This window comes from Agelaius phoeniceus, chromosome 1, assembly GCF_051311805.1.
Source record: "Agelaius phoeniceus isolate bAgePho1 chromosome 1, bAgePho1.hap1, whole genome shotgun sequence".
NCBI lineage: Eukaryota > Metazoa > Chordata > Aves > Passeriformes > Icteridae > Agelaius > Agelaius phoeniceus.
Genome location: NC_135265.1, coordinates 62,587,226 through 62,647,696, shown reverse-complemented (window position 1 = coordinate 62,647,696; position 60,471 = coordinate 62,587,226). Strand labels below are relative to the sequence as shown.

The 60,471-nt window shown below is 39.7% G+C and overlaps 1 long non-coding RNA gene across 1 annotated transcript; it reads right to left on the bottom strand.

Moving 5' to 3' along the window:
* Positions 1-34,560: 34,560 nt before the first annotated feature.
* On the bottom strand, positions 34,561-57,194 carry LOC143694349 (uncharacterized). The gene is made up of 2 exons (XR_013182773.1): positions 51,025-57,194; positions 34,561-39,649 (listed from the first exon to the last, which is right to left on the bottom strand). It is a non-coding gene; the product is annotated as an uncharacterized LOC143694349 (long non-coding RNA).
* Between the last annotated feature and the right edge of the window lie 3,277 nt (positions 57,195-60,471).

Below are 60,471 nucleotides of genomic sequence, written 5' to 3'. Positions count from 1 at the left end.
CTCCCTAGGCCTTCCTTTCCCAGCTTTCCAAGCCAGAAATAGATAAGATATGTCTAAGAGCAATAGCAGTAGGGGTGCAGTAAGGGTCTGTGTTTTGGCAGCAAGTCGGATTTCACGGTCTCTAGATCAAAACTGCCTCAGCCACGTAATGCAGAGTGCTGACACACTATGAACTCACACTAGCATTTCAAATCTCTTCCAAAATGTTGAGGGATTAGGATTTTGACCACTTATCTTACTATCAACTCAAGTCGTTATCTCTTTAACTGTAGCAAGCATAAAATCCATATGCCTTGGCTAATCAAATGGAAATATGATCTTGGGCTCGTTCCTGAACTGAGTTAAATTTGTATTGCTGAATTATATCTGTCAGGCACTGCACTGGCTGTGCAGTACCAGTGTGGCTGCTCCCCTCCCTTCTCCCAGAAGGGAATGCAGCAAGGCTGGAGTGGTATTCCTTAGTGCTTTTCCAAAGGCTGCTGAACTGTTTTGGCTGGACTGCTCAAAAAAATTCAGTTTTATGAAACATGGAAAAGTTCAGTATGATTACATTCATCTGAAAAGTGCCAGATAATCCTGTCAGCCCTGGGTCTTCTACAGCAAGTCAGACTCAGAGTACATATTGCTCTTCAGGTAACCATGATTAGCAGATGGGTGGTATGGCACTCAGCTTATTTTAAAAATTTCATGTCAAGTAAACTCTGTCATATATGTGAACTTCTTTTCTTCAAATTAAATGTGGTAGGAAATAATCTGGTTTTTTAAGGTGTTTAGAGTTGGATTTTTTGTGAAGAAGTCAAATCAAGGGCCTCTTCCACCTCTTTGTGACACTGCCTTGATAGAAGCTTGGTGTAGAGAATGCTAATGTCCCCAGTAAAAGCCTAGCTTTTATGTCTGCTGTGCTATATGTGTAAGATAATTTCTGTAGCATTGTGCTGTAGTCTCCTGACAGCCTCTGAAAAATGAGTGGCTGTTGCCCTTTTCCTACCCAGTAGGGTAATTCTGAAAATGTTGCAAGGATGCAGCCACCTACCTCAAACTATTGCCAGAGGCACCTTAGCAGCAGTGCCCATTTGTGCAGTAAAAGCTCTGTGATTAATTTAATACACATGAAGCACTGCCTTCCCTAGGGAAAGCAAGAATAGGATCAGAGAAGATAACCAGGGAGTTTGAAGGCTTCAGGAGAACAAACAGGTGTTGTCTGTGCCATGTTGCCTCCCACTTTGCATCTCAGTCTGGAGGATACATTATTTTCTTCTGTGACATCCAGGTCTTTTGCTTCAGGAAGGTTTTTTTCTTAGTCAAGTCTGAGTCCTGATGCATGAGCTAAAAGCCATCTGTGTGGTTTTTTTCCTTTTTTTCCTTTTTGGGTGTTACTGTCGCAACTGACTCTGCAGTCCATAGACACAAAAAGGTTGAACAAGAAAGTAAAAAAGCACAAAATACCCTTTGGGGAAAGGAACATACAGTCAATCACCTCAAGGTCATACAAAGTACAATGAGCTTGTGCACTGGTGTAGGTTGAACAGATTTGATTCATTAATCAGAACTCATACAGTGATTGCAAAAAATAATTGACATTAGCAGAGCTATGCTACTTAGGATTTTGATATTAATCTCTCTGTTTAGTTATATTGAGTTTTAGAGTCAGAAAACAAGACTTTGCTTGTTCTGTAACAGTCTCTTTTATTAGCAGAGCAAACCTTTTGTCATATTATGTAGGAAAAATATTTTATTTTTAGCAATTAAGTAAATATCAAATTATTGTGCTTTGGTTTGGTAGAGGTCAATGCCAGATTCTGAAAGACGCTGCACTCTGAGGGAGTTCTCATGCACATTAGTGGGGGGAATCAGGAAGAAAATTTCAAGCATTAGTACAATATATTTTTAAAAGGTATATTTTTCTCAGGGAGGGAGGTGAGGAGGAGTGGGAAAAGAGAGGGGTCAGGATAGGGAGAATATATTGGGGAGAGGGATTTATTGAGTGGCTGGCTGAAAATGGAAAAGTGAAGGCAAGAAAGAGTTGTATTGGTATGAATTTAAAGGAAAATAAGGTGGATTACATTTTTCTCTAATAAGATAAATTCAAAAATATTTGATCATGATCTAATAATTGCATATTGCAGGTGCTGCTTATCCTGCAAATCATAGAATGGACTAGGTTGGAAAATGAGGTGATCAAGTCCCACTGTTAACCCAGCACTCCAAAGCTCACCACTAACTCTTGGTCCCTGAGCACCCCATCCAGACATCTTTTAAATACCTGCAGGGATGGTGACTCAACCATTTCCCTAGGCAGCCTGGTCCAGGGCGTGATAACCCTTTCTGTGATGAAATTTTTGCAAACCCTCCCCTCCCAACACTTTTTGTTTTGTTGGACCATGCCACCTTGCTGCACCCTCTGGCTGGGACAGCCTGGGTGCATTGCTCTACAAAAGGCAGCAGCAGCCTCCTAATGGGATGGTTGGCCTGGAGGAGGACACTCAGTGCTGCAGACCTGCTGCTCCCAATGCTCCACCCAGGCACCTGCATTTCCCAGTGCTCCTGCACACGCGCAAGTAGCAGCTCACTGGGTGAGCTTTGTGCTTTGTTAGCTCAGTGCCTGGCAGAATGTGGCTTTGATCTGTGAAGCATCCATAAATATTGCTACAACCTGCATGGCTGGTCCACTCTTTCTGATGCTAAGTATCTGTCCTGTGGGGAAATCCTGGTGAAATCAATGGCTCGACAAAGCTATTGCTCACTTTAACAAAGATGGCAAAAGCATCTCCTCCTATACTTCATTCTTAATTGAAGACATGTTCCACAGCTGGTTTGTGTCCAGTGTGATCACTTCTCCCCTTTTACCATAGTTGGATTAAAAATATAGTTTGTTTAGAATAGAGAAATTCAAATAGAGAATAGAGAAACTTCTCAATAGAGAAATTCAAAATGTTTTTTTTTTTTCAGTGAAAGTAAGCACCTCTCTATAACCACTGTACTCTTTCTGGGGCCTCCTTTCTTCACCATTTGAGGGACATTCAGCCACTCATGCTGGAGGGAGGTGAGCTTGGGGAAGTTTCCAGCTGAAAGGAGACAATCCATGTTCCCCAGGTAGGTCTCATGAGGAGCTGCAAAGGTGGTAGCTAAGAGAAAGAACATGAATTGCTCTTTGTTTACTGAAGCTAAGTCCTTCCCCTTGTTCTTGGGCAACTTTTGGGTAAGGAATGGTCTGCTCCAGAGTTTCCATGTGCAGGTGCTAGGCTGAGCTCTCTGACCAGGGCTGGGGTCCTGCTGGCTGTTCAGGAAAGCCACAGCACAGAGGTGCAAGAGCTTTATCATGGCATGGGAAAAGGGCAGTGGCACTGTCCTTCTCCATGTTCTCAGTGGAAGGAAGGGACCTGTCTAGAATTAAACTGCTTGGTTCTGCCATCCCACAGAGACAGTTTCTGTGGCACTGTCATTGGCCTCAGGAATTATGTTGCTGAAAGAACCTTCTAGCAAGAGAGTTGGTCCAAAATGGATGGGATAGCAGAGTCCCTTCTGCACAGCGCTGTAAAACAGAGCTGCACACAGCCTCTGACACACCTTGCTGTCTGCCTAGTCAAGGGGTCCCACAATAGAACAAGGACTTGCTCCCCCTCTAACTCTGCTAATTTCTGTTGCTTCTATTCCCCATTTTCATCTGTCCATCTGTCCATATTGTCGCAGACCTCCAGTTTTTCATTTTCCTAAATAAATGCACTCTTTCAAAGGGGGATAGACTGTCTGCTCTTTGACCCAGCTGGTTTTCAGTAAGTTTTGTAGCTAAAAATTCTTACCTACTTACCTAGTACTTCTGGGTTCAACTCCTCACAGAAGGTATCAGCCAGGGAAAGCAACACTTCCTTTTTCTAACTGTAGCAGTTCTGTTGCCCTGACAGGACCCATTTTTACTGAAAGGACTAATAATACCTTGCTTTTCCTGCTACTGCTCTGCATTTTTCCAGTACTGCAGACAATTTCACTGAAAGCTTAACCAACATGCCCTCCTTTGTTTGCTGTGTCAGGTCAGGGTGCCACCAGTAATTTCAATGTAGCTTTGGCATTTTTCCAGCATTATCTGCCTCTTCACTTCAGGATTCAGCCCGTGCACCTCTGCATTGTTGACCTCTGGAGCTATTGATTTCTGTAGCTGGAACACATTCAAGTTGCTGAATGAAGAATCTGCTTTACCTTATCACTGAAAAAAAATGTTTGGTCCTTCTGTAAAACTGCATTTTTAATTTTGGGGCTTACTTCCAGAAAATGTTGTAAACAATGCTTGTTTATTAATAACATCTTGCTTATTATTTTCTATTCAGATACTTAATAAAAAGTAAACACCAAAATCTTTTGTTTAGAAATTACAAACTTAAGCACAAATCTGTACATCTAGTGGCAAAGTTCAGTGAGATTTTTTACAGAACTTTCTGATTTTCATCATTTTCCACATCAGAAAGATGTTTTTCTCACATCTGGGGGGATAATTAGGGGCATCTGGAAAAGTTTGTGCAAAAGGGCATTCACCCTTCCACCCACCCTACTCTAAATGGAAGAGGAGATAATTCTCCAGGCAGTACTGACTACATAGAAATGTGCTTCTTTCTTTGGGAACACTGGAGCCCTTTGCTGCCAAACTTCAGTTGTTCTTGTGTTCTAATCTTTTCTTTTCTTACTTATTTTATTTGCCAATGACTGCTGTTTCTCATGCCTGGAAAATATAATTAAAGACACCTGTACATCACAGACGGTATAGAATCATTTCCATCATCCTTAACATATTATGGATTGTTGATGAATTCTCAGCAGTGATTTGGCTCAGGAGAAGCAAAGTGTGTCTGATTTCACTGGCCTTCTCATTTGCACCAAGTCTGCCACACAGTGTTCTGCTAAAAGGGGCCTTGAATCAAGAACATTTGTTTACTGCCACTACTGCCTTCTGGCATATCCTAAGGAGCTCTAACATTGACATATTTGTTAACTGTGTTCTGACTGGCTGCATTTGGGACACTTTGTACACTTAGGCCACCATGTAATGGGGGAAAAATTAACCTATGGCTGCATTTTTCTCTGGGGCAGTTTTGTTTTCCGTGGTTGTCTGGGGTTTGTGGGTTTTTTAAGAGTTTTTGATTATGTGGTTCTGTGGGGCAGCCTCAAAGACTGTGGTTACAGAAGTCTGAGAAAAATGGGTAGCTGCTGATCTTGCAGTTGTGTGTTTGTCTGTGTACCTGTAGGTTGAAGGGCACTATTATTTCTTGAAATATTCCCATCAGCTGAAACACAGAGATTGCTTTTATGAGAACTGCAAAAATGGAATGTAAATGTTTATTTTAGTCTTTAAAAAAATACTGATGGCTGCCAAACAAAGCTATAAATTTTATTTTGTCTAAACCAAAAGAAAGGTTCAATCTTCCCAACATGTGACATTATGCTTTTTAATTCTCTTCTGAGACTTGAAGGCTCATTCAACTTCTTTAATTCCTCCCTCTGGAGCTTGTTATCCATCAGTTTAATAGGTTGATACAAACTGCTGTTTCCTGGTCCTGGTCTTTACTAGTTTTCTTTTTTAATTAACTAAATATTTTTTTTTCTCTCATTTACTTTTTTCATACTCTATCCATCTTTCCCATAGTAATGAACAAGAAATTGTATTAATAAATTTGAATTAAATAAAGTCTGATTGCTGTCACAAATATTACCCAAAGCATGTTTGTGTGGAGTGAGGAGTGAGAGAGTCTTTTATTTCCTAATAAGTACCTCATGTCTTGCACACAGGTTTTTTCATCTCCTTTATCATCAGGTGCGTCTTGCAGGTTCAGATGGACAGACTGTGCCTATTGTAGCTGTGCCAGCTTCCCTGCTAAATGTTTGGCAGAGAAAGGTGTAAAACCCTACTCATGAACAGTCAAAAACAAGACCTGAAAGCAAATTCCCCTAGTGACCAGATCTTGCATTTCCTCCCCATCCCACTACTTCTAGCTCATCATGAATCCTCAGCTCCCAAGCAAAATTAATGTTAACTGTAGAAGTAGATCTTCATTGTAGAGAAAATGGTATTTTTTAAAGTTATCCTGCCTTGTGATTTACTTGGTTTACAAGAGTGCTTATTCTAATTTGATATTGTCAAGCCCTGACTGTGTAACTTGTAAATCAGAAAAAAAGAAGTCAGGCTTTAGTCTCTACACTGCCACTTCAGGTCTGTGTACCTGCCCTGTCTGGTGCAGCTCTGTCTTTCCAGGTCTTTGCTTTGTTGATGGAAAAACAGAGCCCTGTCTTTTAAAAGCTGATAATATTTTCTTTATGTATTTTTTTAATTGAGATGACAGAACATTTACAAACATCCACACAGACACACCAAATTTACACTTTTCTCCCCATGAATCTCTGCTCACTCTCCAGCAACTGCTGCTCTTTTGCTTGCTCTTAATTCACAAACAAGTATCTGACTTCCAGTTGTCCTCCCTTTTCTTGTTTTTTGCAATACAGGTTTACTTTTGGAATCTCTACTTACAAAAGATTGACACGAAGGTTTTTGTTCCAGTGGCATAAAAAGTCCTTCCATCCACACTGAAAATCATGTTGCTTTTCAAGGGTTCCACATGCATCCAAGTAAAAAGGTGAGGACTGCCGACAACGTCTACCTTTCAAAATTTAACAATATAGACTATTAAAATCAGTCCAAACACCTTGAGCTTTGAGAAATTATTTCCTACTGAACTGATTGGGAATCTGGAGAGAATAACTTTGATGTCCCACACAGTTTTGCAGACAAAGCCCTTACAGAAATGAGCTACACTTGTCAGGGAGTTCAGCAGAGCAGTGGGCACCACAGACACAGGAGATTTGTTTGTGCTGCACGTGCCCAGGTATTTGCAGAAAGGTGTTCATCTCAGTAAATCTTCTATTTTCATTTTCACTGTGAGCTTTGCTTTCACTTTATTGTCACAGGGAGGGTCACGTTTCAGCAAGGAGACTGGCAATGATGAGCCACTGACATCAGTGTTGTCTGGCACTGAGAGTGACTCCTGCCATGTACAGCCCTTTGTGGAATAAATATCTCAGTAACACTGCTTCAGACTTCAGATCCTGGGTCTCTGATATGTATTTTTGTATAGGTACTGATCTTTTTCTGGTTAATTTTGTTTTTAAAATAAATTTTCTGGTATGTGGAAATAGAATACAATATGTATTCAATATTTTTGGCCCAAATTAGCTGGAATTGTTTTGTGATACTTCTGGCTACACAAAAACCAAAACCCAAAACCACAAACAAATAAAACCAACAACAAGAAAAAGGTAGTACTTTTGTAAAATCCAACCTTTTTTTTTTTCTCTTTTAAATAAAGCCTAGCCAGCTAATAAAATCCAAGCTGTGTGGCTATGCAAATCTACTCCAAAAAAGTATGTCTCCCCCTATTTCTAAAATCAGGTGTTTATGGGAGTTTCTTTTTCTAGGATTCATTTTAAAAATAAATGGGATTCTCTTTAAAAAATATTTTGGATTTGTTGCAATGCTGGCATTCCCTAATTTTTGTGAACTGCCTATAAGCAAATTATATGACATGGACCACTTAAATGAATTGGGAATATCTCTATAATCTCTACAGGTTTACATGGAGTCTGGTGAAAAACAGTATTGCCAAAATCTAACAAAAATATATTTAGACCAGTTGCATCACACTGGTTATCCTAGGATACAAGACTATTGGATTCCTGATATCTAAAAGGATTGTTTACTCTTGGCTTCTCCACATGCTGTACAAGAAAAATGGAACTATAAATCATACCTTGCAAAACTTGGTCAGGCTTCGATGCCTCAGACTTGGCAAGTTAATCTTATTATGAAGCAGCTGTTTCATACACTAAAGTAAACAGTAAAAATTAAATTTTTGAAAATAAAAGGAGGGAAAGAGGGTAAAAAGAGAGACTGACAGTGGAGGTTGTTCCAGAGCATGTAGCTCTGAAAGGGCATCTGATTCCCTGGTGTGTGATAATAAGAATTGCCTGGTTTTTTCAACAGGCTGCACATGATCACTTTGAATCAAGCCAGCCTGATGAGGAGAAGCACAGGCTCCCCTTGTTTTGGGGAACTGTGGTGTACATGTTGTGCTTCATACACCTTGTCTTTGGCTTGTATGGTTTCAGGGCAGCAGGGCACGTTAGCTCATATTTGTTTGATTTGGAACTAAGAATGCTTCAGCAACTCACAGGGAAATAACCAGCGGGTCTAGATGTAACAAAGGTCTGGTACTTGCCAGCTCTGCTCTCCCCAGAGCATGGCCCCAGATCTCACATGGCCAATTCCTTCAATGGAAATAAGTTAAGCCTTCTTTGAATCCAGTGTTTTCTTCCTGCAGTTGTTTACTTCCAAAAATTCTGCTTATGAGACGTGTAAACTGGAGAGAATCACGTTAGCAAGATTGAAAATCCATAGAGTTAGCAGGGCTGTGGTTGACTGGTTTGTCTTTTTGACTTACAGCATAGTGGTATTCAAACTGTCACCCACATTTAAGTCGTATTTAAATGGAAGTGACTCCAAACTGGCATGTAAAATTCAATTAAAACACTGTGACAGCTCCTCTGTTTGCAGTCTGAGGATTGTGAGCAAAACAGCCATTAATGCTATATCTTAATACAGAATGATGAAATTTCTGGGGTCAGTTTCCTGTTGAATGATAAACAACAAAAATACAGAAGTAATGAAGTCTCATTTTAAAATGCAGCTGCTGTATTCAGCAGAAAATTAAGTTAATCAATAAACTAATTTGACAATTTAAATTCCAAGTAGAGGCTATGCATTGGGCAGATTTAATGCAGTTTGAAAGACAGATTAAATTATTAATAACTTAAGCAGGCTGAATATCTTTATCCATTCATTCATACTGAAGGAGTGGGGTGACTAAATATGTAACAATAGCTGTAATAAGTGTTTTATGTAGGAAGAATAAGTTAGTTCATTTTTGTCAGTTTTGTGTATAGAAACTTGTTTGAGGGAATCTAAGCGAGAGAAGCACTGTAAATTGGTGCTGTGACTGCAGCTTGGTGTTGGTCATAGTGCACTTAGATAACTCAAGGAAAGCACGGAGTCTGTGTAGACTCTGTCTGCTGCATGTCTTATATTTGGTGGTGGGTTTGTTTTTATAGTGACATACAGATCCGGGAGACCATGGCCACAGAGTGATGGTCCTTCATATAGACATTGCACAAAATATCAGTGTAGAAAAGCTGGAGTGGTGGAGAGCAGAGAGAAGGGAGATCCTAAGGTAAATGGATGTGGTTCCTTGAGGTATTTGGCTTCATATGAGCCAGATCCTACGCAGAGAACAGCATATTTAAAACTGCCTTGAAGAGACAATGTGGTCCCATTTTCTTCCTTGTGCTTTTTCCTTTGTTCTGTTCTTCTAACCAATCAATCTTACCTACCTGTGTAGTCTTTTACTTGGACTAAAATTCTGTATATTTCTTATATTGAAGATAATGAATCTCTCCATCTGATCACCTTACTCACTTTTTTCTGCAGCATTGGGACTGTCATCCAGCTGCTGTCCGCCATGAGTTTCCTTCCTCAGCCTCTCCTTTCCCTTTCTTGCATGCCTGTATTTTGTTCTTTATAAACTATCCTGACTGCTGTGATATTTTGGAGTATAGTATCTTGGAAACATACACAGATTGATGATTGAAAAAAAATTATGTCAGTAGGCCAAAGAATCTGGTAAGAGACAAGAGACAAAGTTCAATTGAAAAGACATCCTGATGGCTCAGTATACATCACTGAATCTTTGCTGTTATGTCTAAATACAACTGTATTTTCTTCCTCCATCACTGATCTTTATATAACCCTGTTTTTCTGACCTTCAGACTATATGAAGAGGATCTTTCAAGTTTACAGATTTCAAGAAAATACAAGTCCAGTTTTTCCAGGCTTCTCAGGGTCTCACACCATCATGCAGGAAGCTGCATCAGTCATAATGCTCAAGGACCCTGCAAAGCTGAAGTCATTGTATGTCATTGCAGCACTATGCAAACAGGTCCATCTTGTTGGTTTTTGCCGGGTAAAACTGTACAAAGCCTGGCCTTGGCTCTTACAGTGCTTTTAGCCTGTCAGTGACCATATTACTTTCCTTCCATGCACAAATAGGTGCAGAGGTCATTTTGCACACTGGGTGTAGCTCCTAAATTGAGCCAGAGAGGAGGGGATATGAGCATGGGGGAACAGGTTCAGGAACTGTAAGGGAACCACTCCCAGCTAGTTAAAAAATTATTTCCATGTGAGCTAATACAATTCCTAAATCTCTTAGTGGAAACAGAGTTCAGTATTATCTAGCTACATCTGGAAAGGCTCTTAGAGTAAAATTTTTATAACATGGCTATTCTAGAAGCAAAGTGGAAGCTCTGTTAACTTTCAGTTTAGCTCCCTGAATGCTCTCACAACACTCAGGGTACTTTCCCTGCTCGACTAGCACCTGAATTATAAGAATAAAAATTTAGATCCAATTGAACACACCTTGTAGTTTTTAATGAGTTTTCTGAGTAGCCCTAGTGAACATGTTTCCTGCATGGACATTTGTGTCTATGTGAGTGTGGTATGTGTTGTGCTAAGTGTGTATTACAGAGAGCATCAGAGTTCTGAATGCCCACACTCAATATAAAAGCCTTTCTCAGGTTGCTTATAATTTCACAGCAATACAGCTTGAGAGTTTATAAACACCTGATGAAAAGGGCAAAGAAGCTGCTCTATCTTTCTCAAAATGGGGGTGTGTGCATGTGTGTACACATCTTGTTCAGCACAGTAACTGTTTAGTGGAGGGAGCTGAGCACAATCAGCTTTCACTGACATCACTGACCATCATGAAAATTGTTTGAGACCATGCCACTTCCCCATTCTCAAACTTGATTTTCTTATATAGCAATGTCTGAAAGGAGATATCAGGTGGAGAAGCATGGGAGAGTGTTTTGGTTGTTGGAAATACTACTAATTTTAGAAATATCAGGGAAATTAGAATCTGGATTTTTTTTTTTCTTTTACTTTCCTGAAGGAACTTCAGAAGGTCTAAGTGAGATTTATTCTGAGCATAGTTATCCTTATTCAATCTAGTTCAGACATGTACCTTTTTCTCCAAGTCCCTTCATTCAGTCCCTCTGTTGGTCTCCACATACAGTGGAATTTTCCAGTGCAGACAGGGCTGCTGTTTTGAATGTAAAACAGTCTGGGAAAAACACACCCCATTTTCAGTGGCTTCTCTCCATGATGAATAAATCTATAGAGGGGAACAGGCTTGTGCTTTTCCTTTCCTTGCTTTTCTGAAGCACTAAACTTCAGTGCCAACAGGCAGCCCCTGTACTCTGGGTAAGTGGGATGCCTAGAAAAACAGGTTTTAGAAGTAATCCTTTAGTAAAGATCTGCCATTTTTATTATCTAAATAACAGAAGATAATTTTTATTGCTCTTCTTTTACAACTCTAGCCAATGAATCTCCCTGAGCATAGTTTATGTACTAAACAGCTCATTTGCCTACCTAGAGACTGTTAGAGCAGACAACTACCAAACTTGGTGCTTCCAAAAACCTTTTTAGGTTGCTCTGTAGAAATAACAAAGCAAATACAACCTGAAGCAAAAGTGAGATGGATCATTTTGAACAGATGTTAGGCTGAAGTACTGGATGATTGAGCTATAAAATGAGGCAAAGCCACTACTGCATCTGAAGTTGTGCCTTTGTGCACTTCTGCCTATAGTCATTCAAAGCCTTCAAATTGACCCACTGTATGTAAAACACAGAGGGGAATTTGTTCTGTGACAAGTGGATAATTTCCAAACATGTCAGTAAACCTTCCACCATTAATAAACTGGCTTTAGTGGAATGATTGGTTAGAAAATGTGGACAAACTGTATTTGGAAAGCACAGGGAAGAGAGAAACTGGTTGTAAGTGTTTATGTTATTTTCCTTTCTATGTATAATTTGAAGGAATTTGTAGGGAAAAAAAAATTGAAGCACATTGTCCTGCCTCTCTTCTCAAAATTAGAGCAGAAGATTGGGTTTTGCTAACCAGCAGCCAGCTGTGATTCTGTAATTTTCTCTAATGCTCTGCCATGGCTGGTGCAGGGCTGGCTAGCAGCAGGAGGCCATCATCTCCCAGGTGCTCCTAGCAGAGAATTACATGTATCATGAAGCTAAAAAATGTGGGGGCAAGATCACTCTCCTAGTATTTTCTGGTGTTTTTACCAGATTTCTGAATAGGTCAGGCTGAGAGGAGTCTTTAAAAGCAAACAAACAAATAAAGAAACCCAAACACAACCAAAAATAACAAAAGGCACCAAACAAACTCCTCACAAGTGTTATGAGCGGAGGGAGTCCATGTGCTGTGATACTCACACAGAAAGGCACCACAGTTTGTATGAGCAATGAAAATACAAAAAAAAAAAGCAACAATAAAACCTTAGTATGTACCAAGACACAGTTTTTCACAGCTCTGTCAACCATCTTTGATCTGTAAATGCAAGCAATGTAATGTAAATATACCTTCACATTATTTCCATTCCTTGTGGATCATTTACCTAAAGTGCTTGTGGAGTGGATATTCTGCAGGCTTCTGGGCTTCTTTTGGTGTAATGGTTTTGGGGTTTGGTTTGGTTTATGTGGATTTGAAAGAAGAGATTACATGAAGAAAACAGCATATATATATATACATATACACACATATATATATTTGGGGGAAATGGAAGAGCTTGAATCTGTGTGACAGCAGACTCTTTACTGGAACTGAAGTAGCCCCATCTGCACAAGCAGGTCATTTCCTAGAAGGTGTGAGCAATAGTGAGGACAGAGGTTTTTCAGGCTGGTGATGGCAGGTTCAACACATCCAATGTTCCTGTCAATGTCAGTATTTCTCAGCCTGAGGGAAAATGCAGCCTGATGCAAACTGCATTAGGGTTGGGGCACTCAAATGGGAAGCATTTTTATAATCAGTCTATTTCCTGAAATGAAAGGAGAAGACCCACTGTGACATGCTGAGATATATGTTGTTAATTGCTCGTCATAACAATTCTGTTTCTTCAGTAAGATCTCTCTTTTCCCTTACCTCCTCTCCCTATGAAATGATCTTGTCAATATGGAAAAAGCAACCCTGAGGAATCTATAATTTAATGAAAAATTGCTGTTGCCATGGCATAGAGTTCATACGTTTATATTGAAATAATTTCTCAGTCTTCATTTGCATCCCCTGACTCTCTAAAAGCTATATCAGCTGTTAAGATGCAAACAATTAAAAATGCTCAATTATTAAGGAGAAATTAAAAGAAGTAATCAGCTTAACACAATTTCAGCTCAAAAAAGCCTTCCCCAGCAGCTCAGAGGAGAAGCATATTTGGATGCTGTTAACATCCCAAATTGGCTTAAATTAAAATACACCGGGGCAAGATTAAACCAATGCAAAGACAGTGGAAAAAGAACCAGTGTTTTCTTTTCACTGTGAACAATATGAAATTTCATCAGCTTTTGTTGTTAGGATGTCATATGAAAATACTGTGCTGAAGCCTGCTGTGCAGGCTGTTACAGTTTCCTAAATGAGACTCTACTATAGATTTCCTGGCATCTACTGAATTCCTCTGTTTATTTGACTGAAATATTTGTGCCAGGGCTGTTCTTATTCCACCTTCAGTGACTGAACATGAGGGAATTTTTGCTCTTCTTGTTATTTTTTTTAATTCCTTGGTTTTGTTGTGGGGTGTAATAAAGTTTTTCAATCCTGATGAACGGATAGTAACTGGGTTGAACTTAACAAAAGGGAGGCAGATGGCACCTACACCTCCTTTGCTATTCCTAAGACACCTATTGCCATAGTTAGAAGCCTCTGCTGTTATCATCTTGGATGTCTGCAGGATAGATGCTGCAAACTGCACTGCAGCTCACCAGATGATTTTGTGGCACATGGGGTGGTGCAATCTGTTGTACAATCACCAAGAGCACTGGCCAGCTTGTATGCCCCAGGTTAAAAAGCCTAAAACCATTAAAGTTTGGCTCCTGCCCCTTTAGATATCCTGAGCCAAACTTCGGGAATGTACGGCTGAGAAGTAAGAGTTTGTGTTTCCATTTTATTTCTGTCACTGAAGATTTTAGCTCAGATTACCTGACACAGGCAAGAGAGCCAGGCCTTCCTGGGATAATCAGCTTCAGAACTCAAAGTCATAGTGGCTCTCTGCCCTATCTTGTGTTCTTCCCTTGGTGCCCTGCTCTCCAGTGTGCCAATACTATTTTTTTCTTTTCCTCCCTCTTCCCTCCCCTTTCGAGAATATCCACTTCACTGTATATTTGACCCTCAATCATTTTCACATCTGTGGTTGAAATTCACCTCTAGAAGAAAGTTCAAACAGCACCTTAGGCACTTCCAGACACTCCTAGACTTTGAGAAGTGAGTCACACTTGTGCTCTGTGGTCTGGGACTGTCCCGAATGACATCACTGACCGTGGTTTGATGATTTCACTCCTGCGTGGGCGAACCTCAAACCACTGCTTTGAAAATGAAACTTAACTTTGCTCAGAAGGAGGCTCTTCACCTCTGTGGCATTCCACACAGTGTCCATACGCCAGGGTTAACATGAAAGTCCTAATGGTTTTTTACTTGGTGAGTTAAAAGGCAATGATGGTCTAAGAATCGTTCACTTTTTTCAGACTTGCCATTCATATTTCCCAGTTTGCCTCCAGGACAGCTGATTTACAGATGGTTCTTTTACCAGCTATTTAAGAGTACAAGGTATGGTACAAGGTATGGTCTCTTTCCCGGGCCAGGATGATTCCTCAGGAAGATCTGTCTGCTTACTTGATATAAGATTATTTTTCTAGCCTACAGCAGTCAGGAAGGCTGAGGTTGTTTGCCTGGAGGATTGGTTATTATTTGCTTTTTTCCCTAGACTACTGCATGTGTGGGGCAGAGGAGGAGGAAAAGGTGCAGATGAAAGCCTTCTAATCTCTAGTGTTTGAGGAATAGTTAGTTTTGTTATTCTAACCTCATATAGCCATCTTAGGGTTGATGAAGGGATAGAAAATAATTGTGGACAAGTAATTTCTTAAACTTACCTGGCATAGCCAGTCTATCCCTGAACTTCAAGATTCATGTACTTGTTCCTAAAGTATAAAAAAAAAAGATTACTTTTTTTATTTTGTATTCCCAAGTGACTGAGTCATTAAATATTAATAATCAAATTACTAGTGATTGATGTGGTCAAGAAAAAACGAAGCTCCCAACAAATTCGCACCACCCAGCTGGAGACATTCAGTTTCATTTCTATATGGAACATATCCCAAACTTTTAACTCACCTTGTAAATCAGTTACTCTTGGGCACATCAGGGCCCAGTGGTAGCTGATGCTCTTTCTGTTTTGCCAAGCTGGCTCAGTATCCTGCTGTGACCAAAACAGGTTCTTCATCTGTCATTTAAGGAAAATATTTTTACTGCTTAAAGTTTCAAAGCAGAAGTAGTTGAATAAAATATTTATTAGGGCCTGGTGAGGTACTGTCAAAGCGTGTAATGAACTCTCAAGACATGGATGATGTTTAATGAAGAATCTTCTCAACATTTTGTTTTCATAAGAAATTTGTTCATTAAACATGCTCATGTTTAAGTGTTGAAGCTTATATAATATTCTAGGCAGGGTCCAAAGGCTGCCCAATATTGGTTGTATGACACAGATTTTTCTTAGAGTCCTTGATTTCCTGTTTAGTTCAATTGAAACATAAATTAATCTTGGACTGGCATACATGGACATCTGCATTTAATAAGTGCATGCATGTTTCATATACATATTTTACAGAAACATATCAGAGATGAGCATGAGCTTGGATGGTGCTAATTAGAAGAATGAGTCTTTGCTGGCGAATCAATTCCTTAGCAAAAGAAGTCTTTTTGTAGAAAGACTTCATCTTAAGTGGGATTATTGCTATCCTTTGAAACACTGATGAAATCTTCATAGGAATTAGGTGACAATGTTTGTCAGTAAGAACACCCACGTTGTGTGTAAGAGCTAAACTGACTTTTGATCCCTCAGAATTATCTCCTGAGAACCCTTCTTGATTGCCTTTGCAAAACCAGATTTAACTTTATATGTTCTGCCTCCAAAGTCTTTCCTGCCCTCTGCTCAGTGAATAAATAAAATGCTTTTAGATAGGTAAATGTTACCCTTTCATAAGAACAAGAAAAAGATATGCTGTTGTGAGCAGCTGACCTTTCTTTAGTCTTTTTTCCATTTCTCAGTGAAGCAAACAAAACCATGTAAATCTCAAGTACTTACAGGAAGGAAGAAAGAGGGACAGGCCATCACTTCTCTTTTTTTGGATCAAGGAGCAGCACCCAGAGACACTCAACAGAAAGAAACACCCACTGTGCACAGGTTACATGGACACGTGAAAGAAGCAGCCTATTGTTTCAATATTACTGTGATAAATGTCTGCATGTATTTGATAACCCATAGTGTGCTGCTGCAAAGTGGTTTGTCTCCCAACAGCATCCCAGGAAATGTGTGAGTCTGTTTGCATTGCTTTTTCACAGAGCTGGAACTTAGAGCTGCTGCCTCACCAAGCAGAGGAACATGAGGGTGAGTTTAGATTTGTTTGGAAAGCTGGCTCCAATGTGGTTTCCTCCTGTTTGCCAGGTATCAGCTCTTGCTGACAGTATTCTGCAAGGGAATTTCCCCTAGGAAGAAAGGTTTTTATTGGACAAATGCTTCTCTGAAGGATGTATAAAGGAAAATAGCACTGGTAATGTCAGGCATGAAAAAATAACGGTAAGAGCTCCAGCAGGCCTCCCTAAATATTAGCACATGTTCTATGATACAGGGAATAAGAAAAATAAGTAGTGACTATAGAAAACCACATTTATATATGTTTTTGTTATCCACAAAGTCAGTATTGTATTTGAACAAAAGGACATCTCATACAATGTCAATTTTATATTTCTACCTTTTGTAAGAGGGCATGAAATTTCATAGTTCTATAATTCAGAAATATGATAATTGCCTGCTTCAATATTTAAATAATGAAAAGCTCTTAATAACATGGTCAGCCATGTCCAAATACTTTATGAAAAGTAGCAGAAAATATACTGTGTAAGTACACAATTTGTTAAGCCTCTGTATTTTGCACTGATGAGAAATACAGTGCAAATATATATGTATATATATATACACATATGTTTGAAAATGAAACTTTCATCATTATCATTTGATGCTTCAATTGCTAATTGTAATGTGGGATCCAATACAGCAATAAGCATCTACAGTAAACAGAAGCTAACTGTAGCTCAAGAGTAAGCATTTCCCATATCTGAATCTCACTTCTAAGTGTACATAATCTCGTTTTTCCTTATTGTCTCCCCAAAGTTGTTTTTCTTCCATGTTACAAACAGTTCCAGCTGTCAACCCAGAAGTCATTCTTAACTCATATAGCTTAGGTCTGAAAAGCTATATATTCTACCATATTCTATCATAGCTATTGAGCCATGAAGGAAAGGTATATCAGATCTCCTGCTTCAGATTTTGACTGATAGGGACAAGCAATAAGAAGAGAAATCTCTCTCTCATCTTCTATCTCCGCTCAATTCAAAACCTTTGGATCCCACCTATCTCCTTGAGCTCTCTATTGCCTTTTCTCTGTGCTTCCTCTGAGGAGCTGTTCCCTCTGCTGTCCTTAATGATATGTTTGACTCCCTGGATTCAGAAAGGCCAGTGACCCAGATTGTTGTTTTTTCTGTTAGCAGGGATGAAAAGAGAAAAAGTAAATATTAATTTTTTTTCCATTCACATATATACTTAAAAGTCTATTTAAAATTCTATTTGTAATATGGGAGTGCTACACCTTTTTTCTCCTTTCCCCAAGTTGGCTCTCATTTCCTTGATGACCTTTTAATGTAACGAGCCTGGAGATTTTTCTACTCCTTTTCAGTGGGGAAGCTCCAGCACTCCTGGAAATAGAGATACCTGTGTTAATCAGTGAGTGACTGAGCAATTATCAGATGAGCAAACATCCAGATTAGTGGACTGCTGTGGAGGATTTAGACCAACTTGTACCTTTATAAGCAAAAATACAATTGCTTCAACTGAACAATCCAATGGAGAAAGAGGGAAGACTAGAGTGTGCTTTCTATTTTATTAACATTTCTCTGTTCAGGTCCTCAGGAAAGCTCTGACCAGTATTTATTTGATGATGTCTCTGTCCAGGATAATATTATGATAAGAATCAAAGGAAGCGGGAAAAGTTTTCTTACTGAAATAAAGTGAAGGACAGTTTTTTTCCATTTTCCCAGCTTAAAGAACCTCTGGAAGAGTAACCCAAGATAGGACTTGGCAACTGCTTATTATGCTCCCTGCCAAATAATGTGTAGAGATCTAGCAAATCTAGTTATTAAATGAGCTAAGCAGGAAAAGCCTGTTTGAAACTGCATAGAAATACAAGCACTCTGCTCAACAGAGGACCAAAGATGCAAGGATTATGAACTGCAGTCACTGAGGCCTTGTGTTAACTAAGATCATAGTCATGAGCAGGAGAGAAGCAGGAGAGGGAAAATGAGTGTTGTTGAGGCTTGTGTGCTGCTCTTGGCACTCCACCTACTCTTGTTATTGTTACTTTGCTTGGCTTTTAGTTGATAAATAAAATATGGAGTAGTGTCTAGAAACACAGCCAGAAGACAGTTCATCTAGTGCTGCATAATTGCTGGGTGCTGCAGTTGCTGCATAAGAGCTATCTTTTTGGAATTCAAATGGGAACCAGTGGCATCTTATGGACTGGGACCAGCCATAATGGTTTAAAGTAACAGACCATGAATATGGTGGTTGAGAGAAGTATAAAGGCTTTATTCCTAGGCAAATCCTGGGAATGGCATTTAGACAGACTGTCCAGAGAGTCTGGTCTGTAGCTGAACTGAACTGGCACCAGTTGCTAGAGCAGATTGCATAAATGCCCCAAAAGGGATGGCAGAGAATAGCTTTCCAACTCCCAAGAGCAGAGGGATCCTATTCAGGGAAGTTGTCTCAGCTGTCAGGGCAGTTTTTCTTCCATGTCAGTGGTCTGAAAAATATCTCTATTTTCCCCTTTGCAATCAAAAGCAAAAGCTGGCTTTTGAAAGACTATTTTAAAAGTAGCAGAGCTTCAGGCTTCTGAGGCTTGATCTTCCAAAATTTTAAAGGTGGCTCACAAAAGCTAGTATTCTGCAAAGAGACACTGTGCAATTTCTGCATTGCATCTCCCTAAAAGGTGACTCAATATGAAGGATAATGCACATGCTATTTTAGAGGTGGGGAAGGTGCAACTTAATTTAATTTTGTAGCTGTATGGCCTCTCTTTTTCAGTACTGGGGAGGAAGTGCTGCTTCTTCCTACTGAAATCTTGCATAGGTGTGATGGAGAGAAATCTTGCCAGGAGCAGTGTGGCTGGGGTTCCCTAGGTAGCTTCTCTATCCTCCCAAGAGGATATTCACTTTGAGGCAGCGTTACTTGGGAAAAGGGGTGAGCCCTGACTGACTGAATTGTGCTGTGCCTTGAAGAAAACAGGGGAGAGCAGCAGCTTGCATTCCTCAGGGTTTCTGGGGCAGTAGACCAGGAGAGGTCTCCCGTATCTTTTTTCAGCCTGCTTTGGCTTTCCCTTCTTGCCTGGTGAAGGAGGGCCTCCATGTGCTCGGGGCTTTACTCTGAGCTCAGGGGCTGGGTTTGGGAATGGCTTTCGAATGTTAGCCAAAAATATTCGTCTGTGCATGTGTATGTGGAAGCGTGGGGGAGGGAGCGCTGCTCCCTTGTGCAGTCACACAGAACAAGCCACAATCTGGCGTGCTTTTGGTTATTAATAGCTAGAATATGGAAGTAGGGCAAATATCCATCCTGATTTATCCTGACCTGAATAATCCGTATAGTCTCCAGGCCATAGACTAGCGATTCTGTCTCTAGCTGTCACATTCCTGAATTTTAGGAAGCGATATCTGTGACCATTTTGTGTCATGATGATCAATGTCACATTAAAGAGAGAAGCCTGCAGGCAGGCGTGTGAGCTGCGTGAGCACTGCTTGATTAGGGAGGCGCTGGGGTGGGGATCCTGCTCGCTGTCACTCCTGCTCCCTGTCACTCCGCGCTGTCTGAGACCGTGAGACAAAGGATCCCAAGGGAGAGGTCACCCTGGCCTGGGGCTGCTCTGTGGGGAGGGGGGAGCGACAAAGATGCTCTGAGAGGCAGGTCACAGGCAGAGGAGAGGAGTCACAGAGCCATGAAACAGCACTGAAGGAGGCAGGAGATGTTAGATTCAAGAGTGGGAGTGGGGAATGGAAGAGGCAGAGATGTGCAAAACCTTGTATCCCTATGGTTAACCATTTCTAGGCATTTTCAGGGTATTCAGTTACTACAAGATGGGCTTTTTTTTCATTTTTGTTATAAAAATCATTAAGATATTAAATCCTATATTTTTATTCTCCTCTCAGCTTGCAATATGTTTTTCTTCACACCAACTTTTGAAATCAGAGCAACTTTTTTGGCCAATTCTGTAGATTTCCAATTGTGGCCTACAAACATTTCTAGCACGTGAAGAGAGACAAGCAAAAGGGCATTAGTTATGACAAACCCAGCAAAAAGATGCCTGGAACATAAATCAGAAGTCCTCATTTGGTCAGGTTTACCACTGACTTTCCCATGAACTGACATGATTCTTGAGTGAAGCATGCAAGCTGGAAGAATAGGGTGCACATTTGCATCCTGTTATTGTTCTGAGCATTATTCTGGCAGCAATTTTCTTTTTCTGGATGGGCACACAAAAAAGCAATAAATATTATTGCTGATTACATTTTAGAAACTACAGGCATTGTTGGAACATAGGCTTATTTATTAAGGGTAGAACAAGTATAAAGGGAAACAAGTTCTTGCCCAGAAGTATTTAAAGACAGATATTAAATCAAGACACGATGTAAGAAACAAGACTAGCATGAAACAAAGATGGTTGCACTAACAGCGTGCTGTTAGTTAAGCCAGCTAATGAACAAACTGATAGCTTCAAATCACCTAACATTTTGTGGTATGTTTCTGTTCTGCTTTAACACAGATAAGCAAATACAAAACTGGTTTCTACCCAGCTAATTTCTGGGGATGCAGTGCTCTACCAGAGCAAATTAGTCCATTTGTCAACACTGTGCTTCAGTGCTAGGAGCTCACATGCCAGTATGAAACCTCCCAGCCTTCCGTGCTGCAGCTCAGCAGCCATGGTTACACAAGGCACAGCAGATGAGGATGCACTACAGCTCCCCCGGCTCTTCCCTGCGGATTTCACACTCTTCCGCCAACAAATGTGAGCCTCCATTGCCCTTCCCTCGGGGGAAGCTCCCAGCCAGAATGGCAGGCAGGGGATGCTGCCGCCTTCCCAGCACCCCGCCTTTGTCTGGGAGCAAAGGGCACTCACGGGCAGCATTCCCTTTCCTCTCCCAGCCGGGGAAACCACAGGGCCCCCCGTCCTGCCCCAGCCAGGGAGGCTGAGATTCCCACAGGCAGGGAAGATAGAGCAGGCCGGGATTTTCCTGTTTGTTTTCGAAAGGCAGGTGCTGGCTGTCCGGGTGTCTGTGTGTGTGTCCCATGGGAAGCCTGAACCGGTGCTGGGCTCTGCGGCTTGGGCTCGGGTTTGTGAGCCCGGATTGTCAGCGGCGAGCTATTCTTGTTGGATTTCCAAGTAAACATCAGACAGATCCTTACCCCTTTGAGCTGTCATAGTCTGCCAAGAAAACTGTCTGAACTTTGAAATTTCTCCTTTTATTTTCCGCCTTCCTGACCCTGCCTCTGCCGCCGACAGCAGGTCCCTCTTGTCAGGGGAATGTCCTCCAGGCACAACACAGGGAAATGGAGGAGGGGAAATTTCACCTCCAGAAATCCTGTTTGGCGAGACAAGGATGTCTGGGCCTGCGAGAGGGCCGGGGCAGGCAGCTCGGAGCAGCCCGGGCCCATGGATGAGCCTCTCCCAGAGGCTGCCCGCGCTGCTTTCCGCGGGGAGCGGGGGGCAGGGCAGCCGCGGGAGCCTGGTGACAGCGGCTCGGGTGACAGGCGACAGCTCATTAAGCTGTCACGGCGCCATGGCAACAGCGGGCATGGCATCCGCGTCTAAAGCAAACACACCGCCTTTGATCGGGCTTGTCTGACTGCACCGGCGGGGCTCAGCTGAGCCGGGGCTCCTCGGGAGCTGGGGACGTGGCCGCTTGAAGGATAAGCCCTGTCTTCCTCTGCAGGGACGCTTTTTTACCAGGTTGCGTTTTGCCCCGTCCAGTTCCTATCCGGGGCTAATGTGGAGGGTCAGCTTGGCCATCCTCTGAGCTGCGTGCAGGCAGCAGCCTTGGCTTTGGTTGCCTTCATTCCCTCAGTGAGGTTCTGCTCAGCACCTGAATACACAGTGGGGAGGGGTAGGGTTTGAAGGGCTTCTGTTGCGTGATCCATACCTTCCTTGGGCTTCCATGGACCCTGTGACTGAGATAATAAAACTTTAAAAATGCTAAACGATCTTATCCTTCTGCTTCTGCTTGTTTTCCCTTTAGGATATGACATAAATTTCTTAAAGCTACCAGTGTGAATTCTGGAATAGAGAGCATTAGCCATACTCCAGAACAGAACACCTTTTTGCTTTGAAAAATGAGCAGCTCTGGAAATGGTGTTTGAAGACAGTTTTTTATAGTGCTTGAGGTGCTACATGCAAAGCATTTATTAATTACAAAAGGTAGTTTTACAGTTTTGGTCCTTGGAAGTGGTGAGGACTTCTGGCCCTTAGGGATTTCTTTGGTGAACAAAAGATCCAGCTCTGCTGAATCAATGGGGTTTCTTCCATTGACTTTTTACATTTTGGCTAATGTCCAATCTGACCTCCTTCAGCTTCTGTCTGTGTGTTTGAACAGTTAGATCATATTTGGCAGCTAGTAATATATTTTTGAATCTTTTATACCAAAATGAATCTCAGTGTTCAGCGGGTTATCAAAACACAAGCTTGCCTTACTGCAAAGAAAGCATTGCTGTTTGCTTTTCAAAGCCCAGTCTAGTGTTTCTTCTCATGTTGGGGAACAGCACTGTAAACGACACAAGGGAACAGAGGCATGGTTCATATGCATCCTGACAGTGAGCAGGTCGGTAAATACAGATGTTTTAGGAAAGAATCCTTGTGATGGATCTGTTTCACATAGGCTTACCAAATGTTGCAGGAGGTTGCATCTTTTATATGCCATGCAGGTCAAATCCTTAATAAAAATCTCCTTTTTCTTGTAATTCTTAGGACTTACACCTTCTTCCCTAAACAAACATTTTCCTCTCTTCCTGCAATTCACTTTGTCCGGGTGTCAGGTCTCTGTGCCACAGGATTCTTCTATTCATGCAGGAATTCTTACTGGTTCCAGCTTCAGTTCTGGCCATGCCCATCTCCTGTCCTTGTCCTTTTCCTTAGAAGATGACCAAGAGCCAAAGTCAGTCTGTGATGGAAGGTTTGTAAACAGTTCTTAGAGCTGCAGTTGCCAGCTTCAGTGGTGCTCACCAGAGTAGGACCCAGCCAGCCTAAAGGGTGTGCTGAGCTGAACACATCCCAGTTACCTGTCATAACATACAGCGTGTACCATGCTGACAGTCATTTGTTTTTAGCATAGGTAATCACTAGCATGTTCTTTTAAGTGAGATTCATAGATGCTGATTACATTTACTGCATAAATTACTTCATTATTAAAATCAGGTCATTTGAGCCCCAAAACCATTAACATGCAAACTATTACCATAATTTCATAAGCTAATAAATCAAGCACAGGAAAAGAATTAAGTGGTTCCTAGTGATAAGTGTTTCTTCAGAGATTAAGAAACACAATTTTCTTATGCATATATTAACATTTTAAAAGTAAATTCATGCAAAAGCAATTTTTCTGCATATATAAAACTTACATTTAATAATCTCTGTACTCAGCCTCCAGAGTTGCTTCAAAATGAATGTTTTTCTTCTCAAATCACTGTACAGGAATTTGATGTTGAACCAGTCAGCCTGTTTCTGTATACCCTACTTGTAAAACTCTTTATGCCTTTATTAAATAGTCAAAGTTAAGAAATAAAACAAGCCAAGATACAATTTAAAAGAAAAATAACTTGGGTTCATCTTACATAATGATCTGTTCATCAAAGGTAAATTTTGTATTCTTAATATTAAGCAGTACCAATGAAATTGTAATTATCTTGATAATTGCAATCGAGAACTGTGGTTGTAATCTTACTAAAATGGTGCATTAAAATTGATTTAACTCTCATTTCTTACACAGTATAATATAATATTGGCCAGAATAATGCAAAGATAGACTCTTCTACTCACATTACTGACTAGTTTTAAAATAATACAGTAACACAACTGTTGCAGGAAAACAAAGAAAATTCCAATGTAAATGAAACTGTAATAAGCAACAGATGACAATGCCTAAGTATTTTACTATATTGCAAGATGTCCATGATTTATTTATGTTTAGCTTGTTTTGTTTTCCAGGTTCTAACCTGCTGTTTTGGTTTGTTTAGTTTATTTCTTTTTCAGTATGAGGCACCGAATGTATTTGCTCCAGGGAATAAGAAAATGTGTTTTCAGAATGGTGCTCACCATCCTGCTTATTTCGGGTCTCTTGGTTGCTGCAGCAATACCACAGCCTCCCACTTTTCTAGCCCACATGTGAAAAGACACTCAGAGAGCTTTTAGCAATGGCTTGTGCTTGCTCTTGTTTAATGGCTCTGTCGACTAAGACAACACCACACTGAGAAATGCCCCTCGGGGGAGGGTTGGCCTGTCCTGTCCCTCCCCTGCACCAGTTCACCCAGAGGCCAGATAAGGACCACGACTGGTGGTGAGGAGGAGGTGACAACAAGCGACGTGTGGGGACATCCCTTGTCGTGGGAGCTGGCTGCTGCCTCAGATTTGCTGCCATTTGGAGCCACAGCCTCAGCCCCAGGAGAGACAGAGCATTGGGCTGAGCTCACCCACAGGCAGCTGAGGTAGTGGGACAGTCAGCCTTCAGCCTGTGCAGGAAGGAGGCAAAATAGGGGACATGTTAGGGTCACTTATTTTACAGAGGTGTAGCTTGCTCGTGTGGTAGATGAATTAGACCTGTGGCTCAGAAAGCCAAATATTTATTCCCCAAATAACAAAACAGCACTGTTGATTTGAAACTTTCCATGTCTGTTGTCCTTACCCTTCTGGTTCTGTGTCCCATCCTCACCCCTTTGCCTCAGAAAGTACATGGATGCTGTAAATCTCTCAAATTATTAGCATTCTCCTTACCTTCCCTCTGCTGCAGGATTCAGTGCCTCATTCCTCAGTTATGGTCTCTTTTACATTCTTCATTTCAAACCAGATATTGAACTACTGCTGCTCCTGGCAGGTCTTCAGTTTGTTTGGAGGTTGTGTGTGCCATTGTATATGCATAAATCATTTCTATCTGTTCAGGATTCTACTGGGCTGTGTTTCAGGTATGTCTTCAGAGGAGTTTATCAAAACTCCATTCCAGGTCATAAACTCATTTTTCAGTGTTTGTGTAATTAATTGCTCAGCAGAGATGATATATCTAGCACAGGGCAGGTGACAACACCCATGTGAAATGAGAATTTTCTAATCAAAATGTGAGTAATCCCAGTAAAATGGTTATGCAGTATTTGGCAGTGTTACTTTCCATATTGCTGAAGCTGAATATTAAAAAGGAGATTTGATATCTCGTCTGGACAAATTGGCATGATTTGGGCATTTTTACAACTCAACAGTCCCTCTGGAAGATAAATGGAGGTGACTGCAAATGCAAAACATGCTTAGATTGTTTTGTTCATATGTGGCAGAATCCCATTGAAGTCAAAGGCAGATTACTCACCTGAATAAAATTTCTGGGTCAGGCTCCACATTTGCATGAATGAATATGTGTAAAAACAAGAATTTGAATTTCCAGGATTCTGTAATAATTATACTCAGGTAACACTGCTATCTTCCCTTTTAAAATGCTAACAAGTCTTTTTTAATGTGGAACACCCAATGTGAAGTACTTCACTTAGCCAGACAGTGTCCTAATTTTCAGCAGTGTGTGAAGGACAAGATTCCTCCAGGCAGTGTTTAGTGCACCTAGCAAACTTCTGCTCTCACTGCCTTTCAGAGGACGGCATTCCTCTCCACATGCTGGAGGGGAAACCTCAGAAGATGTTTAGCTGGCAAAAAAGGCATTTCTGCCCAGGTTCATTGAATGTTCCCCCAAGAGAACAACAGAGAAAATAATTTCAACCACAGCACTTATGTTTCACTGTTAGGTTTTTTTCACTGTTGTTCATACTGCCATCCTTTCTCTTTCACCCTATTTATCTTTTTCTCTGTAAACTTTTCTCCCCGACAAAGAGGTAATTTCAGCTTGGATGCAATTTCCAGCATAAACCGTTTTCTGGTGCACCTGTTTATCAAGGCTTACTAAGCAACGGAAACAGATATTTAAAAATCAGTCTTTGAATGACAGCTTATTCATTACCTTATAAGCTTATTCATTCACTAATTTGACCACTTCTGGACTACTACTAGCACATCATGTGAACTTTCTGGCTCAAGAGGGAAGAAAATGAAGACAAGTGGGCTATGTCTTCTATGCCTGGCAATCACGGTGCACATTGGTGGCAGGAGGCTGAACAAAAGTTCAAATCCATCTCTAATGGATTCCTTCAATACAAAAAACTGCTTTCCATGTAATTGTGTGAGGGCTGCACTGTACACACAGAGGTCAGAGCCAGGAAGGTCAGAAAGAGTCAGGCTGAGGCGTTTGGTTTCACTGCACTGGTTTCTTCCTATGTATCTGGAGTGGCTGCTGTGCTACCATGTACCTGTTTCCATCCGAGGAAACATGGACATTTCTCAAGCACCACTATCAGAAGGGAAGCAGGCTGTCATCCTACTCCTTACTCCCTGTCATGCCTGCAAGTGTACAGCAAGGAATATTCTCCAGTGTTTGGGGAAGAGTGCTACACAGTCAACATTCCTGCTCTGGGCTGTGAGGGCTTTCCTCCTTCTTTCCCAGGAAGCCAAAGTACTTATTGAAATCTTGACATTTCTCCCTGAAAATTGAGAAATTTTGAAATCTTCTCCAAAACTTTTCAAGAAATTTTTGAGAAATTTTGAAATCTTCTCAAAAACTTCTTGAGAAGTTTTTCTTCTAGGGAAATGGAACTGTCACAAAGATCTTTCCCAGAACAAGAATGGCTGCTGTTTGGGGGCTTTTGTTTTAGTGGGGCTTCTTTTGTTTGGGTCATTGGGTTTTTTAAGATCTCTGCCTTCAAAATAGAATGAATGCTGCTTTATTTTCTTCCCATAGAGAGAAAATTCTGGTGGGGAGGGATGCTGTGTAAAAACCAGAATACTGCTCCTGTAAGATGTTCAAAAATAGGCTCATTCTTCACAACTAAAAATGCAATTTGCTTCTTTTTAAAATTGCCATTCTCCCAGTTATCCACCACATACAGCATTTTAGTTAGAAGTAAGTAATTTGGATGGTTGAGGTGGAAATGGGACTATCTATGAGAGTTTCCTACAGTAGAGGAGGCACAAAGTCTATTGGGACCTCAAAAAAAACCTCTGTGGCCATTTCAGTAAATTGCTTTCTTACCAAATCCACTTATTATTAAACTAGTTACCCAGCTCAATCATCACTCAGTTTCTGATTTGGCAAATATTTCTTGAAGAACAAAACAGATGTGTAGTACCTGCCACTTAAAATAGATAAATAGATCCACAAACACCAAGATACAGGAAAGTGTTTTCTGAGCACCAAAGCTTTTGTGTCAGAAAAGAGTTCAAGAAAATTAGGATACAGATAGTACTCCTGCTTTCTTGCAGAAACTGTGGAGTTTGTGTAAGTGTGTGCTGGAGGTCTCTGATGTGGTATAAATAGCCTTGGATGATCACAATCTGATCATCATGCATTATGTTGACTCCATTCCTGTTTTTGGAATGAACTGCATGAACCATTCAAGAATGAGAACCAGTTCACTCAAATGGTTGTCTCTTAATTACACATCAGCAGTCATGTAGTTTCTCCATTTTCACACAGAACCTTAAATGGGTCAATAAATTTAATATTTTATGAGTGTATTTGTTTGGGGTTTTTTTGTTGGTTTTTTGTGTGTGGGGGGTTTTTTTTGGTCTTCAATCTCAAGATACCTGAAAAATTAATAGACTAAGGACACAGTGGGTTTTGTAAGGTTAATTTTATTTAAACAGAATTCAGAAGCTTACTTGACACCTTAAGAATTTCGGCAGAATTTTATGCAAAACAATGGGATTGAATATTCTTGAGATATCGTAATAATCTGCTTGTGCTTTATTTACTGTTCTGTGAGCCACTCACTAGAAATGGTGAAAAACCTTTCTTGACTTTATTGCAGATGACCTTTTGTTCCAGGTTCTTCCTCGAGAAAAATTGTAAGTTCTTAATCTAATTGAAAGATTTTAAGATAAACTGCAAAGGACAAAGAAAACTGCTCCACCAAGGCCAGAAAGTGGGCCCACAGGAATTATCTGAATTGTTGTAATATATCTCCCATGAAAACTGGAGGTGTGGGTTATTCTTCATTTTTATGTGATGAATGTTAGCTCACCTTTGTTTACTAATCCATCATGGACACTGTAGAGGACAATTATGCATAATAGTATATGTTTAGAATATTCTGGAATTATGATGTGCTTTCAAAAATGAGCCTCCAAAACTCACGTAAAAATCTATCTATGGCCTGTATTTCAAATAAACAGAATCAAATAAAAAGATTCTTTGCTCAAATACTCTACCAGTGTTTATAAATTGACTGATGCTTGCAATTAGCTCATTTGGTAGCATGCTGTCCCCTTGTTTCAGCTGGCTCTCTGACACTGGGGACCCATTTTTAAACCAGGACACTTCCTGCTCACTTTCCCAATACCATTGGAATGTTCCAGGAGTGTCATTCAGAGTGCAAAGACAGTCAGCTCTTGACACTGTGGCTTGGCTAGGTGCTGGCTGACCCTGGTCACTGAAGTGTTTCAATGTGCTAAGGCATCAGGAATCGGGCCCAGCAGAGAAAGACCTTGTGGATTTTTTGGTGGGCAACCAAGCAGAAATGTCTCTCAATGGTGAGTGTCAAAAGTGGTGCAAGGATAAAGGAGGGTCAGCTCTATCAGCAGGAAGAGGGAGCTGCCATGTCACCTGAAGGGGAAGCATGGAACTGCAGCCTGTACAGGTAGCTGCTGTGTGGTTTTCCCCACCCAGATGAGATATGCACTGCTGGTGATATGAACCTCATGCTGTCTGTTGAGAAACCTGTTTATCAGAATGGGGTATCGGCTTTAAAAGATTTGATGCCTAAATGAAGATGTAAGATGTCTGTGCATTATCATAACAGAAAAAGTCTTATCTTGCACAATAGGTAGATATTACTGCCACAGAGGACTGCCTTTTTGGAAACCTGAAGAGAAGGTAGAGTGAAAGATTATTACAACTGACATGTGTATGTAGTTTTACACTTATGATTGCACAGATTTTGCTGAAGCAAGCCAACATCAGCTAAGTTTGTTTGCTGGTATGCCATGTCCTTTCCTTCTCTTCAAGTCTTGTGTATGGAGAACTGCAGCACTAAACATGGAACTTTTACTTCCAGGCAATGCTAAATAAAGTCAGCCAAGAAAGTTAAGGTAAACCAAGTGAATTTGGGATATGAATCCAACTTCCATAAATTAAAATGCACTAAAACACTTCTGTGTTGTTTAGTTCATTCAGGTGTAGTGCAGCTGTAGGCTTGGTCAAGGATCAAGCTCACTTCTTGTCATTGTTTGCTCTTAAAATTAATGAACTTTAGAAAAACCCCAGCAGTGAGATAAAAAAAGTTGAAATATGTGTCGTTTCTAATTGAACACTGAAAGGAAATAAAAAATGTCTTACCAAATTACTTACCTAGGTATAGTTTGAAAGAATACAATGTTGCTTAAATAGTCTTCTTCTCCAGTTCATGAAACACCTAACAACAATGGCACTTGCCTAAAAGATATCTTTTAAGCTGTATTCAGTGTGAAAACCATGGATAAATCAGGGCAGATATTCCTGAAGTGATTCCAAAGTAAACATATATATTTACATATTTTATTAATGTTTTACTAATATTTATTAATATGTTATCCTTGAGAAGAGATGGCCTAGGTGTGATCTTATCCATGTATATAAATACAGGATGATGCAAAGAAGACAGAACTATTCCCTTCTCACTGCTATCCAGGGAAGGGTAGGAGGCAGTGGGCACAAATTGAAACAGGGAGAATTCCATTAAACAGAAGAAGAAAGTTTTGTCCTGTGAGAGTAATCAAACACTGAATTAGAGAGAAGTGAAGTCTGTGTTTTTGGAGATAGTTCAAAATGCAACTGGATATGGCCCTGAGCAACCTGATACCTTTTGGACCCTGCTTTGTGAGCAGTTGGACCTGAAGATCTCCAGAGGTTCCTTCCCTCCTTGGCTTTCTGTGTTTCTGTGTAGACAAGATGCTGTTAGCAATCTTCTAGTGAAGAAATATGAGCAAAATTTCAGTCTCTAGAATTTCCTCTGACATCACCTTATTTACAGAATTCAATGTCTTAAAATGAGGTTTTAATTATTGAATTATTCTTTCTGTAATGCAGGGAAAAATATGTTTCAAATGTAAGTGGTCCTTTTGAGTATTAAAGTGAGAAATTAAAATGTTATGCCAGCTCTTTTTTTTTGGTAGAATTCATGTTCAGTTGTCAATGATGTGGACACTGGTTTTATCTCTGCTTTACAAGAAATATTCCCTCAGTTCTTCACTGATTTTTCATTTTGGATGATTTATGACATATGCCTTTTGACAATACACACGCTCATCTTCTTTTTCTTCCCCTTTGCTAGTTTTAGGATAGTATAATATGATAGAAATGGAGTGGAACCATGAATGACTTAGGAAATTTCAGTAGTCTGAGCATTTTTGCCCAAGCTGGCTTTTTTGACATCTCTGTTCCGATGTTCTGACTTTGCTCCCTTGCTAAGCAATCCAGCTGTTCAAACACCAGTTAAAGAGAAGCTGTATCCACTTAATGGAAGCGTGCAAAGGTCTGTAAGACTGCAAAGAAGTGGAACTTCCTCTAATTTAGTCTACTGTCTATATTTATCACTGTTCATTTGCCATGTGCCTTCCCTCCCACCCCAGCTGCCACCTCACAGATGGCATTCCCAGCAAAAGAAACAGTTCGGATTCAGTACACTGTCATCTGGAAATGTCAGCAGATGACAGGGTGAGGGGAGGAAGAGGAGGGCTAGCTCCACATTTTTTTCACGACAAAACTTGACCTCAAATTCTACTCAGTCACCACAGAGTTCTGGGGATTACCAGGGTGGGAGGGGGAAAGAGGGCACAAATGGAGCAAGAAAGAGTTGGATACGGTGCATATAATGATCTTTGTTTCGTTCTGAGGCTTGCTGGATAGAAATTTCCATACTGTGCAGTTATTTACTTCTAACTCTATAACAGATTTAATTTATTAAAGGACTAAAAAAAAAAAGAAAAAGAAAAAGAGTTTTGTTCGCCCTAGAAACCAAGTGAAAACAATGAGGAAGAAGAAGGCATCCCTGCAAAGTTGACACTATTAAGCCCAGGCACAAAGTGGAACGTTTACAGTGCCTATGAACAGATGTCTAATGACAAGCAAATAAAACAATAATTCTTAAGCAATGACTTGTTTCTGGATTAGTTTTTTAGTGCCTTTTATTCCTTTTATTCAGCCCTTTCATGTTATCATTTCTATACGCTTCTGGTGTTGTATGCTGGCTCGAGTGTTACTGGCAAAAATATGGTGGGCCTGGAACTTGATACAAGGAAAGAGACAGGGCAAGTTTTTAGATGTAAGGATAATGTAGCCACAGGTGTCTAATATTTGTCTTCAGAAATTTCAGATGTCACTAACCACGGTAAGATTTCATTCTGAAGGCTGAAGTCTGGAAAACTTGTGTGCCTCAGAGTAAAAAAGTTTCAGATACTGTTATTTTGTTGAACTAGGCTAAGAGAAAAGGTTGCAGGGTTTGGCATCTTCAAAACATTCTACAACTGTTTCTCTGGGGAGCTGTGGTACCTTACTGTGTTAAAACAAGGACTCAATATTCAGTACATTTTAACAGCAGGAGGGATTTTGGCTGCCTTGTGAATATTCATTCAAAATAGCTCTAAGAGTACAGGCTTCTGAGAAATACCCACTCATAAACACACAGAAGATGCTGCCCAGCTGCAGTGGGGCTGCTGAGGCACCTGGCCTGAGAGCAGAGGCAGATGTCCTTTTCAGTGACTCAAACTAGAGCACTCCAAGCAGGTATTGGCCCATCTGCTCCCGTATCTCAGATGTCGTGGCTGATTATCTGAACACTCAAGCTCTGTTGTAGTGAAAATTCAGGGAAGCAGTGTCATTCACTGACAATGACATCTTAACAGCCCCCAGCTGCTCATTCCCAGCCTATGCCCTCCTTTAGCTCTTGTAAAATTGTTTATGGAGCCAAGAACCTGGCTCCTGCCCTGCCATACTCCCAAAAAAGGTCAGATTATTTTTAGCCTGAACTGACTCTCACTCTTGGTTCAGTGCAGGGATGACTGTGGTTAGATTTGCTACAGGACAGCTGTTTGTGCCCTGCCATCAGGGAGATGGTCTTTTCCAGGCCCTGCATTTTCCTCTTGCTTTTTAAGTGCAGATGTCACAAGGAGACCCAAGTGTGTTTGTGCATGTTCTGCAGTCAGGAGAGCAAGGGGAGCAGCTAAGGGCTGACACCCTGCAGGCTTGATAAATCTGCTCTGGCACAGCACATCAGGCTCTTTGCTTGCTTTCCTACCACCCTAACAAGTAACCAAGCCTTAATAAGGCTTAAGTGTAAAGTTGAAGTCTCTGCTGGTGCCATGAGCACTTCATTATGCTCAAGAAACGTAGCAAGATTTCTATTTTGTACCACCAGCACAATTTTTCATTGAGCAGGAGGAAAATTTTCTCAAAGTGGTTTGGCAAAATCCCTGGAGCTGGAACCAGAAAACACAGGACTATGGGACTAGATAATCAACCAGCTTTCTAATGTCCCATTGTCACTTGGACAAGTCACTTAGAAACACAAGTCTGTGTTTGTAACCAGAGAGTAGCTGAACTTGAAATAAATGGATTTTTTGAAAGCAGTGTAAAGGTAATTCACTCTTTGTACCCTGTGAGGAGTTTCTATATGGAAACAAATTTGTAGTGCTGGTGCTGCTTTCCACATATAGTCCATGTATTCAGGAGGTCTTGAGCTTTTTACAAGAGATCTGTGCAAATTTACCTATGAAGATTCAGGGAGCTTTAATTTCCTACTGAAAACTGTGCCTTTTTGGTAGGAAGAAAAAGAAAACAAGAAGTCTGCTGACAGCTATGACTGAAAGACACTGATTTGGTGAAGTATTCATTTGTGATATAAATGACTGCGTGCTAATTTCCCAGGGATGGCTAGCACGTGTGAGTAAACCCATAATGGGTATACTCATCTCCCAGCTTCTCAAGGTGGTTTCTCTGTGACCTGAATTCTTGGGATGCAAATAAAATTCTCTGTTGCAGTGTGTCACCATTTCCTGTATCACCTATCCCATCCCCCTCAGGTATGCCAACCTTTCCCTCCCCCTTTGCCCTCCTGCCTGGAAGCTGTCCAATAATCTTCACCTTCCAGCAAGGCGTCGTGTGATTGGCAGATGCCCCCCAGGCCTGGGCTCATTGGTTTGTCCTAGCGTCCACATCCCCTGACCCTTCCCCTGCTCACACCTGGTTGGCCCTCACCTGTCTGTCCCCTCCCCCTGTCCCCAGGGCTTAAAAGAACACGAGGCCATGCAGCCAGGTGTCTGTCTGTCTGGAGCTGTTACCACATTCAGAAGTCTACCATGCTACAATAAAACTCTGGCTTCAAGCTCTACGGCAGAACCTGCTTTTCTCTTCACTGTCGTCTGAACCTTTTCCACCAAAGGTAAACTGAGTTCCTATTTTGCCTGGACTTGTTCTGAGCGCCCAGCTGCAGCACCTAGCCAGCCAAAGGCATCTCTGGGGTGAAAAATGCCACAGCTGCTGCCTTTGGTCCAGCAGCGAGGCCAGACGAAGCCAGGCAGGACACACCCCCAAAACATTCGGGGTCTAATATTTAATAATTCTCAGTGAATTTAGGTAGTGCAAGCTACAAACCTTGTGAGCAGGAGTGTTGTATTGCACTAAATAGTTTAATTAGTTGTTGTTTTTGCACTGGCTGATGGGGAATTTTTACTGGGTATGTCAGGTCATGCGGATGGTTTATGCCCCCTCCCTTTCACATGGTCTCTCCCTCACCCCCCCTGTTATACACTCCTGGTGGTCTGGTCCTTGGTTGCCCCTCCCCAATGGAATCCCATTGGCCACGGTCCTCTTTCCCCGCCCCCATCTCTGGGGTATAAAATTCCACTGCAAGAGTACCATGCCCTGTTTTCTACCTGGGTGGTCATCACCACGGGAAGTGTCCTGTCCCAAGCCAATAAACAGGATACTCGTCCCCACGTGGAGAAGAGCGCTTCTCGTCTTTTATTTCTGTCTATGCAAGTCCGTGTGGGCCAGAGCCTGAGCTAGCTGGATTGGACTCATATAAAGCCCAGAGAGCCACAGATTACTGCACAGGAGAGCAATGTGTAGATTAGGTGAATATATGGAGTTTGAATAGGCATATAAAGTAAAAGAAAAAAAAAGATGTAAAAAACAAACAACTAAACATCCCAGGAAACCAAGCTCCAGTTCTTTCTCCTGACTAATTAAATTTTACGAGCTCCCTTTTTAAACAGCATATGGGACACAGATTTCCCAGTCAGCTGGGGATCAGTTAGATATGTGTCTGCGTGTTAGTCAAGTTCCAGCTGATTAAGCCTTTGCATATATCAGAAGTTTCCTGTGATATTTGTACACTATCATGGCTAGCAGAGCTAGCCTGGAGCTCTTTTGACAAAATGAGTTTCATCCAAAAAGGCCTCTATTTGTCTTAGCCAAAACTTTGTCAGAAATAGGTCAAATCAGATTTCAAGGCCATGAAAAATTAGTTTTAATAAAACAAGATTTTGACACATCAAATTAAAGATTTTGGTTTTCTGTAAAATAGCTTTTAGTTATAAGTACAGTTGAAATGCTTTAAAGATCACCTAAATGAAATATTTCTATTGACATTTTTGACATTATTATTACTCTTAGTTAATAAAATTTGTCAAGTTTTGGATTATTTTTCACAGTTTAAGAAAGACAGCTTTCCACAAGATTGGAAAGAGTCCAAATCCAGCACTAGTTCAGCCATTCCTAGAGATAGGAATGCAAAACTCAGTGGAAGAGAATGAAGGAGAACACATAAGTGTTCTCAGAAAAAAAAGGAATGAGGTATTCTTGTTCTACTTGCCCTTCACATCTGCTCCTTAGCTTTTAATCATTCATTAGCATCTTTAGTTCTGGTACAATTCTTATCAGGTATCTATTCCTACAAGTGAAGCATAATAGTAATGAATAATGGGGATATATTATTTTAGCAACTGTTCCTGATTCTGTTTAATGACTGAATACAAAATGGCTTCTCTTCCTTCTAAGGTGGATATTTAATTTAGATGTGCTACAGATAACTGCTTACAGAAGTCATTCCTTAAAGCAACAGGAAACTTTTGCATGTTTACAGATCTAATACAATGATGAAATACCTTTTGTATTTTTCTCAAGGTTATATAGAAAACAAACTAATATGTTAACTATGGATCATTAGGGAATTGCATTACAGTAGAAAAATTCTTTCTCCATGTATGTCCTGAAAAAAATATTACTGGTTAACTTCAAGCTATGGTGTTTGCTAAATGACTGAAGTTCTCCTTCACTGGTTGAAAATGAAAAAAAACCCAAAACTATTGTGTTTTTGTTCAAAGCAAAGTGTTTTCTATGAATTATGTATTATTTAAATTACTTGATGCAGTTATTTGACCTAGAGACTGGAGTGAAAGAAAGTTTAGGTGGGACAGCTAGGTGTGAGCTATGTAAGTCTCAGAGATTTCACTGTTAAGTATTGTAGAAGAAGCATGTACCATCAGAGATATTTTCTTGGGGAAAAGGGAACAGAATATTTCAGCCAAGTCTTCTAATGAAAACGATCCATGAAAATGAAAGTTGAAGGTTCCACAGCGTCCTGGCCTCACTTCCCAAATGTATTATTAAATCCTAGAAAATCCCCTGAGAGCAAAGGGCTGCAAGAAAGGGGGACTGCAGACTCTGTGCCATTGCTTCTCTTTTCTCTTTCCCTTTTGGTACAGGTCAGTGCACGGGAAGCTCAGTAAATGGTCAATTGACAGTCTTGTGTGTAATGAGCTCACTGAAAATTGTGCTTTGTGAGGCTGCATTTCCAATTTTACTGAGCAGGTTCTCAGCTGCTGTGACTTGTTACAGATCTGCAGAAGTAGGTGAATCCTGAGTAGCTCATACTATGTGAGGATTTATTTTACAGAACAAATATGAAAGAACATTTTATCTTTAATCATTTTCCAGCTCAGGCTGAAAAAGATCCATCTAGACTAGTATTCTGGCTCCAAAAGTGATGAAAAGTGGTCAAAAATGAAGGGTGATTACTAAAGATCATTATAAAATGACAATCATGTAGTGACAGCTACCCACCTTATATTCTGAACTTCTAGCAATATGACTTCCAAAGTCAGAGGTAGAATCTTTCTATTGAACAATGGATGAGTTTGACAATGGATGAGTTTGTCCAGGAGATCTTAAATTCACATCAAGTTCTGTAAACCACATCCCTCTGGCTGTGGCAAGGAGGCTCCAAGTTACCGCCATGCTGTTGGAAGGAATACTTTTGGTTTCCTTTGTTTTCAAGCAGATAATGATTTGATGCATTCTTGTTCACTGCCACCCATGCCACCAAAATCTTCCATTCCTTATTAGACCTTTCTTTGTTATTCATGTTTTAGAGAGTTCACTTGTCTTTGCCACACACACTATTCCTAGCTTTTGTTATCCTTTGAAATTGTTATAACTTAGTTTTCTATTTCTTCTATTTTCTCTTTCTCAGAAACAAACTGATATATAATTTTCAGTGATCTCTCCAATATATGCTGTATAAAGGGCTGTACAAGGGAACCTCCTTGAGTTTAGAGCAAACAAGGATGCAAAGAATTCCTGCAGCTCACTGGCAGGACATTCTCTCTCCTGTGTGCTCCTTTATATCTTAGCAATCTACTGCAGCATTCTTTCAGATGTCTTGCTTGCTACAGGAAAGTATTAACTAAAAGTTTTTGATACATGTCAATGTCTTTTTGGGCATATGATCACTTTATGGTTTATGTCTTATTTTCACCTTAAACTTTGTGAGGGTTATAATATTTGGCAATAAACTACCTCTGTAACCACAGCAGCCTTTTCTGTGCTTACTCTGAGACCTTGAGCTGCTGGGAGGTATCTTCCTCTTGAGCTTGTCACTTTTGATACATCTTTTACAAGCTTCCACTTTTTTTCTTAACCTCAGTATCTACCATAGTAGATTTTTTTGGGGGGGTTTTATTGCTCATGCATGCATAATAATCTAATTTCATTACAGTTATTGTTAACATGATTCTTTGATACAAAAGGATTCAAATGACAGGTCAGATGGCTTTCATGGTCAGCTTCATGTACTGTGTCTGTGGATTCTTTTTTCCCCAATAACTTTTCCTTTCATTTAAAATGATGTGACCATCTACCTTTTTCAAGTTGTTGTGAACAAAGTTTAAAAATGGAAGATGTTTCTTTTTCTCTCGGCGCACTACCTTTATTTACTGCCTTAATTGTATTATTTACAATACCTGTGCTTGTAAGGCAAGAGGAAGGTGCTGAAGTTCTTCCACACAAGGAGCAGCTGGTTAGTGCCAGTAACTCAAGCTGTGGGGCTGAGCCTGGCGTGTTTCCTGGTAGTGTCATGGTGGCTGCCCTGGTGTTGTGCTGCACAGGACGATGTTGTGCTGCCTGGTGTGCCCAGCCACCCATGGCAGGGTTTGGAGCAGGAGAGTAGGAACACTGCCCTTCCAGAGAGGCCAGGGTTTACCGTTTCCCTCTGACCAAGGTCTCTGGGCCAAGTTCCACCCAGAACACCTTTGTGGAGCTGCAGTACACATTAATAATGACAGAGAGGCATATGGGGAGCGGGCAGGCTGCTGCATGAGGCATGCTAACTGCAAAAAGCCAAATTCGGGGAAGTAATCTGAGAGAGTGCTACCAAAAAGTATTTGTCATTTTAAAATATGTTTCCCTAGTGCCTTTGCATTTGATTGATGGATTTACCTTACCTGAAAGGTACCCTGAAAGGCTCTGGTGGTTCAGCAAGGAAGAAAATTTCAAATAAGTACTTGTAGCTGTATCTGCAGTGATGAAAGCTAAACTGAAGGAGAGGAAAAACTATTAAATGATTTTATGCTTCTGGAGGAAATTAAAACTTGAAAAAGTACTTTCTTTTTTTTTCCCCAAAAAATCACATATTGGAGATGCCAGGGGAAATGTACTTAAATGAAAACTTGCATCCCAGGTATCATTGCACTATCATTAGTGTGGTTGTTGGGCTGGGCCCTGCTAACAAAATGCACCATCTATTTTGCTATTAACTTTTACATCAAGGTGTTACAAAAGCAGTAGGTGGCCAGGACACAGGAACTATCCTCATTTTCCTTGGAATGTGCCCTACACTGTCAAATACAAGGAGAAGGCTATACAGGAGCCAGTAAGGTTCAGGGAGGGCTCAGTTCTTTTTCAGATTGTGCAAGGTTGCACTGTCACAAGCACCATTAATCTAAGAGCATTTAAGATAGTAGTATAATTACAATAATGCACAAATGAATTAAATTCTTGTTTAAAGAGACTATCTTGTCTTCCCTCATGCTTCATTTTAGTGAAAGAGGCTTTATGTCTAGACAGGCAAAGACTTGAGACCTACTTTTATACCAATCATTTTGCCTGTGCTCATTGAGGACTTTAAGAAATCTTTGAAACCTTCAAGGGATCCAAGCAAATTTTTGCAGGATCATAAATTTTTTTCTCCCCTTATAAGTCTTTAGTGCTGAGCTGTCCTGAAACATGTGCAGAAATAATCCTCTGCCAAGGTGTGGGATCCAATATGCCTGTAACCACCCTGGCTTCAGGTTACCTGTAAACTGAGAAAGACATTCTTAAATGTTCTTAAACATGATGAGAACACCCTTTATGTTCCAGCAGAAATTAAAACTTGCTATCAAAAATGGATCTGGAAAGAGAGTATTCCCTATGCACATTCCTGAGTCAGATATTCTCAGTGTGGGAAGTGTCCCTGTCTAGGCCTAGAGCTTTAGGTGTGACCACTTTGTATCTCTTTGTTTCTGTCTGGCCATCCTTCCTCACTTGCTAGGCACTGGATGTTAGTCACCAAGCTGATCCTTGTCCAGTCTGCTTCAAGAGATGAGGACCAAAGGCACGTGAGTGGGAGCCCAGACTTTTGAGGTGTTTTGCGCCTTTAGCTCCTGGTGACATCGGACTAAAATGCACATTTAAATCTCTCTCAGTGTCTTCTTTAGGCCTTTGAAAGCAGCTCTCCAGCAGTTCTCCAGCAGCACAGTCCAGAGCACCTGCAAGAGTCCATAAGCAGTGAGTGATTGAAGCTGTATGTGGCAGTCTGAAGCAGCTTTATTGCAACATTGCGGTGATACCATCCCAACTGAGGTCTTTTTATAAAGGGCAGCATTGTTTGCCAGACCGATGTTAACATGCATGATTTAAGTGATGGCACAAGCAGAACCTCCGCTCCAAATGGAGATATTAAAGATACCAAAATATTATCTTTCCTCTTGCCAATAAGAACAGCTGGCAGGATGGGTTTACTGTACAAAAACTTTGGCCAGCAGACAAAGGTTATCGTTTTCACAGACTTTCCTTCTGAAGTACAGGATTAACAAAACATGCTATTTTTTTTATTTCAAAATTGGAGGGTTTGTGTCTTTCATCTGGTCAAATTTAGCTTAAAAGTAGAAATAATATCAAAGTTACATGCACCATAGGGAGACTGTTAATGTGGTAACAAAGGGCATTTGGCCAGTTAAAATAATAAAAGACTATACAGCTTTCCCAGCGATGGCTGGAGCCCAGTTAGTACTTTCCAAGTTGAGCCACAATATTCTTTTCCAAATTATGTGGTTTGGCATGATTCAAAGTGAGTAAACTTACTTTCCTACAAGGGAAAAATATAATTAAGAGAGAAAACAAGGTCATGCAATATTATGCTTCAAGTAAGCAATAATACACCATGGGGTATACATAAGTCAATATTCATACACCCTGGACAGGCTGAGACAGAGACAAAGCAGTGGCTCAGCATATAAAAAGATACATATATTATCTTAATAAACCTATGTGCAAAAGTAAAATGCAAATGGATGTTTTGTTTCCTTACTAGATTATTTCAAGGGTGTATATGTTCAATGTTCATGTCTATAACACTCATAAATGTTACTTAAAAATATCTTTTATGTTAACATTTTATACTTTTTAGTAATAAATGATCTTGCTGTTTTCATTTTGTCAGGGTATCTGTTTTATTGGGGATTTTTTCTCCTATTAAAGCAAAAAATGGTTTGAAATTTATTTTTTTTATCATTAGCTGATTAAGTTTGTTAAAAGGACTTTCACCCTTGATAGTCACACTGGAAGCCTCTCAGAATCTATTCTTACGTTACAGTAATCCACAATCTGGGATTCTGCAAGTGACACAAAGCCTGCAAAGACTCAACAAAGTTGAGGGTAAAGTCTCAGGATTGGAAAAAAAGAAAGAGCAGCTTCAAATTTGGAAGTGAACTTGCAAGGACTTTCTGTTAGTGTTTTTTAAATGAACAAATTGTTTAGCTGAAGCTCAGACAGAGAGGGGAACGTGTAAAAAGAAAGCTTGGTGACCCCGTGTATGTAATACTGTGGTACCAAAATGGGAACAGCCCCGTGAGACATCTGCTCGATTTTTGCTGCTGACACTGCTCATGGGAAAGGCCTGTGACATGCCAGGAGGAGAATGAAAAAAGAAGAAAAACTTCAAAAAACATGGAACCACTCCCATCACCTGAAGCTTAGACCACACACCTGAAAGGGAGTAACCCACATCCAGCTCGGGTGCACAGCCTGAGCAGCCTTATCTCCCTTTCAACTCAACCATTTTGCACATCTCGTGTATAAAGTTCTTGTAAGGGAGGAATTGATTATTTATTTCCTGATTCTTTAATAATTATGGTAATCTGTAATTATTAAAGAAACAGGAAATAAATAATCAATTTATTTAAAGAAATTGGAAATAACCTGGTATTATAAACCTTCAGGAGTTGCAGCATCTCACCATTGCTGCTATTTGGCTCTCAGTTGGTACAGTTTCTTTCACTTCCCAGCTCCACTGGGGATTACCTGCTCTACTAAGGTCCCAAAGAGCCTCCGAAACTAGCCCTGCCTATTCAGTTCTGTGCAAAGAAGCAGGAAATGTGTGGGCAGTGAAATTGGGAGCACATTTGTGACTCAAATATATCATTTCAATAGTCACACGTAGGCTGTGCACAATACTCATACTGCCTTCTCTGAAAGCACAAGTCAACAATTACTTGCATACAACACTCCAGTCATCCACACAAAATATGCCCTGACACACCTGAACTTAAGGTGTCACTTGAAAGACAGACAAATCCTCATCAGCTATAGAGTTTCTCTCAGTATTGAACTACTCTGAAGCAGGACCAAGGTGCCAAAGCCCTCATATTGTAGACCTGTATCATTGAAAATTATATAGTTTTAAGCCACTGCCATCCCAGACTGAAGGGGAAGCTGGAGTCAGTGCTGGAGCAAGGCACAGGGCTCTGTCCCATCAGTCTGCATGGCACAGCAGCATCCATACTGATGCACAGCTCCTAATTCCCTGAGTGGACTTTTGTCCCACTTTTTATCTTGAATTAACATGGCACTCCTTACAATGTGAAATTGAAACCTATCATATCTTTCTGGTTTGCCTCCACCTTAACCCTCTTAAAACAGATTTATGTCACCAAAGTTAACTTACCATCTCCATACTAAATAATCTTCTTTCAGGAAACAACAGATCTATTTCGCCCCGAATCAGAGCTCCAAGAAATCTAATGGCAAGGAAGCCAACACAAGTAATAAAGAGAAAACAGCTGAGGGGAAAAAATCTCTGTTTTACACAGAAAATATTTTCTGGATGCTTCTCTGTATAGGTGCCAAAAACTATTAGCTTACTGATGAGGCCAGCTTCTCAGAGAAGCATAAATTGTCTCAGCTTGGGAAATTATTATTGATTTTCATTTCGAAATGGCACCAGAAGGTACTGCACAAGAGGAGAAACTCCTATTTTGTATTGAGTGTTTCACATGTAAATGAATGTTGAAGGATGATTCTCTGCTCTTATTTCCCCCCACCCCGCAAGCTATCTTAAATCACTTTAAAAATATTTTTCTATATTGAATCTTTATTAATAACAAAATTATGCTGTGCAAAAGAACATCTTGTCGAACAAGTATGCCATGTTTACCTGCAGAACCCACCATACTTGGATGCAGAAACTGTGTTTTAGTTTTCTTGTATGTTCTTGCAATGACCCCTATGGTCCTATATATCCTCCAGCAGTATATGAAGCAATGTGACAGGTATCTGTCATGCTTAGTTTAATTCTTTTTTTATTAGCCCAAACCCTCTATGAGATTAAAATCCATAGGGTAGTGTTACCCTCTGCTACATATTTTGCTTTCTGTGGTGTTTCACTTTGTCAGGCACTTTGCAAATCCCTTTCCTTTATCAACACAAAAAGTCTATAATTGTATAAAGAGGAAAGACTAATAACAAACCTTTGTCCCAGTTTGACAAATACTTTTACTAATTACAAATAGCAAAAAAAGAAAGGAGTGTATTAAGGGAAAGAACTGTTTTAAAATTAATCTTGTCAAGTTAATGTGATTGGGTTGCACCCTGCTGCAGTGAAAGCCTGCAAGTTTTTGATGTCTCAAATATTTATAGAAATACAGTGAATTATGGGTAAAGAAAATAAATGCTTATAACAGAAATATCAATTAATTTACTTTTTGAAGCCACTATTTGCATATCATAGCATCCTAGAATGGTTTTGGTTGGAAGGAACCTTAAAGATCATCTAGTTTCAAACGCTCTGCCAAGTGCAGAGACACCTTTCACTGGACCAGTTTGTTCAAAGCCTCCTCCAGCCTAGACTTGAACACTTTCAGGGGAGGGGCATCCACAGTTTCTCTGGGCAACCTGTTCCAGTGCCTCCCCACCCTCACAGTCAAGAAGTTTTTCCTGATACCTAATCTAAACATTCTCTCTTTCAGTTTGAAGCCATTTCCCCTTGTCCTTTCACTACATGCCCATGGGAAATGCTCCTCTCCACCTTTTTTTGCAGGCTCCCTCCAAGTACTGGAAGGCCACAATTGGGTTATCCCAAAGCCTTCTCTCCTCCAGGCTGAGCAATCCCAATTCTCTCAGCCATTCCTCACTGGGGACATGCTCCAGCTCTCTGATCATCGTGTTGGCCCACATCTGGACTCACTCCAACAAGCTGATGTCCCTCCTGTGCTGGGAATACCAGAGCTGCATCCCAGTGCACTCCAGGCACTCCCCTGCTTTGTACAGCAGTGATTATTGCATAGCTATCAGCTCCATAGGGGTGCCTGTGTATTTATTATACATATCATAATATATAGATTATTTATTTATTATACATATATTTGTTTATATTTATATTTATATTTATATTTATATTTATATTTATATTTATATTTATATTTATATTTATATGATGTTATTTATTTATTATATGTTATAATAAAGAATACATTACATATATATAATAAAGAATATATTATTATTAATTTATTATTTTTGTCAATAAATTTTATTAACAAAATAAAATTTATTAAACATTATTTATAATGCATCAAAAAGTTAATGTGTTCGCTTTACCACTTCAACATCAAAGAAGGTATTATGTAGCAATAGTCAAGGAGGGCACACTAAGTAAAACTACCTTTTAATAACTTAATAAAATAATCCTGAGCAGATACAGATTCCCTTCCCATCAAATTTAAAACTGACAAAAAAATATTTTTCAAGAATTCTCTAAAAATCTGCATGCTCTAGCAGATAACTCTTTTAAATAAATTTTCTCATCCAGCACTCTTATGCAAAATTTTTAAAGAAAAGCTATCACATGACTTTAAAATAATCTTTCTCTCTCTAAAAAATCCTTCAGGAATCTAGTTTAGCTTTCTAATTAAGGGTGAAGCTGCTAAGTGTTGGAATTTACTACCCTTCTGCTATCTGTAATTGCACAGCTACAGGTATTTTATAGATTTATGGCTTCCACATCAAAATGAGGAAATATCTATCATTTTCTTAAGGATTCAAAGTTTCTGAATTCCTAGTTATTTGAACTTGTAGTCCAAAATCATCAAGGTGCTTGTGAAAGTGTCCATGTCTGTTAAAATTTAGGAGTTATATAGTGTTCATTCCAGAATTTATGGTCCTTAAATGGACCCTTTACAACCAGGCAGTATCAAAGCTTTTTTTACCCTGGAACTAATTGATATAATAATCCTATTTATTTTGAAATGCAACATTTAAGCAGCTGTGAGAATACAAGGCCAAAAAAGAATGTCCTAATGTACTGTATGCAGTGTATCACACTCAAACGTTTCTGTTCTATCATATTACACTGAAGCATTTGTGAAAAGTCCTTATTCCTTAATACACCACACCTGGTGCTGTCAGCGTGCTGAGTACCTCTCTTTGGTCTCACAACATTATTCCTTTTTATTTTTTTATTATCTTTGGCATCAGCTTATCCCAAACATGTGTGACCCTTGGAAAAAGCACATTAAAAATACACATTGCTAAACTCACTCTTGAAATGCACGGTATTGGCAGTGGAGACATGCACTCAAGGATTAATTTAAAAATGTGCTGTAAACTAGGAGCCTATCAGTTGTAAATAACACAGGAGATAGATCTATGTATGCATATTAGCTGACTGCAGGCTTGCTACGTTGCCAGTGGGATACAACCATGAAAAAGCAGATGCCACCCAAGTGTGAACCAGATAAACTATTTCTTATTAGACTAAAGTAAAAATTTATGCCATTGCTTAAAGCACCTGAGAGATCTCACACAGATCTTTTTCATCACGACTGTGGAAGGTGAAACAGGTGAAAAACTGCCTAAATTACCAAAGTGAAGTGCTTTTAAGAGCAAAGCTCAAAAATTTTTGCTTGTTTAGTCTAGTAGAAGCAAAAACTGATACAGGAAATAATTATTCTCTAAAAACACAATAGGGTGGTAAACAGTAGGCAAGGAAAAAGCTATTTACCCTAGCAGACAATGTTGGCACAAGAACAAATGGGTGTAATTTGGCCATGAATAAATTTAGGCTGGAAGCTAGAGAGATTCTGGCCATGAAAGTGGTGAGGTTCTAGAGTAGTTTTTCAGTACAAGTTGTGGGGACAAAAAAATAACAGCTCAAGCTACTTAATGATAAGGATTATTGAGTTCATGGAAAATGCCACAAGCACAATTCCCTTGGTAAGCAAAAGTCTGCATTTTGATCATCCAAGAGATTGTTTCCAGCATTTTTTGCCTATGCCCTGAAAGTGTGGGGTAAAATAAAAAACCAAAACATTGAAATTAAACTTGATTTATGCATACAGTGTTAAAAATAGTCCTTAAGCAAGTGCCATCCATATGTAAAAGGCCTCTGTAACTATATTTGTGCTTTGCAACAGGAAAACAATTTAACTTGATAAATAGGCATTGCATTGTACTTAATGGTTGGAAGTTAATTCTTTTTAATGTGAAGATGCAATTTGTCACATTCTAATTTTCCTGGGGTTTATAGTGTATCTTTCTATTACTTTCATTTTGCCGTGTTTTCTTGAAAGGTGTAGACAACAGTATTATCACTGTGTGGACAACAGAGAGACACAGATGGAAAATAACATCTGCCTATTTATTTATACTAGTTGAGCCACATTTGGCCCCTGAGTTCCTCAGATGAGCATTTGCTGTTAGTCTAAATCAGTACTAAGGAAAAAAGCCCCTGATGGTCACCATGGAAAGATGGAATCTGAATATCAGAAAGAAAGAAGCAAGCAAAAACAAAACATATTTGAGTTAGAATTACTTAAAGCTCAGAAAGGATGTCCAAAGAAAACAAGGAATATGTTGTGAAGCTATCTTCCACTAACACAGAGAGAATTTGCTGAGATTGCAGTCAGGGGTTTAGTCTAGAGACCCAACATGAAAGTATTTCTTAGGGTTTTCTTGTGCAGCTTCTGATGCCTGTTATAGTCTCACTATTAGTAGCTAATAAATATGTTTCACCCAACACTGTAGTGGCTCTTGAAATTCAGATCTGTGGTATACCACTATGCCATCTGAAGACCTACAGTTATTTAAAAACTAATCTGTGTTCTCTCATCAGCAAAGCCAAGCAGCAGAAAGAAAACCAAAACATTGCAAAGGCAATATAGTGATATTTCCCTATCAGTGTGCAACTATAAATAAGTGACAGAACTCTACTGAAAATAAAGTTAAATGACTGCATATGCATAAAGCTCTGATAAAAATTCTTATTTGCAAGTGCATGTGTGCACATATGTATGTAATCATAAATGTATTTTTTCATAAATTATTCATAATTTGTCTTCTCTCTAAGCCCACTTGCAAAAGATCTACTATGGAAGAAACTGTATTATCAGCTGCATAGCTGTTAGCTTATTGTAAAAATGTCAAAACATAATGTTCAGTTCAATTTAATTCAATTCACCTTTGTATGAAAATGTTTTTTCTCTTCTTTTTTTTTAACCTCTTTTTAGCTGTATTTGCAGTGTTCAGCAGCTTTTGCCATTCACATCTAACTTAAGCTATGAGCCTGAAAGCCTCAGTAATCTTTTGGGAGGACACCATGCCTTGTCTGTGAAACACAAGAATGTGTTTCCGCTCTGTCAAGTCTGGTCTGCCCATCCCAATAGCAGCCAGCCACCAGGTGGGACTCGGTAAAGTTTTACTGTGGCTTGTAAATGAATAGCTGCTGATTTAGCTTTTGAAAGTGAAACTGCAGTTTCCAAGGAGGAGAAACAAAGAGAAGCCACCGTAAGTGCTGGGTTATTGTGTGTTTCTGAAGGCTGTAAACAATGGAAATGCAACTGCAATATGGGATGAAATTTAACACATTTGGTGTGATCAGTGCTCAGAAGAGGTCAGAGAGATGAAAGCAAAGGTGTCTCTCTCCATTAAGTTTTACACCTTTGCTGGTGGTGAAGAGGTTGTGAGCAAAACCCAAATCATTGGTAAGAATCCAAAAGATGATTTGGCTTATACTCAGTAGCAAATCCTGCCAAATCTGACTCTTAAAATGCAATTAAGAGGACCAGATTTTAGTTCTGTCCCTTCTGACTCATGTCTCAATCCTGCACTCCACGCCCCACTGCTTGCAGTCTCTGTTTATAAGTTGCATTCAACCTCAATTTATGATCTCTAGGTTTTACTTAAGACTCATGTCTCTGCTGTGGTGCAATGGGACAGACAAGACCCAAAATTCTGCCTTGAGTAGTTTTCCAGCTTTGAAAGGATTCATGATTTAACTAGCGAACTGAGCCTCAAAGAATAAAATTAGTAGAAAGGCTCTAGTGGTCATCAACATTGGAAATATGGTGAAATAGAGGCAGTAATCCATGGTTTCTGATTTATCTTTGTTTTGGACTAGTTTGAATTTCTGTCTTTGACAATTGGATGTGCAGATTTTTGAAGTAAATTTTCTCAACAGACTATGTTCTAATCCAGCAGGAAAATGTAATATTTGGGAAGATATTAAACACAGTTTCAATACCCTTGGTGGTGTCTATTAATTATCGGAAAACTGAATAAACCAGTTTTGGAGTAAGAAAGAATATTAAATAAAAGTACTTTGCAAGTGGCGATGAATCTTAAAAGGAGGGAGAGAAGAGTAAATATACTTTTAAGAAACTTGGTGACAGGAACTTCTAAAATAACTAGGTACTTATCCATCATCAATGAAAATTGCATTCCTGATTGTGCAAAAGCCACCTTGTCCCTTCATATAGCTTTGCCTCACTCATTTAAATCATTTCCTCATGCAGATACAGCAAGATTGACTAAACCTGGACTGTGAAGAAATTCAACTAAACTTGCATCCCTGATGCAGGTTAATGACCACTTTTTTCAAACTGAAAACCCAGCTAAACTTTATAGTTACAATAATTTAAAAACCAAATGCACATAATGGGAATACTGACAAATACTTTTGGTGTAAATTGCTTGTCTGTCTAAACCAAGAAGTTTTCCTACTTCTGATATTCCCTGACATGTTAATTTATTTTCTAGATTTTCTTATTTCAAATCTGTCTCTTAAAATTCAGTGTTCCATCTGTGGGTAGGGAAAATCAGCAATTTACTGTGAATTGTTTAAATGAAAATACAGAAACTTCCCTGTTACCATGGTAGGTTGTTACATGAGCATGAAAATATGTTTTTTACAATGTACTTAACTGAGCACTGAAAATATACAGAATATTGGCTACCTCATATCTAGAAGTCTTTGTCCAGGCCTGATAAGTTCTTAAAACTCTGCAGAAGACACATGAAGTTTACAAAACTGGTGCTGACAGAAGGAAAGCTTTTCAAGACTTCCATGCATATTAAACTATTTTTTGCTACATGTAAGTTTATGAATGCTGTAAGAATGACTGGTTAAGGGTATCATTATTGTTATTTCTAACATCTAATCAGGTCTGAAAGCAGTTATTCTTTGGAGGGAGTGGGAGTCACACTTTCTTTTAAATGCAATCATCAATTCATCACTGTGGGTGCATTTAATTTTTGATGAAAAAAGGTAAGAGGCTTGCAATAAGGTTGTTCAAAACCTGGGTTACTCCTATAAAATGAATATTTCAGCTATAATTTGTACCTTTGTTATATGTTTTCTAAAAATTATCTTCTTTATCTGAAGATGGCATATTGTCCTCTCCAATATTTAGTGATTATTCTTCCTTCAGATAAAAATCTACTCCAAAGTATGGACCTTTTGTTTTCCCTTCATACAGTGCCTTGCACAGTAAGAATGGTTTTTCTGGACAGGTATTGTGATTAAATATATAGTAATGCAAATATTTTCCACTGTGCTGTTATGAATGCACAGAAATTGTGGAAGAAAATAGACTACTTATCCACAAATAATATAAAATATCTTGGTAGAAATACGTACCTGCCTAGAGTCCCTAGGCTACTGCTGTAGTGGAAGATGAAAGGACCTCTCCAAATTTGAAACAAAAGGGAAGTTGGGATTTTTTCAGTACTACATTAAGACAGCATTTTAATGCTTTATAAATAAACACAAAAAAATTACGGTTAGGTCTTCAGTAATTTTCACACATTTATGATACTCCTTGACAACTATATTTTATTTTTAGTCCCTAACATTCCCAAAGTACCACTGAAACTTCAAAATCTTTGGAGTAGCCAATTTTATAACTTTTGTGAATTTGCTAGTGATCAAAATTCCCCAAAGTTATGTATGGATGTGTGTATATATGTATATACATATGTGTATATATATGTATATATATATATATGTATTTATCTCAAACACAAACTTAGGATGTTCTTATTGTTCTTAAAGAGCATGAACTCTGTGCTCAAGACAAACTCTTAATGAGCAGCAATTCCGCCTTTTTGTCCTCATTTCCTGAAAAGCCTGCTCCTAATTTACCATGCACAGCACTAATGATGAGAGCACTACTTTCCATCAGGATTTCCCCCAACTGTTACTGATTCATTATGTGACTCACATTTGTTAAAGAAATTATTTTCATGAAGTGCCCTGTAAGGTGAAAGAATTGTTTTTAGCAGTACTTATCTACAAAAGTAAAATACAGAATCAAAGATTATGGCTACAAGTATTGTCTAAAGTGAGGCAAACAGTCAGAAGCACCAGAAAATTACTTTCTTTTTTTTTTTTTTTCCCAATGAAATACATCCTGCACATACTCCAGATTCTGCTCTGAAAGCTCAGGAAGTCACACACAGTCTGAAGCATTCAGAAGATGAAGCACATGTCCTTAATTTTTTTTAAGTAATTACCTAGCATTAAGTTCTGTGGCTGAGGAAAGGGTGCACTCCAACTTCTAAATATAAGAAAACATACACAGAATACAAAAAATACAAACTACAAGCAATTCATAACCATGTCAAGCCCATCAGCTTGCAAAGACAGGCATGTCTGTACTAAACTTACCACCTTTCTTTATGTAAAAGTGCTAAGTTTAGTATGGACAAGCTTTGAGGAAAAATTGTACCTTTTGACAAAAGGAGTTGCAACAATTCATGCTTACTTGCATGCATAGCAAAGGGCATGCTATGTCACTCAAAGGAAAAGCAAAAATACCATTATCAAAAAGGCCAGTTTAAATGGGATGTAGCTGCTTAAGCCAAATCTGAAATATACAGTAACTTTACAGACATTATGGGTGTAGTGGCATAGGCAGCTGCATTTACATGCAAATTAAATGTAATGCTCACTATGTTTGAGTAAACATTAGTGTAGTGTCTTGGGTTATGGACCCTTCTTCCACAATCTCAATTGACAATTTAAATTTTCTCTGTGACTTGGAGCTTCACACATGATAGTCGTGCTAGGTATAAATTTGGCAAGTTTGCAGAAGAGCTGCCTTTGAAAAGATAGAAATTAAAGATGTTCCTATTCCTCTTTAATTACTTAATAATGACATTTTCCCACTTTTGCTTTGTAGGAGAGTCAGAAGTGTGTCATATCCATGCCCCTCTGCACACCTGCCTCTCCCCTGGCCCCACCAACCAGGACATTGCCTTCAGGAGCACAAGATGAGGGATCTCATCCTTTGGCTACCTCAGTGAAACTTACCTGCAGGTTAGAGGGGTAGCCAATTCTTGTGACTGCTGTGCCACTGGAGGTGAGTTTTGAATAAACATAGGCAGAAGAAATAGAAACAGGTGAGTCCAACATAAGGCTTTTCTATTGAGCATTTCACTGAGTGTAATTGTGTATAATTTAGCTGTACATTTATTTCTGCACTATCTCTGTGAAGTATTGAGTATAACTGAACAGTACAGTGGCAACACCATAATATATCCATTTATATTTTTTTCTATTTCAACAACATTTCCCTGTTTAGCTCACAACTACTAATTTGTTGCGTGTGCTTCACTATGCATGACCATCTACAAATGAAATACAGCATTGCAAATATTATTTTGAACAGTTTCTTGGTAAACTTTGAGGCAAGGCCTGTGGCAAAAATAATCTCAAATGTAGTTTGAAAAGAAAAAAATCCCTTATGGTTTTGGGCAAAACTTTGGCCATGTTTTGAATTCCCGCTCATTTTTAACTATGGGGATTTTTAAGAACAAGTTCTAACACAATAAGAAGTTTAACCTGACCTGGAAAACCCCCAGCAAGCATCTCTGTTGGCATGAGACCTGGGAAACCCATTGCCTCTTCTGCAATTCCCATTTAGGTTTTCGTTTCCCTCTTTAGGTTGGTCAGAAATCATTTGATTTTCAGAACTTCTGGTTGTGTTACTCAGCTAAAAGCACAGAGCAGGTGTACATTTGTAGTCCACAAAGAAACTGAACTGATGCTGTGAAATGCAGTGCAAATACTTTTAAAGCCAAAAGAAGGGAGTTGATCTTATCTGTATAGTATAAACTGACATGGCAAAATTATTTACCTTTATCACATCCTGGAGTTATGACATCAAAGAGTAAGGGAGCTGCTCAGGTATTTTAATTGTGTCAGTGAACCACTTGGATTTTGTTCTGTTTAACTCTGAATTTCCTGTGTCAAAAATGATTGGTTTGGAAATGCTGCTGTTTTCATTTCAAGTTACGTTGGTCTTACTTTCTCCCTAATGTTTTTCTTTGGGGATGATGGTGTGAAATTCACAGCAGCCAGAATGCAGGGGATTCTAGCAATTCTTCATACATAATCATTAATAATGTATTTCTCTACATTCTTAAGGGATCATATTTCCACAGGCAGTTGCAATTAATTCAAAGCAGCAGTCCAGTGAAAAAAACCCGCAATGAAACCCACAACAGACCCCCTATCCTCAGGGCTCTTGTCCAAATAGATACAAACATTACAGATCAGAACTTGTGTGTTTTATAGCAGATGATAATGCAGAATCGACAAACAAGTGAGCACAAATATTACCAACTACGGAGGAGAAGATCCCTTCAGTTGTCAAATAAACCTGTCCTGAGATGTTGATTTCAGTGTATGTTTTGCTCAGGTCTTGTGTCCTGGTGGACAGAAAGGATCTTCTGTTCAGCGTTGTGTCAACTATACATGAAAAAACCCAACAAAATAGCAGCAACTTTCACAAAAAGGATGTCATAGAAGGAAATTATTGGATCTATCTTTTATGTTGATGGCACAGGGAGTCTTATTAGTAAATTTGGAGGTAATAGAATGGGCTCCAATATGTTTTTCATGTGTGTGGTTGCATCATGCTTGTTGCCTAGCTGCAGATAAGGGTCCACCAAATGCATGGGAGTAATTTTACTGAGGTGGATATCTGTGTTTAGTTGGAAACTCATGTAAGGAAGGGTTTTGTCCATCATTTGCCATTGCAGATTGATTTATAGACAAGTGTAAAACAGTGAAAAGCAGGTATAAAACCAGACCAATACATCTTTTGATATGATGAATACTAACTGTTGACTCCCTATTGCTGAAATTAGTGGCCTTACGTTAGAAATTTCATGTTGTAGTCTGCCATTTATTTTGACACATACAATTATAAATACAAAACACTTCAGCTATAGCTATCTGATAGAAAATACAGAAAATCATGGATGATATAACTTGACTACATTTTAATACTTTCTATTAAGTAATATTGCTAATATTCTCTTCACAATCCTGCATCTGGAAAAGTTTAAAAGCTTTTTTACCCATTTGCACGTGCAGTCTATCCTGCTGACAGATGGCAATCTTGCTGCCTTTGAAACACACATCACCCCAAATAGCGGAGTTCACTTCCCAAGGTTTCCAAACTTGTCCAGAGTACTTTTAGCAGAGTCTCATGGATACTCTCACCTCCTGGGTGTGCTGTCCTAACAATGTCTGGCAAATCCTGCAGGAGCTCATACTGGCAAACAGCATTAAGCCTGACCAGCACAGCATGTTTTGGAATGTGAGGCCAGTGTGGAGCAGTGGGAGAAAGCCAGCAGCATGCTTAAAGCTTAATAACAGAAACACAAAGTTAGAGGACTCCAGCACAGTTCCACAGAAGGATTTGTTTTGGGCCCTTGTGTGAAGCCACCAATAGCTTGTGAGGTCTCCCTTAGCTCTGCTCTGCACTTGTTAATGAGGACACCTTGCACCCCATGGCCAGCTGCTCTCTACAAGCTGTTGCAGCAGATAAGACTGATAAAAAATTAGGTTTGTAAATACCACGTGGAATCCAGTTGGTTAACCATGATTTCAATGCAGTATATGATACTAGAGGAGTGTGGCAGTGTGAATAATACCATAAATGCTGCCAGGTACTTGTATGGTATTTTGCAAAACATTCACATTCTGGTTTGCATGGTCCTTGCAGTATAGTACTTATATCAGTATATATTATATTTCTGTACATAAAAACATAAAATGCCCTTCATAAAATAGTTAAACCACAATGACTAGTTCTCTTCAGCGAAGTTCAGTCTAAATGTCTTGATTTTATTACCACAGTAACATAATGTAGGTGTTACACTTTTACCAAATTTTTGGTATTTACTCTCAGCTTTTTCTTTGTTAAGTTTCAAATACTATGGGAAAATGAAGAATATAAATATAAATATAGCACTGAATGGACTGATTATTTCCAGATAGTGTAGTATTTTGAGAGTGCGTTGTCTAAGAACAGCATTTTGCTAAATCACATTACTGAATCATTTAAAATTTGAGACTTTTGTATAATCATATTTTGTGCCCTTTCAAGATCCTTTGTTATAACAGCTCAAGCTGTAAAACCTTTCACCCCTTCTATCTCTAGAGAAGAGTCTCCACTAATATACTGAAAATTTGGAAGTACAGTAAAATGTGTTTTGAAAAGACAAAATATATAAAAACCGAAGGCTTCAAGACTATTAGTATTTAGGTAGAATAGGCACTTACTTAACAACAGTAAAGAGCAAAAGATGAATGCAAACAAAATCTGTAAATTGTTTTTGTACAGCATTTTAGAAGTGTATTTTCAATAAAAATCCATGTTTTAAATATGCTTTCTTGCTCAGTTTTAATGTGAACAAATATTGAAACATTTAATTAGATGTCATGAGATCATGCTGTATTATAAAACTATGTGCTGTAAACATGCATTTCCCTTAACAGAAATACAACACCGCCATAGAAATAAGAAGAAATACTGCTTACCTTCCTTCCTTAGAAAATATTCCCTGAAGGCAGAGTAAATCTGATTATAAAATGAAAAACAAGCCTGAAGTGTACAACTCACACACATACAAACAGCAGATACAGTCGCCTCCATGCCTGCTTCTAGCCTTCTGTACGTTTCTCACTTCTTCACATTCTACTTATGCTACAAGGACTCAAACTATGCTTAAAATACTATTCTGCAGCATAGCTGTAGCCACCAACATATTGCATAAATGTTACTTACTGTTCCAGAAGTCACGTATCATCCTATAGGAAATTTACACCTTCAAAAGAGGGATTTGTTACAACTGAGCAGATTGCAGCAAAACACAGCGCCTGGCTTGTCAGAGAAAGTTGTTACTTTCAGAGATCAGCACATATTCATTCACAGAGCACAGTAGCTTTACATTTCTGTATGTGCATGCATACCTACACACACACACACACACACACACACACGCACACACACACACACACACACACACGCAGGAGTCACAGCCTGTCTCTCACAACCACATGCTAATTGCTGAATGGGGGGAAAATCTTGTTAGTATTACACGCAATCATTTCTCTTGACCATGGCTTTTGCATACATTTTTCACGTAGTACAACCAAGACCGGTGATGCTACAAAGCATTTCTAACTCAGACAGGAGTAATTATTCACATAAGGCACAGGACTCTTTTTGGCTTCCCCAGTGAGAGTGCTACAACTGCAGCAGCAGTGCAGGGTCCCTGTGCTGGCACTCACTTGCTGCAGTCTTTGTGCATGCGTATACATTATAAACTAATTAGTAACACAAAGACATCTGATACCCAAGAACTAAAGAAAATCATAGAGAATCAATCAGATCCTACAGGAGGCATGTAGATTGGCTGTAAAAACATTTAACAGCAGGTAGATTTTTTTCCTGTGCTGTCAAAGTTAAAGGTACCAAAAGGAAGCACACGCTAAGGCATTTTTGTTCCACTGTGATATTGATCCAATGCCAGACGTGGTGAAACACAATGGGCACACAGTCAGCCTTGGTAAATTAGGTAGATTAGAGATCATTTGATGGTATTCTATTGTTGCTATTGTAATCACAGTAATTTTCACTGGTAATGGTGCTTCGTGATGAAGTGCGGTTCTCACAGGATAATTGTGAAAGGTATCGAAAGATTCAGGGTGTAGCATCTGGTTTTAAAAGCTCTTCAGATTCAAATTGGCATTTTACTTTATCTTGAAAATTTATTAGAGATTCAGATCATGCCAGTTTAAATGGAAAGGTGAAAGCAGGGTAATTTCAATCTATGAATTATTCAGATTCAGACTGGTGAAATTGCCATACATGAACTGATTCTCTGACAGTCTCTTTTGCAGAGCCTCCATTATGCTTGTCATTTTTATTTCTTTATCTACAATCTCTCCCTCAGTTACTGAGCTAGTCCCTTAGGGCTGTGCTTCACAAACCAAGTATTTAAAATTGGCAATAACCTAAATGTGTTGCTGTCTCGAATCGCAGTCTCCACAGGCTGTCTTTTCCAAATCATTAAATGCCACATTCACGATGGTGTCTGTTAGGCTCTTCGATTAGTTGAATTAAATTTTAAAAAAATAAAAAGCCAGCAAAGAGAAGAGACCAGGGTGTCATATCGAAGAAGAGCTATGTTCCTGTAACAGTCCAGCAAAGAAAGTGGTGCTTTGTGCTTGTTCCTTTGTTGTCAGTGTAACCCATTCTAGTTGCATAGCATCACGCAGAAAGAAACAACTGTTAAAGCAGGCTGACTTCGTGCCCCGGTTTCCAGCAGGAGCAGATAAGGACTGCATTATAGACAGACTAATCCACGCAAATGTACAGGCAGAGACCAAACACAATTAACAGCTTCTTACAGCCAAGAGAAACAGAAGCAGCAGCAGTAGTAGTTGCAGTTGTAGTATTTGTAGTATTAGAAGAAGAAGCGACTGGATATTCGAAAGGGTTTCATTCTCTCAGACTCCAACTGATACAGATTGCAATCCCAGAGACTCTCCACTTGATGGCTGGTTGTGTCATTGCTAGTCGACTGCTGCCCTGTATCCAGAAGGACTGGGACTGATTTAGGTCAGAGAGTCTGGTTTCTTGTCTGAGCTTTACCCTAACTGATGTAAGAAATTGCGGCAATCTGTATCACCAATCTATCTGAGCCTGGGATGCTGGTACAGCTTCGGCCGTGGAGTACCTGCAAAAGGCCCCAGTCGGACGGACAGTGACAAGTGCCATCTCCTTTGTCCTATTGCTGCAGGTACATCACTGTAGCATAAAGAAAAAAACCCTCTTAGTACGCAAAGTGGGAAATCAGGCGTTCTTCCTCAGAGGCAATTTGGGTACAGAGCTCCGAGCAATCCCTACTCAGCTGAAAATGCTGCCAGGCGGAAGCCAACACATCCAAGCTGTGTCTGTTCCTACGCTAACACCAGGAATATTCCCCTCATATGAAAAAGATAAGAATAAAAAAAAATCTATGCTGCTTTGTGCCTGGTTCTATGCGTCTGCTTTGCCGCACTGCGACTAGAAAACTGCAGCAGTAAGAGCTCTGGCAGTTGCGATAATGTAGAAAGCAGCAGCTCTGTGACACAGCAGTCAGCTGACTCGCAGTGTTATCATTCAATGTCCTCTATAGAATAAGGCCAGTTTCTAAGGTAGCACCAGGAGGATGACCTTGCACACAGAAACTGGGCAAGAAGGAGTGGCAAGACTTGTGTACACCTGCGAGTGATTTTGTGGTGATGTATAGCATTATCATTGGGACTCTGTCGGTCTTTAAAGGTCTCTTTTCCCTCTCTTCTTTCCTCCTTGGCCAAACAGAACTTGTCATCTGTTGAGCAGTATTTCTTCCATCACAATATGATCATGTGCAGACAATGACAACTATTATCATTAATAACAGTGTTTGGGTACACTGTTTTACAAACATTGCTTTTTTTTTTCTTGTGGTTACATTTCCACAAGAAATTGTAGGTTTTTATTAACTTCCCTCTCTCTGTGACTATGGACATGCTCCAGGAGACAGAAAGTTATCAGGTAAACACCCCTGAAAGGCAAATCCTAGCTGGCAAGACTATGTCTCTGAATTCTAATTGAGGCATCTGACTACCTAGACTGATTTTCACGGTTCTCTGTAGCTCCAAACTAAATTCACTGGTAACAGCTTGTTGTTCCTGCCTCTGGGAAATCAGAGGGGAGAAATTTAAACTTCCAGCTGGCAAATATGGAAACTTACTAGAGTTCTGAGTCAACAGGAGTCAAACACTCCACCGCCACCAGGGGCTTTGAAAGTTCCCGTGGGGAGCATCAGGCAAGCTCTTGAAAACCTTCAGCATGTGTCTGCCTACTTAAATTATACCTAAAGCTACAGCAGGTTTGTCAGAAATTGCCATAAATCAACTTGTCAGTCACTTACTGAAAGAATTTCTATTACAGCACGTTATCCTTGGCCAAGGACAGATCATCTTCCACTCATCTCAGTGGATGTGTTGTACGTGCCCAGGCCAGGGCTAAATTGGCTCGCACAACTACTACTGTAGACTGTGCAATTTCTGTGAGACACTTTATAAGTTCATTTTAAAGTACACAGAAAGTCTTATCCTGGAGTTTAGCAACAGCCAAGTAAGGAGCAGCCATTTTACACCAAGCTGGTATTTCCTGTGATTTCCATGCTCATGCTAAATTACATAAGCATTAAAATGGACATAATACAGAATTCTGTTAGAACACAGCAGTTTGCACCAAAACCTAAACAAACTGTAATAAAGCCATAAAATTGGTAAAAGTCCCGCTGTATCTTTAAAGTGCAATTCTCTTGGACAACTCAAAGAGCAGAGCACCCATGCAATGACTGTAGTCCATTGCTGGATTGCTTCAGGGGGAGGGATGTCTGATCTCATGTGCAGACGGTTAATGGGTGAGTAATGTAGCCACAGTCCTGTCTCTTCCTTAATAATTTTTTATTAAATGCCCTGAAGGCCACTATTTCTGCAATCAGCAAATCAGCATAGACGTCAGCTGGGGAAATGCCTGTGCTCTGCCCCCTGCCTTACAACCCCCAGACCTTGACTACAGGCTGTGCCTCCTCAGCCCCATACATTTGATGCTCAAGACTATCTTTTTACTTGCTCATCTGGGATCTCCTACAGAAGCCTAGGAAAGAAGCATGAAGTCTAAGCAAACTCCTGGAAGCCAGGGATTCCAGTTTTCCTGCCTTGCAGGATTTGCTGAGTGACAAGTGTTGTCTTGACTGAAGGCTCTTTTTCTGCTGAGCTCTGCATAGCCCCAGTTTTTGGCTTTGAGATAAGCTGGATGGCTGTTCCTCCAACGGGGGCCTTTCAAGCCTCAGCTCTTCCTAAGCAAAGGATGGTCTGTAGATGGCAGAATTTGTGTTTCCGCCGATCATTACTGCCTTTGAAGGGGAAGGGCAGGAGGGAGCACTTCTCTCCTCCAGCCCCCATCTCTGTGGGGGCACCTACAGCTGTAACAATCATAAATCTGAATTTTCCACCATGTTTCTTTTCCCTGTAATCCTGTTGTAGAGGTATTTTATTCCCCCAAAGCCCTGTAGGTTGATACAAGCTTTGCAGCCTTTGCTGAGGGAAGGGCAAGGAAAGCCAGCAGTGCCTGGGGGGTCAGCAATGTGTGAAATGCAGGATGGGACATATCCACTGAGAACATTTCAGAAGCTCTTTTAAAGCCCACATCAGGGTTTGTTTCTGAGATTGACTTTTCACTTTAGTTTTCTGGTGTTGATGAAGGCTAATGCAATTTCCTGCCATGTGTGCAGAACTCCTTCTCTAGTCATTAACACACACATTTCCCCCCATGAACAAGATCGTAATTGGGTTTTCTTGAAGAGGGTTCAAAGATGAGTGTTTTGATTAGTTCTTGCCTATGTATCCATGTGTTTATACTATGTTACACCAAATGTTATTGCATTGTGTTTTGGGTAAGAAATCACACTTGGACAAATTTGGGAAAAGAGGTTGAAACTTTTACCTCATTTACCACTTAAGCACTCCAGGAAAAGAACAGATTTAAATTTTGCCTCTTTTCTCCCCTTTTTCTTTTTCACTGTAATGGAAATTGCATCCAAGCCCATAAACTGGATGCCAAGTTTCAACTGAACACAATTAGAAACAGCTTAAATATTAAACTGAAAGCTGAGGGGCCAATGACATTTAAGGTATGCTCTCTCCCAGGCACTTCTGACAGAATGCTGTATTAGAGATTCATTTCTAAGGCATCACCAAATATATCCCCCATATGATCCTACATAAATGACAAATTCAGAATGTTTTGGAAGTCTTTTGGGTGCTGTGTCCTGTGTCCTCCCTTATAAACATGTGCAACACTATATCCATTCGTCAGAAGGGATATTTCTTTTGGTATTTCTTATATTGCTTATACTTTTTAGTCAATGCATACAATTAAACACTATTTTTTCACCAAATAATATTTATTACAAATGGACCTTTTCAGGTTTTTTCTTTTTACTTGTCAGATTTAAGTAAATCTGATTGTCTTGATTTTACTGATACTATTGTGTAGGCAAGTAACAGGGAATACATGAACCTACAGGTTTTTCATGTCCATCGTTCGTTGACTTGTTTTTTGTCATTACTTCCCGGTGTACAAACCTGGGGCCTTCAGGCATTTTAAATGATAAGCACATACTGTATAAGATCTTCCCAACAGCTGGTTCTCTTAGGATTTCACCTGTGTCTCTGTATCTTCAATAAGCTTCATGTAAGTTGAGTCTACTGGGAGAAAAACCCTTACTTTTCTTCCACAAAATTTGCTAAGGAACTGACTTTTCTGAAAACCAGAAAAGGCTTTCAGTACTAGTCCCTAAATACACTTTAAAAATGGCCTTATCAAATGGGACTCAAATTTGAGACAAGAATTAAACT